At 35.5% G+C, this 72,089-nt stretch overlaps 4 protein-coding genes across 22 annotated transcripts in view; 2 read left to right on the top strand and 2 right to left on the bottom strand.

The window, feature by feature from the left end:
- LOC148880616 (uncharacterized) overlaps positions 1-6,233 on the top strand; it is a 7,718-nt gene extending 1,485 nt beyond the window's left edge. For 2 of the 12 annotated variants that reach the window (XM_088962578.1, XM_088962583.1), the window contains exons 2-12: positions 1-498; positions 586-675; positions 774-1,013; positions 1,761-1,982; positions 2,091-2,376; positions 2,470-2,789; positions 2,911-3,020; positions 3,128-3,231; positions 3,342-3,418; positions 3,513-3,606; positions 3,833-4,155. The exon at positions 1-498 is cut by the window's left edge. In XM_088962578.1, coding sequence (XP_088818704.1) covers positions 1-498; positions 586-675; positions 774-1,013; positions 1,761-1,982; positions 2,091-2,376; positions 2,470-2,789; positions 2,911-3,020; positions 3,128-3,231; positions 3,342-3,418; positions 3,513-3,605 — 2,040 coding nt within the window. In that variant the 3' untranslated portion in view covers position 3,606; positions 3,833-4,155. Of the gene's footprint in view, positions 499-585; positions 676-773; positions 1,014-1,760; positions 1,983-2,090; positions 2,790-2,910; positions 3,021-3,127; positions 3,232-3,341; positions 3,419-3,512; positions 3,607-3,750; positions 4,156-6,007 lie in introns of those variants that run through there. The other 10 variants (XM_088962572.1, XM_088962577.1, XM_088962582.1 and 7 more) reach the window with 9 other exon arrangements.
- A 20,515-nt stretch (positions 6,234-26,748) lies between these two features.
- Positions 26,749-53,522, top strand: LOC148880614 (syntaxin-61-like). Of its 8 annotated transcripts, none has more exons than XM_088962571.1 (11): positions 26,766-26,923; positions 36,493-36,522; positions 36,705-36,855; positions 38,638-38,712; positions 47,165-47,337; positions 50,723-50,836; positions 51,153-51,266; positions 51,474-51,664; positions 51,867-51,957; positions 52,800-52,865; positions 53,015-53,522. In XM_088962571.1, exons 5-11 carry the CDS (start codon positions 47,323-47,325, stop codon positions 53,123-53,125), a joined length of 702 nt encoding a protein of 233 aa, XP_088818697.1. In that variant the 5' UTR covers positions 26,766-26,923; positions 36,493-36,522; positions 36,705-36,855; positions 38,638-38,712; positions 47,165-47,322; the 3' UTR covers positions 53,126-53,522. The 8 variants fall into 8 exon arrangements, with proteins under 8 accessions (XP_088818690.1, XP_088818694.1, XP_088818695.1 ...); XM_088962566.1 differs by lacking the exon at positions 47,165-47,337 and adding an exon at positions 32,515-32,619 and having other exon boundaries at positions 26,768-26,923; XM_088962565.1 differs by lacking the exon at positions 47,165-47,337.
- On the bottom strand, positions 31,902-33,261 carry LOC148880615 (uncharacterized). The gene is made up of 3 exons (XM_088976732.1): positions 33,154-33,261; positions 32,481-32,550; positions 31,902-32,398 (listed from the first exon to the last, which is right to left on the bottom strand). Exons 1-3 carry the CDS (start codon positions 33,259-33,261, stop codon positions 31,902-31,904), a joined length of 675 nt encoding a protein of 224 aa, XP_088832858.1.
- Positions 53,523-56,475: 2,953 nt separating the features above from the next.
- Positions 56,476-71,320, bottom strand: LOC148880613 (calcineurin B-like protein 1). Its single transcript, XM_088976719.1, has 8 exons — positions 71,039-71,320; positions 70,352-70,504; positions 68,818-68,945; positions 58,786-58,912; positions 58,638-58,690; positions 57,664-57,744; positions 56,969-57,081; positions 56,476-56,849 (listed from the first exon to the last, which is right to left on the bottom strand). Exons 2-8 carry the CDS (start codon positions 70,428-70,430, stop codon positions 56,786-56,788), a joined length of 645 nt encoding a protein of 214 aa, XP_088832845.1. The 5' UTR covers positions 70,431-70,504; positions 71,039-71,320; the 3' UTR covers positions 56,476-56,785.
- Positions 71,321-72,089: the final 769 nt, after the last annotated feature.

Raw genomic sequence — 72,089 nt, 5'->3', positions numbered from 1 at the left:
CTGGAGGATAATGAGCCAGAATATGAAGCTGAAGAGGATGGTGGAGTGGATTATGATGAGAAGGAAAATGAACACGAGGATGTCCAGGAGGAGGGAGATGAAGGTGAGGAAGAGGCTGAGGAGGGTGATGTGGGTGAAGAAGAGGAAGGTGATATGGTTGAGGAGGAAATGGAAGACATTGCTGAGGGAGCTGAAGGTGAAGAGGATGAAGATAATGGAGAGGAGGAGCATGAAGAGATTTTTGATGAAGATGAGGAAGAACATCATGAAGTTGTTAAGGAGAGACGAAAGCGCAAGGAGTTTGAAATTTTTGTTGGAGGCTTGGACAAGGATGCGACTGAAGATGATCTTCGGAAGGTCTTCAGCCAAGTAGGTGAAGTTACTGAAGTCAGGCTTATGATGAACCCTCAGACTAAGAAAAACAAGGGGTTTGCATTCTTGCGTTTTGCAACTGTAGAGCAAGCAAAACGAGCTGTTACAGAGCTCAAGAATCCAGTGGTATTTTTTCTGGCTTCTGACAAAGTTGAAATGGTATTGCATTTCAGTTTTTGTTGTATTAAATTTTTGTGAAAATCATTATTCCAGGTAAATGGTAAACAATGTGGTGCATCTGCAAGCCAAGACAGTGATACCCTTTTTCTCGGCAACATATGCAAGACATGGACTAAGGAAGCTGTGAGTAATCTGGACTGTTTCATACCCAGATCTTTTTTTTTTTTTTTCTGTTGGTGGTAAGTGAGATTCCTGACTGTGTTGTGTGTATTTGGTTCCAGTTGAAAGACAAGTTAAAGCATTATGGAGTTGAGAATATTGAGGACTTGACATTGGTTGAAGACAGTAACAATGATGGAATGAATCGTGGGTTTGCCTTTTTGGAGTTCTCTTCTCGTTCAGATGCCATGGATGCTTATAAGCGCCTGCAGAAGAGGGATGTTGTTTTTGGAGTTGATAGGCCTGCAAGAGTTTCTTTTGCCGATTCTTTCATTGAGCCAGATGACGAGGTTATGGCACAGGTACATATTGATCCAAACTTCTTTAGGTAGTTGGGATTGAACCATTCTAAACCTGATTAGACGGAATGGTTTTACCATTTTTACACTACACAACCTATAATATTAGTGGGAAAGCTGTGTAACTTGAAAATGCTTTTTTTGTAGGAATGAATAATGTCATTATTTTATTTTTCCCAGTCATATTTACAAAATTTCAATGAAGAAGCAATTTCATCATTGAAAAATGAATGTAAATAAAAGTAGAAAAAATGTACATTAGATGTTACTGGATGTCAGGTCTTATGGATGCAGCCATTGGCCATGACATGCACAAGCACATATAATTGTTGGAGAACAACTTACAGAATTGATTGCATATTTTCTGGTATATAAGAACATAAAGCCTGTCTCCTATGATTGTGCATGTGAAACCTGATGCTTGACATGTTACATGTTACATGTTTCTAATGTGTTGAAAGTTTGTGGGTACTGTCTACATTTACTAGGTCTTGATAAGTTTATATTCCTCTTGTATAACTGCCCAATGCAGCAGCCAGACTGTTTTCATTTATCATTTTTGGTACATTCTCTGTCCTTGTTATTAAACATCACTAATTGGTTTTTGGCGTAGTGGGTTATATATGTGGCGTGGTGCTTGTGTGCGTACCTGCTGCCTGGGGCTATCTCATTTTCAGTGTTGTTGTGTTCCAAAAAGTTGGAGTTTGTAATTGAACTTAGAAGTTTTTAATTAGTTACTATTTCCTTCAGGTTAAAACTGTGTTTGTGGATGGTTTGCCTGCTTCATGGGATGAAGATCGTGTAAAGGAATGTCTCAAGAAATTTGGAGAGATTGAAAAGATTGAACTTGCTCGTAATATGCCATCGGCCAGGAGAAAGGATTTTGGTTTTGTAACGTTTGGAACCCATGATGCAGCAGTGGCTTGTGCTGAAGGCATTAACAATGCAGAGCTGGGTGAGGGAGACAATAAGGTCAGCTGTTGTTTTTAAGACATTGTTTCTTTTATTTCTGCACCAGGATGATATAGGGTGCAGTTTCTTTGTTTTTCATTTGTTTGATGGTAATATGATATGTATCAGGCAAAAGTAAGGGCCAGATTATCAAGGCCACATCGGAAAGGTAAAGGTAAGCGTGCCCTTCGTGGTGATTCTAGGTATGGGCGAGGTTCTTCACGAGGTGTCAGGGGTGCCTGGGGTCGTCCATTGCGTGGCCTATCTGGACGTGGGCCAAGAGGAATTGGGGCACGTCTACCCCCAGTTAGTGGTCGTGGACTAAAGAGGCCAGTAGGATTTAGAGATAGACGTCCTGTTATGGCTGCACCTGCAAGAGTTAGGCCCTTGCCTCCTCCCCCTAGAAGAGCTCCTGGTATGCCCCTTCCTCACCCTATCACTGTTTTAGTTTCTCCAACTGGGCCCCTGAAATGTTATTGTTATCTTGATGCCATGATTTTCCAAACAGTTCCTTCCTACCCAAAGAGCAGTTCGAAGAGGGATTATGGTAGGCGTGAAGAGCTTCCTCCAAGAAGTAGAGCGGCTGCAGATTATGGTACCAGGGTTGTTACTGAGAGGCGGTCATCCTACAGGGATGACTATCCTTCCCGTGGACCTGGCTATGCTGATGATGTTCCACCACGAAGCGCTTCACGAACTGCAGCAAGGAGGCCCTATATGGATGAAGGCTATGCACGGAGGTTTGAAAGGCCTCCACCAAGTTATCGTGACGGCCGCACACGTGAATATGATTCACTATCTGGGGCAAAACGTTCATATTCTGCATTGGTTAGTATTTTATTTATTATTTTTTATTTGCTTTGGCACTTACATATTCTTCTTCTTTTATTCTATTGTTCTTTTCTCTGTCAAGACCACGAAGTTTTCTGATAATGATTTATTGTCAAAGGATGATGTTCCTCCACGTTATTCTGATGCTGGTGCTCGTCAATCAAGAGCTCGCTTAGACTATGGAGTTAGTGGCAGTGCCTCCCAATACGGGGATGCATACGGTGACAGGTTAGATAGAACTTTTAGAAATCCAAGCTGTGTAGGATTTGTTTTTTTTTTTTTGTTTTATATTTATAACTTGTAACTAAACAAACCCATTCTCTTGTTGTTGCAAGGCTTGGGAGATCTCAATTAGGATACGGCAGCAGCCGGAGTTCTCTCTCAGGTCAGGAATCACATGGACTCTATGGTGGTCGCCAGGGTATGGGTTATGGTGGAGGTACGTCAAAGATATCTGATAGGTTCATTTCCACTCGTTCATTTGAAATCCCGTTGTGGCTTTGATTTCTGTTTGAAGCTCAATTATTCAGTTATTGTGGTGGTTTCTAGGTTCTTATGGTAGCAGTGATGTTGGTGGAATGTATTCATCAAGTTATGGCAGTGACTATATGTCTCGTGGGCCTGATGTATGACATGAAGTTTTCATTTTGTCAGTAATGTTAATATTGAGTTGGAAAATTTTAAATGCCATCTAATAAAATTATTAAGCACTGATTGTAGGTTGGTGGTGGCTCATATTCATCGTTATATTCAAGCCGTGGGTTGGGTGGCAGTGGTTACTTGGGCGGTAGTGGTTCTGGATCTTATTATTGAGGTAAGTCACTGTTCTGTGCAGTCCGTCTTTTTGTTCTTTTAGATAATTGTGTGTTTGACTACACTTGACTTCTCATGCCTTGTAATCATGTATTGTTGCCCTTTTTTCTTTCATGTTCTTTTTTTTTTATTTCTTCATAAGTAGGAGACATTGCTTTGGTTTTCCTGTAGCAGTATGATTGGTGATGATTGAGCATGGTGGTCACATGAATTTGTATCTGACACAGATTTAACTTGAGGAGAGCATGCTATAGGCCGTGGATTATTGGAGCTTTATGCATAATGATGCCTACAATCTTGGAAAGACGCATATTATTGAGCGTTAATTGGCCTATCAATTTGCCAGATAGAAGTGGGGGTTTAAGCATTGAGTTGTACAATGCAATAGCTGCAATTTGGGTCATGGTTGGGCTATAAATGTGGGTTTCTTTCCAGTCTTATTTCACTGTAAGGATCTTTGAGTTGGAGTTATAGAACAAGCCGTACTGTCTGTTATGTATGACATGCATATTTAATTCTCTCCTTATAAGAACTACATTTGACGGGCAAAGAGGTTGTATGCTGTGTTCTAGCAATGGGCAAAACTTTCTGGCATACATGAAAGCTTGATGAGTTAGGAGCTTCAGAATGAGTTTCAAGTCCTTTTGGATGATTTTATTCCCTAAATTCCTGGGTAAAGGATTAGCTTGGAATGCCAGGAGGCATTATTGCAAAGGCTGATTAAGTATTAGCATCAATGCTACAGTCCAGATCTAACATGAAGGAAACTCTCGGTGAATTATCCTTTGGTAAATGGAATCATGCATTGATGTTTATCATGTTTAAGTGCCAAATAAGACCACCTATTGGTTACAAAGGCTTTCTTGTCTGAAGTTTGGTGTATTATAATCTTACTATCTTTTGGTTGGTCCAACATTAATCTTACAGAGTTTGCAAGCTCACTCTTAATCAGGCTTGCCCTTCTTGCTGGTGGCAAGGGTAAATTGCTAACAAGAAGATAATGGTTTTAACAGTGGAATTCATGCTTGAAGATCATGGCTTGTGAAACATGCAACTCTCTTGAAATTTGATCCTGAAAAATACATGGATTCTAGGAAGTACTTTTGACTTCATAAGTGCAACGTGCTGTGCATTGTATCATGTTTTTCTTTATTTTTGGGCTCAGGAGGCTAATTACATTGGAATGGAGGACCATAGAGTGAGTTTGTTTGGTAATGTGAACACTGGAATTCCCTTACATCCGTTAGTTGGTATTTCTGTGTACTATCAAAGAGATGGAAACAGAGGGTATACCATTTTATACATCATTCTATAAGAACTATAGATTGGAGTTATCTTCTTCCGTTAGCTAGAAGTAGATGGTTTTTTATTTGTAGTTATTTGGAAGGTTGGTTTTCTACTGTCAGGGGTCTTGTGTGATAATATTAGTAGTAATAATTGTATTAGTTAAGGTTAGTCGGATCTCTAACATTTTATACTGGGCATGGATAATGATTATCATTTGCAGCACTTGAAGTACCTGAATTTTCTGTAAAGGACTGAATGCTTCAAATGAGCTTGGTTGACAAGTCTGTTATGATATCTTTTTAAGTAGTTCTTTGTAATTGAGAAGTAATGATTTGGAAATTACATGTAACATATCAGGAGCTGTCTTTTAGTGGTGTTACAAGCTGGAGCTGTATTTTAGTGGTGTGATGGTGAATTCCCTAAAAGGCATAACAGAAAAAGAGGATTAAAATAACCTAGAGAAGTGTTTGCTTGTAGTCTTCTTGGGTAGTATTTAGGCAACATTTTTTCATTAGCGCAGTTTCCATCTGAACATGAAGGTTTCTGAATTGAACTGGAGGAAAGCAAAAATACACAGGAGTTATTGGAATGGGTTGTTAAGTGTGCTTTTATGGTTTTTAGTCTGGACAGGGTTTGATAAAGATGTGCTTCCTAGAAAAATAGAATATAGCGCAAGTGGAGATTTTGAATATGGAACGTTAGTTTCAAGTCCTTGTAAAAATGTTATCTTATTATTAGGTAGACTAGGTATTCTCCTGCCATTATTTTCCCATCTTATGCAGTCAAATTTCTATTTTTGAATTGATTAAAATTAACATTGGTCTGGGAAGGCCAAGTGTATATTTCTCTGGTCAGACCTCGGATCAAGACTGGTGAAAAGGTGGCTTAGGTTCTCTTTAATTTTATTGCATTCTTCTTTTATCTCATTCTTTGGCATTTCAAATTTCAATTGATAATAATTGTGTACAATGTGATGGTTTTGTTAATGTCGGTGTTGTAGTGAAGTGTTGGGTGTGTTCCCTGGTTAACCTCAATTTGTATACATCACAAAGCCTAGTCGTTGAAAATTCTATTTGACATTTTGATCTTTGTGATAGTTTGTTTTCTGTTATTAGTTAGAGCTGCAACTCAGCAAGCGTGTGCCACTCATATCACATGTAGTTGTGATACAAGGCTTTGCTGATTTCACAACCTTCTTTGTTCGTTTTTGACATTGTACTGTGGGAATGTTGAAGACTTTGTAAACATCACTTAGAACTTAGTTCTCAAGTCTTAATTGTAATTGGAAAACAATTTTTTTTTATCAATAATAAAGCGGTTCACATTTGAAATTTGCCGTTATTTGGGAAGTACTCGTCTCAATGCGATCATATTTGCTTTAGTTTGTGCTGAATGTCTTGGCACAAACGATAGATGATGGAAGAAGATTAGTTAAACGTTTTTTGAAGTTGTAAAAACTCTTGAAATCAATTGACAGTGATAGAGATGCGTCTCACGGCAAAAACGATTGAAGAATGTTTTCTCACTTCTAAAGTAGTGTCTGTTTATTTTTCTTTTTATTTTTTATTGCAACTCCACTCTGGTCTTTGGTGAGCCCAGGCAATATAGCTTGATTTTCAGATTTTGGCTTTTTAAAATAAGAACAGAAAAAGTATATGCTCTACTCTTGGGATTTCGTTGTAGTAAAATGCGGCCATCGGTTGCAAGGCCGTGACTACTTTTTTTTACCACTTAACCGGTGCCCGAAGGCCCACTTGGGAAACTACAGAAAAGACAAATAGAAAAGTATAGATATAGAAAAATAAATAAAATAGAAAATTCAAAAATTACGGAAAAAAAGAAATATTAAATTTTAGAAAAAGACTGAAAAATAAAAATAAAACATAAAAGTGCAAGTAAATATAGAAAGATACAGAAAATTAAATAAAAACTGAAAAATACAGAAATAAAACCATCTAATAAAAATCAATACAGTACAAAACACTAAAATTTAAAAATAAAATACGGAAATATCAAAATTTCAAAAAATACCGAAAAGAGAAAAATAAATACAGAACTAAAAAAATACAGAAAAACAGAAAATTGCAAATAGAGGAAAATACAAAAAAATACAGAAAAGTGCAAATAAGTACAGAAAAATGCAGAAAAGAGGAAAAATAAAACATAAAAGTACAAAATAAATACAAAAAAATACAGAAAATTGCAAAAGTACATAAAACAAAAAATTACAAAAAAATACAGAAAAATACTGAAGCAAAAACAGAAAAATAAAACAAAAAAGTGCACACAAATACAGAAAAACAGAAAAATAAAACTGAAAATTGCAAAAAATACAGAAAAAGGAATTTGCAAATAAATACAGAAAAAACATTAAAAATAAAAATTGCAAAACAAATGCAGAAAAAACGTAAAAGTACAAAATAAATACAAAAAAACAGAAAAGTATCCCGAAAATTTAAAAAAAATACAGAAAACACAAAAAATTACAAATAAATACAGAAATACTGAAACAAAAACAGAAAAATAAAACAAAAAAGTGCAGACAAACACAGAAAAATGCAAAAAATACAGAAAAGGAATTTGCAAATAACTACATAAAAAAAATAAATGCCTTTGGTTATTGCTTTCATTCATACATCAGAAGTTGCAACTCAATGAGTTTGAACATTACAAGAGGTAAAACTAAATAAAAGCAAGACTTGCTTTATAAATGCCCTTACCTATACAATTGGAAATGAACCCCTTTAGACCGTTAAGTCTCTCAAAGTTTTCTTTGGACTTCATGTTCAAAACGACTAAGAAGTCAAGAAAAGAAAATTTGCAAAAGATTTCATACTGAAAAATAAAAAGATCACAATCACAAAAAATAAAAAAATCACAAACCTATTTCAAAAACTATTGAACATAGAACAAATTAGCCCCACTTTTCAATGGTACCAACTACCAACCAAAGTCGATTGGTATTTTACCATCATTTTCATCTTAAATTTGGGAGGTTATGTTTCATCTACATCTCCAATTTGGGTGTTGGTCACATTTTTCTTCATTGCTCAATGAAAAATTCATCATCACCATCTAAAGAACGGAAACAGAAAAATTTGAACACAAAAAATAATCAAGTATGAAAATATCACTTGAGATAATATCAATGATAGTTGCCATCGGTCTCAGTTGTTTTTTTTTTTTTATTGTGATTCCATTATTAAAAATGTTGGATCATCAATTTTAAACATATTATCCTTCTTATTACCATCAAGTAATATATGATACTTATCATCATGCATAATCCAATCTTTTACAACATCAACATGTTCATGCCCAATTGGGTCAAGGCTTTTAGTTTTTTTTCTAATAAATCAATAAATGATACATTAGATGCAATGAAAGCATAAAAAAATAAGCAATTATGAAACATAAAAGTTAAAACATTTACCCATGCATCACATGCAAGTTGCCATTAGCATATATTAGGTCATTGAGCCTCTAGTACTCTAACCTATTCCGTCTTTTCGTGTGTATGCGTTCAAAAACACTCTAATTGTACTCACATTCAGATGAGCTATATGTTTGGCTAAGGATCTTTACAACAATCTTTTTTAATTTTACAATGTTAAAACCAAATTGCGACCACCATTCACTTACATGCATTGAAAGAGAGTTGATTTAATTTATAAAATAATATTGAAATAATAAATATGTTACAAAAAAGGATATTTATTTTTTGGAGGCGTTTACTTAAATGTCTAATTTGAGAAAGATCTTCCAAAATTACCATAACTTTCAAAAAATAATAAGCTCTTTGTTTAGCTTTATATCTACATCATCTGATTTGATTAAATAAGATGACATATAAAACTACAGACATATTTAACTTTTGATTTCGGATCATATTGGAAGGCCGGGTTAAGATAATACTTTTCAAAATGAAGCCTCTGACTCATTTGTCTATTTCATATTTTATCAATAAATTTAATGATTGGGCCATATTTAGCATAGCATGATACATATACCTTATTGCAGGCCTAAATTCAGAATATGTAGGTTTAAATGCAGACCTAATTTTCATGATTGAGCCATATCCACAATCATTTTGCATTGTGCCCAAAATTTATAATTCAAAACTATATTTATTGTTTCTTTCCCCTTTTCATCTTTGGCATACCTAAAGTTAATAAAACTCCGACATGTTACCAAATTTTGTAAACCATGCATGTGCTTTAAAATGCTATATAATGCAATGAAATTAGTTGCAAAACGAGTGTCTTCATGATGTACTATCTCAGTCCAACTAGGTATATTCCTTAGCATTGTAGACAAATTTGGTAGTTTTATATGCATGTTGAACCACATTTGCAATATATAATCAATTTCCTTAATTTCCTTTAATATCAAGTTTAGACAATGTACTGCACGAGGTGACAGATATAACTATGGAAATTTTGGTTCCAACAATGCTCCTGTAGCTACATAATTTGTAGCATTGTCGGTGACCACCTGAACAACATTTTTTGATTTTATTCAATCAATTACTTCTTTAAACAAAATAAATAAATTCTCTGCACTCTTGATTGTTTCAAAAGCATCTACAAATTCACAAATGCTGTTTTTATAGGATAATACATTATAAAATTAATCAATGTCTGGATGCATGTATCTATCCAATCGTCAGCAATTAAAGTGAAACCATATGTAGCCGAATCCTTACGTAGTTTATCAATTGACATTTACACATCATGAACTAAATATTTCAACAGTTTTATTGTATAATTATGATATGAAGGAGTTTTGTACCTTGGACCAATAATAGCAAGTGCATCCAATATAACTGAAAATATCTTGAACGCAAAGCATTCACGGGAATACAAATATCACATAACCACTAAATAACAACATGGTCCACATGATTAATTGCTCCCTCAGATGTCAAGACAATCTTAATACAAGGTTGTACATTTGGAGTGGTCTATGGGGCAAAATGGCTAGTTATTAACCCTGAAGATGCTTTTTCCTTTTCCGATGATGTAGTTGGTTTTTTCTCTTGATAAATATTATGTGTAATAGGTGGATCTATTTCTCTTATTTCAACATCTTCATTATTATTTTTCCTTCCACATTGTGCTATAGTGTCAACAAAATTCATTAGCTGCTTTTGTATCTTACATTATAGGGTACTTTACGACATATTGCAATATCACATTTCTTTTGGTCAAGATGTTGTTTCATCCTATTAATCCCTCCCCTTTTAAAAGTCTTTTGACAATAAAGACATGCCATTGACTTTGATCCATTAAGAGGGTCAACTTTAAGGGAAACATGCTCTCAAGCAGAATTTGTTTTTGCCCTAGCATTTGATGAAATGGAATCTTGTGATGGATCAGATGTATTAGTATTTGGACTTTGTGATTCTATCATCTTAATTCAATCAAAGAAACCCAACTCAAAAATAAATTCCTTCATACAAACTCAATTTAAAATTTAAATTTTAGAATATCACATCCATTGACTAAAAGAACCAACCAACATGTAAAATCACTCCATACATGCAAAAAATAATTAAGCAAATAATTAACCAAAATGTAAAATCACTCAATTAGAAATGTGAGTAAATTGATTTCAAAAAATTAAGCAAAATTTTCAGCATTTGATCATTATATGAAAATTAAGCAAAATCTACATATGAAAATTAAGCAAAGCTTTTAGCAATTTACCATATCGAATTTGCAAAAAATTGCTTGTAGAAAATACAAAAAACCATATGTTTGACAAAAATAAAAAAAATCCAAAGAAAAAGAGATTTTAATATTTTATCATTCTTTGACATCATCTAATCATAATCATCATTCACATAACAAATAAGCAAGGAATTGAAAAAAAAATAAAACAAAATTAATTAAGCCAATGTGAGTATGTTAATCTTTGTAATTAATTAAGAAAAGATTTCAGAAAAAATTTAAGCAAGATTAATTAAACAAAGAATTAAGCAAAAAATTCAAAGAATCAATTAAACTCACAAAAAAATTCAGAAAAAAAATTTATACCTTCAGGTCCTTCTCAGTTTCACTGTCGGTAATGGTGGTGTGACAATGGGCTTGGGCTTGGTTGGAGACAAGTTGGCGTTGCAAGTGCTGCTGCAACTTGCAGAATCGCCAATGGTGGTGTTATTGCCATTGTAAAGTGCAAACTCCCTGCTCGCTACTGCAAACTCGCCTGTCGCAACGCTTTCTGCTAGAGCCTGGAAGTGCTGCAAAATATGTTCATCGTTGTTGCAAACTCGCCGTCGATCGGTGTGTCGCCGTTGAATGCCGGAGCTGTTGGTCGCCACAGGTGGTCAGTTGGGTGTGAGGGTTGAGTGGAGGGAAGGGTTAGAACGAAAATGGGGGTTCTAACCCTAAAGGGCCTAAACATTCGATTTGGGATGGGGATATTGAAGTCATTTTATTTTTTGTTTTATTTAAAACATTGAAAATAAAAAGGATAACCCGCGAATTGCTGCCCGGGTCGAACGATTTAGCGGTCCGATTGCCTGGGCTAGCGGTTTTTTGACTTTTTCAACATTTTTAAGGAATGTTTAGTTTCTAATATAACTGTTCCCGGGGGTTGATCAATTATTGGTTTTTCTGGTCTGACCGTCCGGTCCGATTTGACTTTGAAAACCATGTATTTCAAAACTGAAAACATATTCTTGAGTTTGGTTTCAAAAACATGTTTTCATTCAATTATTCAACATCAAATTTCATAAATTATGTAATTTTTATATTGAAAATTTTGTTCATTAAAACCCAATATTTTGTTGTTTTCAAAAACATATACTGCTTTTTTGAAACAAAACCAGCTTGTTCTCCCCTTCGAAAACAAAATCAAAGTAAAAAACATGTTTTTATTTTTATTTTTTTCTGATGTAGTGATTTAAAAAACAAGTGAAAAGAAAAACATTCATGTTGTATAACGCCCCCCCATAATTTCTGCATGGCTGTGTTTGGAAACAATGCAAATAAGTGTAAATGCAAATATGTAGAGTGTAGAAGTGTAAAAGTGTAAAATGGTTTATATAAATTGTAAAATTGGGTTAGTTTTGCATCGACAAATTTATCTTCTTATTAAACAGACTTTTAGGCTTTTAACTATAATGGATGCAAGTATAAATTCCAATAAAATATACAAAATCCCAATTGAATGTAAATATACATTGGTCTGTCATTTGTCAATGCACAAATGTAATATTGCCAAACACAGGCAAAAATTAACCAGAGTGTAAATTTACCCTAAACTGTGATTTACACTCCATTTGCATTGTTTCTGAACACAACATAATAGATATTAATATGGAAGCAAACCATGTTGAACCATTTTGGGCTCCGAATGTAACTCGGTTGTGGGTGGTGATACCTTGGAAGTGGGAACCATACTTCCAAAAGTATTGATACGGCAAACGTTTGTTGTTTGAGCTTCAAAATGCATATTATCCATTTTACTGCCATATGCTCAAACAGAATATAGTGTTTAATAAAACTTGTTATTTGGCAAATTGGAATTACATGCTTGTGAAACTTCAAACCTAATTAAAATTCGATGGTATGATGGCTGTCGAACATAGTCTCGTATGTTGAAGGGATTTGATCTAGTCATCCCAACGTAACCTCACAATCAAGCCACTGCGCATTAGGGCAACCATGTCTCCACCTCTTCAAATCTTCATTAGGATGATGTTATTCAAACATTAATTGTATTTTTTTTTAATTTATAATAAATAATTGGAAAATTTCCACTTTAGTATCTTGAATTTTGGGGATAGTGTCAAATTACTACCCAAATTTTCAAAAAGTATCAACTTAGTCTTTGTTGTTAACTGATTGTCAGTTATTTGATCACGTGATGACTATGCAACTTAAATTTTTTTAAAATATCAAAACTACCCTTCAAAAGAAGACATTGTTCGTTGACTTCTACCTTGTAGGGGAGCAGTATCTGAGCCCCTGTACAAAATAGAGCATAAATGGATCGATCACGCTGTGCCAGACGAGTAGTCGTCGAACATTGGGACTGCTCGCTGGCACGTTGGACTCCGACTCATAAGGGGGAGGTGGAGATATCTTATCTCAGCCTGAGAGAGCTCAATCTAGAGAGCAGCAACAACCACACCATCGATTCTCAACGCCGGCCATGCTTATCTACTTGATCACTTAGCCTCTTAATTGAATACTGACAATTGGTTGGGGCCCTGGTTTTTTTTTAATCAATAACAACAAATTTCATTAAGTAGGAATAAGCTTACAAAAAAGGGGAGCTAAAGTATCTTAACTCCCCAGAGAATGGTTAAGCCCCAAGCTGAAAAGGAACAAAACAATTACAACTGAGCCCAAAACCCAGAAATCCTAATCACTCATTGCCTAGCCAATCCATCAGCAAAGAAGTTTGCATTTCTCTTTACCCAATTACACTGAATTTCCATGTTCTTGGTCAACCATTTGAAGTTTCTCTTCTCATTATTGTAACTTCAAAGCTTAGAATTGTCTTCTTTTAGCCAGTTCACTACCTCCATAGAATCTCCCTCTACAATCAGCATCTTGACCTTTAGGTCTTTAGCCCTTTGTACCCCTTCTAAGGCTGCTAACACCTCAGCCCTAGAGAACATAACTGTTCATTTTGGGTTACTATAGCAAGTTAGCAACTAAACAACTAGTTTTTTTTTTGTTTTTTTTAGACAGCAAAGCAATGCTGGAAATATAAAGAAGTTTCATTGATACAAGACTTTGAGCTATGCAACTATGCAAGCTTCTTTGTAGAGAGGGATCTTCAGCCTTCAGGGATGGGGGATGCAGATTGCAGAATTCTCCAGTGGGCATAGGCACTAGACAGAACAGAATTCTCCAGATTGCGCCGGTGCTGATGCAGATTGCAGAACTTCTCTTGCTTGAGACCATTTGCACCTCCTGGTTCTGTAGGTGGAAAGGAAAAGACAACATTGGAAAATGCGAGTCCAAAACTGTACCGCCATCCTCAACAACCATGTTATTATTCAATATTTATTTATTACCAAAAATACAAAAGTGATGTGTCCCCTCACCTGGGACCTGGGAGGCTGGAAGCCTTGAACTCTCTTCTTTACATGGGAACATGGTTTTTAAAACTGGATCAGACCGGAAAAACCGAGAACCGGTCAGGTGACTGGTTCCATTTTATTCTAGAACTGTTATTTTCCCAATAACCATTGATTTAGTTAGCAAACCGCTGATTCGGGCAGTCAAACTGTTTGAACCATTCAATGGTTTGACCGGTTTTTAATTTTTTTATTAGAATGGGTCATTCATTCGGTTCAAATGGTCAAACCGCTCGACCCAAAAACCGGACCCCTGACTGGTTCGTTGTCCGATTTGGTTTTAAAAACCTTGCCTGGGAAGCGGCGAACTCTGGTCACCTCATTCCATTTTCTTGGTGTAAAGAAATCCCATCCATAAACCAATGTCAAGAAACAAAAATGATGTGAAAGTTCAGATCAAGCCCACCAGAGCTTCTTGCTTAATTGGGCGAACCATTCACAGTTGAGAATTACTTAAAAAGCTTTCTTCTCAATAATTATGGGTCATTTTGCAAGTGCAGCAGTATGGATAATCAAAGAATCATGAAGAAGTTATGAATGTAGGAATAACATTCCAGCAAATGTGAATTAGTTCCAATGGATCCCCATAATCCCAAGTCATGAAGAAGTCGGCATGAAAATACCCAACAGGCCAACCTCCTCTTGATCCAAACCATTTTCTTTTTGGATAAGCCTAACCACCTCGAAACTAATCTAACCATCCTGCTCATAGAAAATCCCGAATGGCACCACCGCTCCAAGCCCATCTTCCTAAAGTACAAACTCAACATTTCAACCCAATTTCATGTAAAAAGTACAGGCCCAGAACAGAAGAAAAGATTAACTATTCAAGCTTGATTTGAGTTCAGAGAGCTGCTACCCTTGGAACATCCACTGGGAACTTATGGATCTCATCCATCTATGGATTCTTGTCCTTTGCTGGGTTTATGGTCCTCAAAGCCTTCCAGACTGCCCTGTTGCACTTGAACCCTGACCCAAATGCAATCTGCCAAAATCTGTCTCCCCTCCTCATCCTTCCCTTAGCCTCTGTATAAGCCAATTCGTACCACAGAGAGCTGCTCGAGGTGTTGCCAAACCGCTAAAGTGTCATCCTTGATGGTTCCATGTGCCATTCGGATAGCTGCAAGTTCTTCTGTAATTCATCCAGAACAACTCTTCCACCTGCACGAATACAGAAATGCTCGAAAGCCAATTTGAAGTCGGGGATGTATGGCTTGAACTTCATCTTGAGGAGCTTTCCTTCCGACCAATGTAGCAAAGAAGAGCAACTGCTCTGACATCAGCAGAACAAGAAGACCCAGAGTAATAATGCTTGTCTTCTTGAACGAGGAGAGTCAGAAAGTAATCGTAAAAGGTAGTATTTGGGGCTCAAGACTCTTCACTCCTCTACTAAATGCTTGACGTGAATACCTGAATCCATAACCAGCTTGATATTGGAGGTGGTTACTGGTGAGAGATTGGATATCAATATAAGAAAATTAGATGATAGGTGAAGGATATTTTTATCTTTTACATGATACTTGTGGGTTTTGGACCAACTTGACACTTTTTGAACGTTTGGGTACTGTAATGATATGTTTGAAAGTTTAGGTGCTAACTTGATAGTTGATACTACTCCCAAAGTTCAGGGTACTAAAATGAAATTTTCCCTAAATAATTCAGTGATATGCCTATCTATTATTTTCAGACTTGGTCCAACCTTAACCGTTTTGGTCATTGAACCGTAGATTATATGAACTAAGCAACTCGTTCGACTTTCTAACAGGGTACATATGTAGTTTACTGACATGGGCTTGAGCCTGTGCCTTGATATTTGAAAGGTTGACAATCTTTGATACTATCAACAAAGTTTAAATTGAGAGGGCAAGCCCATGCTCACACCTTCCCAATAGCCTCTTGCAACTACTTTACCTCGGAAATATCTCTCCATGAAAAAGAGCATATAAGTACAGGGATATTCCTGATTCAAGGCCATAAAGATTTCTCAGATGGGCGTTGCCTTAAACTACATATAGACAAAGTAGATAAAAATGTTAAAAAATGAAGGCTCATCTTGACAAACATCATATATGCGATGATGGTTTTTTGGCTGCCGGACCCAAGTCCAGATCACCTCCCTACAAAATATGTTGTAACACTCTACCAACTTCATCACATCTCATATGTGACGAGTTTCATAGTGAGATGTAAGTTGGTTGGGTGTTGGAATGTATTTTGTTGGCAGGTGATCCAACTCGTCAGACCCTATCTCCAGTTGAATCGACTCAAACTTGGAATGACAAGAGTTCAGCTTCAGTCAGGGTACACTCTATACGTGCACTGTTCACACAAAAGGAGGACATGCCACGCGTCCTTAACTTCATGTGACCTAACCGAAGCATGTGGGCTATAGGAAACGACGTCTCCTATCAACGTCGTTACAATATTTAAAAAATGTCAAGAGTTTTCGATACTTCCTGCTCCTCTCTCTCTCTCTCTCTCATAGGGTTGTTTCCTCTCTTTCCCCTTTCAACCGGCGGCGAGCAACAATCATTAACAAGTTTTGGTTTTGGGGAAAACAAAACGAAGGAAGATGTACGTACTTGAAACTGATTGTCATTGGTATTCGGTGAAATAGTTGTTGATGGCTGCCATCCAAACCGGTTAGGGTTAATTTTTTCATGAAAGACATGCAAAGGGGAAGAAAAAAACTTGAAAAGAATCAATACCTAAGGTTGAGCTCCGATCGCCGGTGATAGTTGTTGGTTGCTACTATCTAGTGAAACAGTCGCTGATGGTTTCCATCCAAACCATTTAGGATTACTTTTTTCATGAAAGAGATGCAAAAGGGAACAAAAAAAAACTTGAAAATAATCAATACCTGAGGTTGACCCTCGGTCGCTAGAGATGATTGTTGATCACCTCCAGTGATGGTTGTTGGTCGCCACCAGTTGGAAGGGAAGAGAGGGAGGAAACAACCCTGCGAGCGGTAGAGGAGTGAGAAGTGTTAAAAATTCTTGACATTTTTTGAAATAATGTAACTACATTGATAAGAGATGTTGTTTCCTATAGCCCACACACTTCAGTCAGGTCACACGACGCATCCTCCTTTTGCGTGAACAGTGCACATATAAAGCATGCCCTGACTGAAGCCGTACTCGAATGACAATGGGGGCAATGTGAGGAGCCACTCCCAATTCTCATCCCTACAAAAATTCCCATCCCTATCCTTCCCACCAATTGGGGGTAGTTTGAATTGAGATCTTTTGCCAACAAAACATATTCCAACCCTATAACTTGATCTAAGGTAAATCGGCCTCACATAGTTGATCCCATCTCCATCCCCATGGTGATCCTAATTTCTCATCATTTTTTATGATGTTAAATTTGTTTTATTTTTATTTTTATTTTATTATAATTTTTAAATAAAATAATTACAGTTTATAGTACTATCGGACTAAATCCAAACCTCAATTACGTTCAAACATATTTTTAAAATATCAGCACAAATTAAAAAATTCTTAATACAAATATATATTACTATGGAGGAATCTCCATATGGATAATGCCACAGGGTGGAGACCCTTTTAGGGTGGGTCACAACAGTTGGGCCATCGAAGTTTCTGTTTAGGCCATTTGCGTGTTGGGCCTATAAATATGAATTCAGATTTCCTAATTATAAGAATCCTACCCATACATACCCACATGATACTATAGCTATGCATTGGAAACATATTTTCATCAATTGTAACATGTAAACTAGTGGGGACCCGTGCAATGCACGAAAAAATCTGAATGATTTAATAATTTTATTTACTATTAAATAATATTAACTTAATAATCAAAATTTATTATTAATTAACTAAAAGTATTCAAAGTTATTGTTAATATCTAAAATTTTAATAATTATATTTTCATTTAATGTTGATTTATATAAAATAATTATTGTTAATTTAATATGAACAAACCTTTTTTCATAAGTTTAGTTTTATTAATAATTTATAGTAATACTAATAGTTGTTATTTTTACTTTATTAATTAATTAACATTATTAATTACAATATTTGATTAGAAGTATTTATAATTGTAGATTTTTTCAAAATTTTTAATAATTAATAGTTTTTAATTAATTAGTAGTAACATATATATATATATATATATATATATATATATTTTTTAATAAATACAATATTTAAATTGTAATTAAAATTTCTTTTTCTATTATTCTCATTGGATTAGCTCATTGCCTCATAGGAATTTGTATACCTAATGCCTATATGAAATCATAACGATGTCATAATTATTATCTTAATTGGATTATCTCAATAGCTCATATGAATCTATATACTTAATGCTTCTAAGAAACCATAACAATGATATAATTATTATTCTAATTTTATTATCTCATTAGCTCATAGGAATCTATATACTTAATGCCTATAGGAATTCAGGACAATGTCATATAGAAAAGTTATTTGCTATAAGCTCTCTCAAAGGATTAGAAAGCTTAAGATGATTATAGTGAGGAAAAAGCCTGACATATCTATGAAACTGAAAATTACCCGATCTATGAGTAGCGAGTATGCTTCATAGGAGAATATTAATGGAGATATCAAAAACAGAAACACAAACCTAAATTGTCAACTTTTTGGTTAGTCATACCAATGTTTTTTTTTTTTTTATTTATTAAATGAACACACGAGTGTTGCTACAGGTGTGGTTGTGGACATACATCAATTACAAGATGGGAATGAAAATAATGTCATTGCCAATCGTTCACTTCAAGTAACATGTCCTCATTCTACTTTAAAACATCTGATTTTTTTATGTCGATCCCAAAGGAAATTCATGGAATGATGGAATTTTGGTAAGAGAACTGTAAGATGTAGACATTGTTTTGCACTTATGTCTAATAAAAGAATTTTGGAGATCCTAACCTTTAGAACATCAATAGCAATGGTGGTGCATCACATGTTGATACATAAATTGTTCAAGGTTTATAGAGTATGTTTGGTCTCATTAATTCATATGTGCAAGTTTTTTCGTAGAATTAGAGATATGCTTTTTTGAGAGGAAGTTCGTGATTAGCGTATAAGAATCATAGAATCAAGGCAAGGAAGACAATATATAATGCCCACAACAAATGAATTAGCTGCACTTATAGTCAGTGATGGAAATGAAAATGTTAGAAATTGAGATATCATTGTCCAAACAAATAAATGTATTTTACAGAAATTGATGAGATACATCCATCATACATGCCACTACAATACCCTCTATTGTTTCCACATGGTACTGATGGATGGAACTTAAACATATCATTTGTAACTGGGTCTAACGTTTCAATGAGAGCATTTATTTCACCAAGATTGCAACACAGAGAAATGGAAGGAATGACATTTTTGAGGGGAGGAAAGCTATTCCAACAATTTGTAGTTGATTCTTATGCAACAATTGAATATAATCGTTTGAAATATGTCATAAATAATCAAGCAAAGTTGTGATCTTATCTGTATTAAGGTTTACAAGATGCTGTTATAGCTGGAGATATCAATGTGTCTGTAGTTAGAAGAAGATTTATATTGCCGTCAACCTTCACAGGAGGGCTACGATATACGATACAAAAATATCAAGATGCAATGGCAATTTGTAGATGGGCAGGGCCCTTGATCTTTTCATTACTTTCACCTATATTCCAAAATAACTTGAAATTCAAGAAGAATTAAACAGAATACCATGGCAACGAACGAAAGATAGGCTTGATTTGGTTGCTAGAGTCTTTCATATTAAATTAAAGCAATTACCTTTAGGCTTAAAGAAGAATAAACTATTTGGAGAAGTTATTGAAGGTATTTACATATTTAATTAAATTTCATCATAAAAATGTAATAATTATTATCATATAATAATTAATTTTTCTTTTTAAATTACAAATGTTTATTTAGATGAATTTAAAAAAAGAGGGTTTTCATATTGTCACATACTCATAACCCTAGCAAAAGAAGATAAGCCTGTAGCAGCTGATGATATCGATACTATTATATATGCAAAAATACATAATAAGGAAAATGATCATCTTCTTTATGAAACAATGGTCCAATGTATGATACATGGTCCATGTGGTGAGCATAATACAAATAGTCCATGTATGGTGGACGGGAAGTGTTCGAAGGACAACCCAAAACCATTTTGTAGTGAGACCATTATAGGCAAGAATGGATTTGTTGCATATTGAAGGCAAAATGATGGAAAGAAAAGTTATGATAAATGGGATTGAGATTGACAATCGATGGGTCATTCCGTATAATCTAGATTTATTGTTAAAGTCTGATGCACATATCAATGTTGAACGATGTGCACAAACAAAAGTCATTGAGTACTTATATAAGTACATATACAAGGGCTCAGACTGAATAACTATAGTAATTGAAGAAAACAATATGCCCATTACAAATGGTGGAATGTAGCAATATCAATAAGTGGATGAAGTCAAGCAATATTGTGATTGTCGTTACATATCTTCAGTTGAGCCATGTTGGAGGATATTTAAATTTGAAATTCAAGAACACTTTCTAGCAGTTGAGTGCTTATAATATCATTTGTTGAATCAACAAATACTCATTTTCAGATTCTGATGACCTCAACATAATTCTTGCTTGTCTAAGTGTTAGAGATAATATGCTAACAAAATGGTTTGAAGCAAATTGGAATCATGAGAATGCAAGAACCTTAGCGTATGCAGAATTTCTTACACAATGGGTGTAGAACAAAAATAGAAAATAATGGACAGGAAGAAAACGACAAATATGTATAGGGAGAGTATATTATGCACATGCAAACTTAGGTGAAAGGTATTATTTGCATATGTTGCTTCATAAAATAAAAGAAGCAATGTGTTTTGAGGATTTAAGGGCAGTTAATGGTGTTGTGCATTTTAAGGAGGCTTGCTTGACGTTTTGGTTGCTTGATGATGATAATGAATGACATGAAACAATATCTGATGCATCATTGTGGGCATCAGGGTTAATTAAGAAATTTATTTTGTGAGATTTTAATGTTTAGTGAAATTACAAATTCATTGGAGCTTTGGAAACAACATTGGGAAGACTTTGCAAATGATCTTTAAGCAACCATGAGAAGACATACTGGTGATCTTACATTAGAATTAGATGCACCTACATTGAAAGACATGCCACTTTATTAGATTGAGAATATTTTGAATGAAAATGAAAGGTCTTTAAAAGAATTCCCACCCATGCCAATGCCATCCGATCATTATTTTTAATTCTTGTGCAATAGGTTAATTCGTGAAGAATTGATTTATGACAGTGCGGTGGAAGCTCAAAACTTTGCTACATGGCATGAATGCTTAAATGTATATAAAAAATCAATTTTTGACAAGATAATGGAAGCACATAACAATGAACATGGTGGTCCATTTTTTGTTTATGGGAGTGGTTGGATAGGGAAACTTACCTTTGGAAAACAATCATTGCCAAGTTTAGGGTTGAAAAGAAAATTGTTTTGTTAATTGCTTTTTTCGGGAATTGCTGCTTTATTATTATATGAGGAAGGACAATTCATTCAAGGTTGAAGATTCCTTTAGATTTATATGAATCATTATGTTGCTCAATCAACTAACAAACAGATTTAGCTAAATTGATTCAAAATGTGGATTTAATTATTTGGGATGAAGCTCCTATGACAAATAGGAATGCATTTGAAGCGATCGACATAATTTGCTTGGTTATTCTTGGAGGTGATTTTCGTCAACTCTTACTAATTATTAGGAAATGTGGAAGAGAACAAATTGTTGCATTTGCGATTCAGAGATCATGCCTATGGGATCATTGCAAGTTCTTACACTTAAAACCAATATACATATTATGTTTCCGAACATTATAGAAGAAGATCGTCTATAATTACAAGAATTTGCATTTTGAGTTTTATAGATTGGAGATGGTAAGGTGTCGATTATATCTTTTGTTCAAGGTAAAGAGCCAAATCGGATATAATTTCCAAGAATCTTATTAACAACAATAATGAAGGAATACAACTACTTCTTGATACGATATATCCATGCTTTGAGGAAAGATATACTAATTTGTCATATTTACAACAACGTGGTATTTTGGCCCCAAGAAATGTTGATGTTGATGAAATAAATTCAATTATGCTCACAAAACTACTAGGAAATGTGCAAACATACTTAAGTGCTGACAACTTAGTTCCAGTAAATGGTGATGATAACAAGCAAAATATGAATCCTCTAGAGTTGTTACACTCTCTCAATTTTCTTAGACTTTCAAATCAGAGTTTAAAACTTAAAGTTGGAGCCCTTGTTATGCTTTTATGAAATTTGAATCCGTTAATTAACCTGTATAATGGGACCCGCTTAATTGTTCAAAAGATGTGAAATCGGATCATTGAAGCCAAAGTAATTATAGGGACTCATGTGGGGAATACCGTATTTATTACAATGATTACTCTTTCACCTACTGATAAAGAGTAGCCATTTGTGATAAAACAAAGACAATTTCCTTTACAGTTGGTCTTTGCTATGAGCATTAATAAAAATCAAGGACAAACAATGCAACATGTAGGTGTTTATTTGACAAAACTCGTACTCTCTCATGGACAGTTGTATGTTGTTATATCCCGTGCAATTCTCCATCTGAATTGAAAATCTTAATGCAAAATAAAGGCAATGAACCTGATGATTTCACACAAAATATTGTTTATAACGAAGTCTTCCAAGATAAATTGCAACAACAGGTATATCATACATATGTTTAATAAAAAATATAATCTTCTTAAATTATTTAAGTTGTACTTTTAGTGCATTATTTCTTTGTTGGTTATTAATTATAACATTTTCTTTTAATTTTAGAATGAAGCCTCCTCTACCTAAAGTTTATTGAAAATTCAGCCATCGATTGGTGATTAGAAGACTAAGGAGGGACTGTAATAAAGAAATATTGGCTAAAGGCAAGCCAGTGAAGGATCATTGTTTCAAGAAAATCCAACTTGCGTCAAAATTAAAGGCGACATACCTCCTCATGCTATAATTAATGCCATTATCAATACTCTTGAACTAGAATGGAATTGTGCAATTGATAATATATATTCGCACAATAGTCTAGATGATCCATTGGCATTAACAGATCTATTGATGGAAGAAGAGTGGGATGTCAATAGGTTATGGATTGAGTTCGAACAAAGGCCAAAATAAGAAGGGGCATCTCTCTTAAATCATTGTACCATCAATCAAAACCTATTTGATTAGTTGCAAAGAAAATGTTTTTTAGTGACATTAGACATTTTTTTTACCATGCATTTGTATATACATTACTACCACCGTTATCAGAAGTGGGCTTGCAATACATTACAGAGCATATATTATATGATTTTAAGGATTTATTAGATTTTTTGATGGATTTTGAGGATGATGCCATGATGATCCCTGCGACTGAAGAAATTGAGCGTAACTAAAGTCATTTTAATCATCAAGATACTTAGCAAATAACACATCATTTTGTTTTTCTAATAGGCAATGTATTAGTGAACAATATTATTTTGTTAGGTTAACTACACTTTTTTGAATGGATTACAAATTATAAATTTTCTCATGAAGATTTTTATCTTCATGGATATTGATTTATAACTTTATTCTCTCACTCAAATTCAATTTGATTACTCTTACAATTTGAACATTTCTTATTTATTTAGTCATTTTAACAGAATGACATTTCACCCAATTTTAATTTCTAAGATAAAATTTTCGAAGAAATATTGGGACCTAAAAGGTCATCTTATTAGAAAGTTTGATGTCCATTCATTTGAAGAGGACAATAATATTCAAAAAGTGTGCAAATTGATATTTATTGATTCCTAAGTAAATTTTCTATGCAAATAAATGTTAGCGTTTTATTTTATTTACATGCATTGTAGAAATGATAAATCATGTTGCAATTTGCAAGGGGATGATATTGAAGTCAAAATGTTTGGTGTAGAAATTGAAAAGTTTTAGGATGAATTAAATGAGAGAATAGTATATTGTATTTCGAATTTGACAATTGATTGTGTTGATAATAGTTATACTATAAATTGAACTGATATAAAAATGAATGTCACTCAATAGACAAAGATTATATGTAGTTTGAAGAATTGCATAGAAATTCCTCTATATAAATATAACTTTGTTACATGTTGCGAAATACGTTGGCAAGAATATTTTTAAAGGTATGTTTTACTTTGCTATTATCTTAAACATTTGATCATATTACAATGTATATTTTGCCTTTATTATAACTTTTTCATTTATTATACACGTTATTGAAACAATTATTTATTTGGGCAATACTTCCTTCATATATCCAAACTCGAAAAAGAAAGAAATTCTTTTATTAGACCAATAGTATGTTGATGTAATATGTTAGTGTATATTGATAAGTATTATTTAATTAGTTAACATCATTTTAAATATGATTATTTATTTTTTTTGGTAGATTGGTTCCAATGAGGTTCACTTTATGGGATAGATTTGTTGATGTTATTGAATAATGCGCTTCAAAAATAAAATAAGAATTTACAATTATTATTGGAAGTTGCGTAAAAGTGGTGCATTATAAAGGTAACTTTATATCTTGATAAATTTAAAAATAAAAATAATATAATTTTCTCTTACATTAAAGAATTTGACAATATGACAAACTATAATGACTGTAAAGAAAACGAGATTGTCTTTCAATTCCTTCACTACATAGGAGGAATTATTTCGATCATGGTAAATAGCATTTAATAATAATTGATATAGTTGAACTGTTCCTATGACTTAATTTAATATTTATTTGATTACATTATAGGTTTGATAACAATGAATAAGCGGTCAAGATGGTTCAACATTATTATAAAACGTGGAGAATTTAAAGCAATTTTTTTTGCATAGAAATTACATTAATTAAGTCTATTATTTTGTTACATTAATTACACTAATACATTAGTGATTTTTTTTGTTACATTATTTTATTTCACATTTTTTACCAAATTCCATGCATCGAATGAGTTCCCACTAGTTAATCTATAAATTATAAAAAATATATAATTACTAAAAATAAATTTATAACAAAAATACTATAAATACAATAAATTAAATCTCAAAAGTTAAATAATAGTTGTTTAATCTCCATTAACTATTGATAATTTTCTATTAAATAACAAAAATAAAAACACATTTATAGATAATTATTGAAATCATATTTATAAAAAACAATAAATAAATACTGAAAATAAAACAAATATTAATTATAGTATATATAAATATATAATGAATATACACTATTATTGTAAAATTTTTACTAATAAATATAATTTTGTTGATAGTTATTTTATACAATTATTAATTGATATAAGTGAAATTAGTTATTTACAATATTATTTAGTTATTGAAATAATATTGTTATTTAAATTCTTAAAATATTAATTATTTATTGAGTTTAATAATCCATAAAATTATAATTGTACTATTGTTACATAATTCATTATTAATTTTGTAAAATATTAAATTATTATTAATATGAATATTATGAATTCTATTATAATTATTTTTCTACTTTTAAGATTTTTTTTTAAATTTATTACAAAATTTCGTTATTTTAACTATTTAAATTTATTACAAAATTTCGTTATTTTAATTTTATTTATTTCAATGTTATACATAATATTAAATATTTTGTTATATTTTTTAGCTATTTTTAATGTTTTTTTTTCAAGAATTTTTGTTATAGAAATATTTAAATAATGTTTTATTTTTTAATGTTAATTTTTTTATTATTTGAATAACATTTAAATTGAGTAATTTGTAAAATTATAATTTATATTGTTATTATATAATTTCATGATGATTTTTGTAAAAATATTGAGTTATTAATAATATGAATATTATTAAATCTATTATTTTTTGTGTTTTAAATAAATATTTTAAATTTAGTATATAATTTCATTATAACATTTAAATAGTTCTTAAATTTTTTAATTGAAAATTTCTTTACATAGATATTAGATAAAAGTGGGGAAGAGGATAAATAGGAATTAGAGGTAGTTTAGGAGAGAATCTCTCAAATAAATTAGAGATCATTTAAGAGATAAATAGGAGTTAGAGATAATTTACGAGATAAATAGGAATTAGAGACAATTTAGGAGAAATGGGGGAAAGTGGTGCCACTTGCTATACATTAGAAAAGCAAATCCCTCTTTTTTTATGGTTGTTAGAAATAGTTAAATTATATGTGATTTATTTATTAGTTTAATAGGTAATTATGTTGAACTATAAAAATAAAAAAATCAAAAAAATGGAAAATTAAGAAGGGGGATTTGAAGCAAAGAGGGGTATGATAACGTGGATAGATCAATTATATATATATATATTTATTTATTTATTTATTTATATATAGATAGATTAGATAGATAATTAGATAGATAGATATGTGAGATGTTCTCAATGTACAGATCTAATGAGGCATGGGTAGAAGATCTAAACTTGATAAATATACCTACTCAACAGTTATCCCATGAGCTGGGTTCCATGTCTGGGCTACATTATTTAGGACCGGATCTGCTCCTCACACCGATCTTACAGGTACATTCCGCCGTGTATTGAGAGCTTTTCGTATTTATGTTATTTACGGTAGATATTTCCAATACACAGTAAGATGTGGTTGTGAGGTCGTTGTGAGGCGCCCTTGTGAAGAGCATATCCCAATTACCGTTTTATTTGGAGGTAGAGGTCATAATCTGCCACGATCACAATCCTATTACCGTTTTATACGTAACTCTGTTTCTTCAGTGTTTCTCTCGTGTTTAAACATAGATCCTGCGAAAAAAAAAACAGAAGTTTCGTGATTTTCTTTGGTGGACGTGGGATGATGAAGGCTGAAAACAACTGAATCGTGTCACTGTAAGTGTGATCTACAACAATTTACAATTTTTTTTTTCTTAATTTCGTGAATGATAAACTTAAATTTTAGCCTGAAATCTTATATGAGACTGTCATTCGAGTTGTATTTGTTTGTAGCATGTTCGTTCTGATTCACCTTTGTTGTAGATCGGTTCTTCTGTTGCCAGTTTCGACTGTTGTTTCTAGAGTTTCTATTAGATCTACCATTTCTTTGTGTTTTCTTCCTTTGGAAGTTATGGTTTGAATAAAAAGGATGCGTCTTCCTGAAGGATTCTGCCATCTTATCGGGCAGATATGGAGAAGTAGGGGAAACGGTTGTCGTAAACTACTCAAATGAGGTTGATAATTGCGTGCAATTCTGAATATTGTTTGCAGATTATTTTCTTTCCATTCTCTTCTTAGGCGAAAGCCACAATTAGAGGTAGAACGAGGTGGACGGATTGGTATTTGCTTTATGAGATTTATCAGTGGGGAAAAACTTGGATCTTTTGTGAGATTTATCAGTGGGAAAAATACTTTCCCTGCCGAAACTGGACTTTATCATCTGAACTATTCCACCTGCTTGAGTCTTTGCATCCCCTGCCGCTATAATTTTTATTCATGTTGCAGTTCACTAGATTTTAGTTTTTTGGACTATTACATAATTCAAAATATCAAACACATTTTTGGAATTTCACCTTTTAACTTTTTGGGACTGAATTTTGTACTACTATTTCTTGCTTCTAGTATTAGTATGAATTAGTTTTATCAATATTACGATCAGATAAAATTTGATTGTCTGTCTTCTGTAGTTAACTAGGGCCTAGGGGTTATTCAGGGAGAGATTTGTTGATTGCCCCAAAGATCTGGAGACATGGATTTAACAATAACCTGAGGTCATGTCTTGGGTGCAGACAGAGGTGCTTGCGTAGTAAAACCTGCAAAAAGATTACACAAAAAGCTAATCTTAACATTTTCCCCCAGTTATACTGTTTTACTCGACCACTTTTCCACTTCCTGTGCAGTAGCTTTATGTTTATGACATATAAATTTCTTCAACATTATGATGTTGACCCATTTAAACCATATTTATGAAGGCTTCATGTGAATAATTCAAAGGTAGCCTTCCGTGTGGATTTGCATGTTTGTTTGCAACAAACAAGAAATTCAGTTCTGCATGATGTTAGAAGGTTTTGGAATTATTCAGCAGGGGATCCTTATTAGCTGAATCATTTTACAAAGACCTGGTTTTGAGTTTTAACAGCCTTTTCAATCGAGACAGGCTTGGTCCCTGCACATTCTAAGATATCATTTTTTTCCGTGATCTTTGGAGTTTGGTCTTGAACAATATCCTCATTAATGACCATTTAATTTCATGGCCTGGGGATACGACTATGAACCCAGGAATTTATTTGATATTTGATAAAAAAAACTCTTTCTCTAGGCTTGGGTCCATTGAGAAAATACCATATCATGTATACCTTAGTACCCAGAACCTCCATAATATAGCTATATTTCATGCTTTGAATGCAACTGAAATGATTCTGGAAATTCAAAAAATTGAATCACCATTCACAATTGTGGAGCTGATATTCTTTGTTCAGAAAGAGTTTGACTTTAGATAATAGAAGGAATCTCATTATGTTACATACTTTTTATCATCTGAATTCCAAAATACTCCCTGTCATCATTGATAAGTCCCCTCACTCTCTCTCAAACATCACTCCTCATTCTCCATCTGTTTCCTGCATCATCAAATCCCCCACCCCTTGGTACCAAAAAAAGTTCCATGCCCTCTTCATCCCTCTATCATGAAGATTTAAATTAAATATGCTTACCAGAACTTGGAGCTTCCAATACTAGTATCTGATGGTTTTGTTCTACTTGAAACTTAAGCACCATTTTAATTATCAAAAAGGAATTTAAGCATCATTTTATGATCTTATTAGTTAGATAGCCACTATGATTAAAGCATACCAAACAAACTTGCATATATGATGTAAAAAATTCCTTAAATCTAACATTTGCCCAAACAATATAAACTTTTCCCCCTTCATTTTGAAAATTGATATTCCACCAACTGACCAGCATAGTTCAACTGTATAGAAGACCTGTAAAGCTCCTTTCAACTAGCCCTTCCCCAAATCTTATAGGAGTTACTCATAAAAAAATCATAATAGGAGTCCTTAAAAACCTCTAATTTTAAACCACTTATGAACTAATTCTGATAAAGAGAACCCTTTTTATATAATAGAGGAACATGACCATCTTTCGTTCTTGACATCTGTGTTATGTATGTGGACATTTGGAAACAGGTATCCCATGTAATATGCTTGTCTCATGCGTTTATATCTAGTTTTTTTTTTTTTTAAAGCTAAATGTCCTTTCTCAAGATTTATGTCTAATATAATTACTAACATGTAGAGATATTTTTATGACATAATTTGTTAAAAACACCAATTCACATATTTAAAAGTGTTAATGCAATAGAGTACATGTAGAAGCATCCATGCAGCATATGTATGTAATAAGTATTGACATAGTTTTCAAGGCACCAAGGTGAGACTAGGTAACAAGGGGATGCCTAGTTTCCTAGGTTCCATAGCAACTAGCAACCATCTTTCATTAATGATTATCTATAATTTTCATAAAAAAGTATAAACTTCATATCAAAATATAAAAAATCAACATATTCATGAGAAGGAAAAAAAGAAAGAAAAGAAAATTTAGTAATATAGGGGTTGGTCTAGGGGTGTAATTGAGTCAAGTTGAGCCTAGTATTAGGTTACTCAAGCTCAAGCTCGACTCAAAAACACAAAGCTCAAAACTCGACTCAAGCTTGATTGATTTTCATGTTTTTGGCTCGAACTTGACTCGAGTTGATCCTTGTGAGCTACTTGAGCTTAACTCGACTCAAGCTTTTTTTTTTTTGAAAATGAAAATGTTTTTTTTTGAAAATGAACTCGACTCAAGCTGATTATAAATAAATTAGTATTAAAAACTATAAATACATTAATATTAAGCATATTAAAAATATTAAAAATAAAATATATTAACAATTTATAGATAAATTAATATTATAAATATTACAAATAGAAATACATTAGGGTCTGTTTCATTGCTGAGAAAAGGAAAAATTATTTTCTCAGTTAGTCATAGTGCGTTTGTTTTCTGAGAAATTTTTTTGTGAGAAAATCCATTTTCCAATATTTGTTTTACAAGAAAATTTATATGAGAAAATATTCCAATAAGCTGTTCAATCATCAAAGAAATGCTCCCTTATTTGGATTTGTTCATTCATCAAAGAACCTACTCATACATTCACCATTCACCAAAAGCCTATTCATTCATCAAAAAACCTGTTAATACATTCATAAAAAAAATTATACTGGGAGTTAAAAGTGATCCATTATTTGGACCTGTTCATTCATTGAAGAAGTTGTTCATGTATCCATGAAAAACCTGTTCATGCATTCAATAACCTATTTCATAAAAAAAAATCATCCGTACATCACTAAATCAACTGAAGTAGTTTTTAACTTGTAATTAGTTCATTCAATGCCACTAGTTCAACTTGTCCATTCCATGCACTCATAATCACCCCATATACCAATAAATTCATTGATGTAGAATATAACCATACATTCCACTTAACACAAATATAGTTTAATAATCATCAAAATAAAGTAGATTAACCATCGCAAAAAGGGGACAACCATCAAATTGCTAATGTCATATATAGTTTAATACTTAATACCTAGTTTGTTAGTTTAAAGTTCAAGTCTCTCATTCCTTCCTTCAATATGGAGGCCCCAACTTCATTTGAAACCACGTTTTCCTCAGATGTGGCTCCACTCCATAAAATGTCATTACTCAACTCTTAGATTCAGCTAAGAAGTCATATGCTTTCATTAGAAATTCCACCGAACATCCTTCTAGACTTATAACATTTGCATACACTTTCTCCTTATTGAATAAACCAAACCCTCTCTCAACTGTAGATGCAAGTTTCCCAAGATGTGTAGCAATATCTAGTACTTGTTCAGCAACAACTGAAGCATATGACTTTCGTTTTCCTAAAACTCTTCCCTCTGCAGAACTACTTGTCTCCACTGGCCTTTCCTGAAGGTTAGGATCTCCAAAATTCTCAACCTCATCAATGTCATTAAATACATGCTCAACATTCGGTGTTGCACTAGCAGTTGTGGAAATTGCATCTTGCTTGTTTAGCTCCTTGGCTATGAAAGCACCATTTCCAGTCACTTGATCATTTCCACAGACCAATGCCAATTGGTCATAGTTGGGAATGCTTTTTCGTCTAAATTGCTTTGCCTTTGGATGTGCTTGCTCAGTTACCATGGGAGTTTCATTATAAGTCATCTTTCATACTAATTCGAAAATTAAGTGCTTAAAGAGAGTGTTATTAATCTATTTTACCTCAATATATGTAGCCCAAACATCAGGTGTTGCATCTGTTGTCTTGGTTGAATCATTCCACACAAAGCCACTTTGATTCAGAAGTTTTTTTTAATATGACAAAGTTCCGCTTGATTGTTTTCAGCCTATTCCGTATGTGTCCTTGTATATAGTCAATTGAAAACTTCGTGCTAATAGCACGTGCCGCTGTAGTGTAGGCAGGTGCTTTGAAACTTTTGTCAACCTTGTTTCCAAGGTCAAACTTTTGTCAACCTTATCCATATCTTGGGTCCAACTCATGTTTGATTTTCCATTCTTGTTTTCAGGTTGAGAGCTTGGAGAGTTCATTTATGTTTTATGCCAATAAAATGAACAATGCAATTCAACAACATATATCCATAACACTAATTCACACAAGGTATTTTTATATAAATAGCAATATGCAATTACTAAACTCAAACATCGTAATCATTTAATAAAGGAGAGTGCACATAGAAAAAAGTAATACAAAAAGAGCTCAACAAAAGTTATATCATAAAGAACGGGTTAGACAACATGAAGAAAAATAACGTCGAGCCCTAGATCAATACAAGACATAATCAACCCACGTCTGGGTAGCTAATTCATCTCTGAGATGAATTCCTTCCCTTGATTGTTCATTTCTGCTAGCTCGTTGAGAGGCTTGGGAGAGTTGTGTATTGTCTACCATGTCATCATTTAAATCATCCATTCCTGCATCATCCTTAGTATCAACTGCTTCTTGAACATATTGACGCATGATGAAATCATATGGATCCATACCCATGACATGGTTGTGAAAGACACAACATGCAGACGCAATCTTCACTTGAGACTTAAAAGGATAATATTGTTGAGATACCAAAGTTGGAAGGTGTTTCTTCAATACCCCAAAGATCTGGTCAATGGGATTTCTAAGTGATGAGTGCCAAAGGTTAAACAGTTCTTTTCGGTTCTCAGGTTGATGTGCACCCCATTCCTTCAAATGGTATTGTGGGTTTTGATATGGTGTAAAGAATCCAGTTTTTAATGAAAATCTTGTGTCTACGAGATAATATTTACCTATTTTAAATATGAGAAGTTAGAAAACACATATATACTTACCTATTAAATAAAAATGTCTTTTGTGAGAGTTTATTAATACCTTGAGGGACCTCTGATTTATGCTCCCTCCTCAGCGCGTTGTTAAGCATGCGAGAGCCCGATGCAACAACCTCCCAACCAGGTAATACATATGTGAACCACAAATTGAAAGAGCATGCAACAAGGATGTTTTGTGTGGGGTAAGATTTACAACCTCGGAACCTAGCAACATTAGTAGAAGGGACTTTCACAGGGAGGTGTGAGCCATCAATTGTCCCAACGCAATCTTGTCATTATCTGTATGTATTTTATTATGCATTATTATGGGCGTATATGTCATAAAGAAGACATTGTGACTTATGTTACCTTGAAATATGGCCAAAATCAGGTCGGTTTCTAATTTCTGGAGGTGTTTCAGTAACACTTGGTTGAATCATTTACCTATCCTCTAATCTCAACAATGCATTCAATACACTGTTGAAATGATGGCTTATAGTCTCACCAAATCGACTGAAATGAAAACCCATTGTTCTATTCTTAACATTGTGTGCTAGTATGTGTAGGAAGCATGTCACTTGTTCTTCTACTGTGCAATTCAATGTATCATGTCTCACAAATAATCTTGCATAGCTTTGCAAAGGTTGCTTTTCCCATTCTCAATTGATTATAACAATCTAATTCTTTTTTGTCCATATAGTCTATCCAATAAATCCCTCTGCTAAATCCCGGTTTACTGATGATTCCCTATCAATGTAATCCACATATTCTTGCAACATTGAGAATGTAACCGCGACCGTAGCAGTTGTAGTCCCAACAATTGCATGAAGCAAATTTTGGTCCATTTATCTATAGTCTATAGACAATAAATAAATAAATAAATTGGGGGACTCATTCTAGAATGCCATATAGTTTGCGTGCTAGAAAAAATAAAAGAAAAAAATATCAACGATGAATAAGTTTAAGTGTGTACTATTCTCTTAAAAATTTAATTCAGCTTTCTTTAATCTTAAATTTTGAATAAATGTAGATTTATAAATCTGAAATTTTGAAAGTTTATAGGTTTCTAACTCAGATTTGGATACAAAACACCCTATTCCCCCTTTTCCTTCCCTCATTCCTACTTATATTCACCTAATATATTGATAAAATATTAAGAAAAACACATACAAGTACAACACATCAGGATTGGATTATTTTTTCTTTTTCTTTCTTTTTTTTTTTTGTAAAAAACTTGAATTGTGTTGGATTACCTAAGACTTCATCCTAACCTCAATCTAGTTTCAACTCATATTGGGATTTTCCAACCTGACCTCACCCAATTTGGTTTCAAATTGGATTGGTGTTTCCAACAAGGGTCTATCAATGGTTTAGTATTTTCACTTCACATAGCCCCTGTTTCAGTTATGAAATCTCTAGAAAAAAAATCCAAAGAGATTTCCTTTGGCATGGTTTCGATGGTGAGAAGTACTTGCATCTTGTGCCTTGGCACCAAGTTTGTTTACCTAAATTACAAGGGGGTAGAGTAACTTATTAACCTCTTACAGCAGTAAACAAAGCTGAGGTTGAGTGATCCAAGGGAAACTGGAAAGAGATTGCTTCCACTGCAAGATGCAAGAGGACTCTTTGTCCGTTCTGGTCCCCTCCCCCCTCGGGCTTTATAAAGCTGAATTTTGATGGCAGCAGTGTAAGGAATCCAGGGCCCTCTGGGATTGGAGGAGTCTTCAGGAATGAGGAAGGGATTGTTACTGCTTTATTCTCTGGCCCTATTGGAGAAGGTGACTCTCTTAGGGCTGAGATCCTTGCAGCGCTTGAAGGAATTCGAAGAGTAAAAGATCTAAATATTAGCCGTTTGATTTTGGAAGGTGACTCGAAGGTGGTGGTTAATTGGTTGAAGACAGAGGACAGTGGTTTGTGGAACTTTAACAGTGAGAAAAAACAGTTCTTATGGCTGGATAGGGACATAGAGATTCAGTACAGCTGGGTGAAGAGGAGTGCCAACTCATTTGCGGATGGGTTGGCCAAGCAAGGAGTGACTAGGGAGGCTGTTTTCTGGGCTAGTTTTTAAATTTCTTTGCTTTCCCCGAGTTTTCTGTTTTGTGGGGAGCTAAGTTATTTTATCTCCCTCTGTATTCCTTTCCCTCTATTCTCTTAATTTAATGAAATTGATGTTATTGATAAAAAAAAAAAAAAGGGAAACATGGACAGGAAAATCAATTTTGGACCACATATGAGGTTGAGTTCTCTTATGGGTTCAGCACATGGAAGGGCACATAGAAGTTGAATAAGATGTTATGGAGGAAACTCATTTTCAAACCAGGTAAGGATGATCGGATTGCTTTTTGGACCGATACATTGTTGTAAAACCAACCTCCTGGAAATTATTTCCAGGGGTCTGGCAATTATTAAACAATATATCTTATGCCGGGCTGAAGTTGAAGATGTTACTCATCTCTTGATTTGGTGCCCAGTCTCATGTCATATTTGGTGCTATCTCCTGTAGATGTTCATCAAGTGATCTGCAATCTTCAGTTGTGGCTTGACCATAATAGTTTGAGAGATTCTCTCCTTTTTCAGTAATATAATACAATATTTTACCTTAAAAAAGGTTTATAGACCTCTTATATCATCTATTACAGTGACACCAAGTACATGTATACATTTGCTTGTTGGCCCCTTGCTTTCTATAAAACTTTTTCGTAATGATAATTTTCATGTTGTAGAGTTCAACCCTATTACTAGGCTATCTGTTGGGGCTATTTCTGGTCTTGTAGCTACTGCATGTGTGGTTCTAATATTGGTTTTAGTAACTCTTCATATGAATGGTTACCTAGGAAGAAAGGACCTTGAATGGTAAAAAATTCATTTAAACTTGTGTTTTATAGATCAACATAAACTATAAAATCCAGTTTTCTTGATCTTTTTTTTGTCTTTTTTAGTGGCTAATTCATGTGTCAGAGCCTTTATGGGGGAAATGTTCCATAAATAGTCCTTTTGAATTTATTTGCATGCTATTCTATGACTTATCATACAGCGTTGTTAACTTTTTATTTATTTATTTTTTATAATTTCTGAAATATCTAAAGATGAAGGTGCTCTTGAACTAACAGGCTACATGGAAAGGTTTGGGGATCCTATGACTTTACTTATCCATGATGGTGTGTAGAAGGCCTAATCTGGGAAAATTAAAGGGGTTTTATGGCTAACATTTTGTCATTGTTTGATTGAATGTCATTTGTCATGTTTGAAGTAACCAACCTCTTCTACATGTTCATATACATCCCTTTTGCTACATAAAGGATATGATGTATGACAATGCAATTTAAAACTGCCTACTTACTGATTAGAGTAGAACATAGGGGTGGAATAGAGTGGGATCAAAGGGATTATATCATATGAAATTATGTTGGTTAACTTAGGCATGGAAAAATTTATATGAATAATAGCAAAGAGTTAGTAATAAAATTCAAGAATCAAGCATAGAATATGTTATCAAGTTTCAAAAGCGTTCTCATATATCTGATTTTTCCTCATGTTGATCTTTCATTAATAAATCCTTGTTAAGTAAATAAATAAGGAATTTAACCTATACACTATACTTTAATAAGCATTAACATAATAACTAAATTTTAGTTGGCCTTGAGGTAAGCTGCATAGAAATTCTTACACAATTTACCTACCTCTATGTAGGCTCAACAAACCAAAGAGTGTGAAATGATACCAAAAGGTTGATACTGTAAAAACTAATAACTAATCAATTGATACTGTAAAAGCTACATAGAAATTCTTATGCAGTTTTCTAAAAACTGATAACTAATCAATTTATCAGTTCAGGTCTCATGATCTAGGCTGTTTGAAGGGTATCAAATGAATTTCCTAAGGTTAAAAGAATGAATGTAGGTGACCACTGTGTGGTAGACTGGTAGCACAAAAAAAAATACAGATTTTGCAGAGATTGGATGAAATACAAAAAAAAAGTCAAAGATTATATTTAACATGTGCAAGCATTATTATTGGAGGAAAGAAGAAACAAAGATTGTATTTAACCCATGCAAACATTATTACTGATTTTGCAGAGATTGGAAGGAATAAAAACAAAAACAGAGGTATGTTTAACCTTTGCAAGCATTATTACTGATTTTGCAGATATTAGAGGGAATAAAAACAAAAAACAGAGGTTATATTTAACCTTGCAAGCATTACTACTGATTTTGCAGAGATTAGAGGGAATAAAAACAAAAAACAGAGATTATATTTAACCTTACAAGCATTATTACTGATTTTGCAGAGGTCGGAGGGAATAGAAAACAAAAGCAGAGAAAAGAACAACCAAAATAGAATGAAGATACATGGGAAACAATGGGAGAGAGAGTAGGGGCGTTACCTCAAGCTTGGGAACAAATACGTTCCTGGATTTGGCACATATCTGCACAAATGAGGTGAAAATATCAGATCTGGAAAACCCATGTTTATTTGGACGTTTTACAAAGGTAAATCACATATAAGGCATTCACAAAGAACGATAAAAACCCCTGTGTGACCAGATCTCACCTTTGGGTTAATGAGAAGAAAAATAAAAAAGGGCTAGATGCATGCTTGTGAAGAATGCGGTTTCATTCCGACAAAACCTTTGCCGGAGACAATTAAGACATCAACTGAGCTTGTAGGCAATGAGGGGAAAAACATGGGGATGGAAAAGAAGGAATAATGGACTGAAAAAAATAAAAAATGGGTAAAATAGAATTACCAAATCAAGCTGTTCATGGATCTTGTCTTACCTTCCAAAGAGATGTTCGGAGAAGCCATCGGAGATACAAGCGTTGGGTGCTACTTGCAAGGGAGACAAGACTGTCAATCTCCTGTTCTGACAAAGCCCGATAAATTTTTTCAAACGTGTCTTAAACTTTTCTTTTCCTACTGGGTCGCACTGTTTTGGTGCGATCCCATTCACTTGTTTTTGGGATCCCACGTCCCCCTCATTTCTCATTCCAAAGCACTGTATACCAGTAAACAAATATAGGAAAGAGGAATCATTAAAGAATATTCCTCTTTTCCCATCCCTTTCTCAGCAATCAAGCAGACCCTTATGGAAATCAATTATAAATCTATTATTTATATTATAAATACAATATATTAAAAAGTATTTTTATTATGAGCTCAATTAAGCTCTTGAGCCATTCGAGCCAGGTATTGCAAAGCTCGAACTTGGCTCGACCTAATACTTAACTTGAGTTGAGCTCAGCTTGAGCTCAATTACTTCAAACCATGTTTGTGAGCTGAACCCACGTAGCTCACGAGTAGGCTCGACTCACTTACACCCCTAGGCCAGGCCCCTGTTTTTGTCCCAGGAAAAGAAGAAAAGAAACTTCCTTGCTTATTGGTTCTGGTTTTTAAGTGTTCAAGACAGCAAACACCAACATATGTGTTGTTCGAACCTTAACAAATAAGAATGTAATTAAAATGAACTAGTATGTAGACCCACAAAATGAATATTTTAATTTAGTAGTGTATATTTTATTGTTATAATCTCAAAAAAATTAAGAATATAAAAGTATTTCATAGTGCCATATAGCTTGGTGATTGAGGCAGCCCTCCATGTCACCTAGGCACCTGCCCAGATTCACCTTGACAATTATGAGTATTGGATATGATCCCGGTATCCTAGGCATGTATAGATATGCAGGTATCGTAGATATACACACATTAAGATTTTATTAATAATGAGAGTCAAAGTCTATAAGAGAGACAATACCACAATGAAAACCTCCAGGGAGCCAACCAAAGAAACTAAAAATTGATCATACACATCAAAAGATAACCAAACCACCCTGGGAGCAATGAACTCCAATACATATCTCTTCTCTGTACTCCTGCTCCAGCCAAGCTATCAACCAAAACACCATATTATGTCTTAATCTGTCTTTACTTGTATCTTGATGTCTAAGCTTTGGTTGTATATTTGTTACCAATGAACCCAATACAGATCTCTTCTCTGTACTCTTGCCCTAGCCAAGCTGTCAACCAAAGACCATTTTATGCCTTAAGCTGTCTTTATTTGTATCTTGGTGTCTGAGCTTTGGTTGTGTATTTATTACCAATAAAAAAACTTTGGTTGTGTAATCATATTTAATATTCATATTTTTGTCAGTTTTCATTTTGCACCTCATAGCTTTTATTCATTCAATTCTCTTTTGTGACTTTAAATTTCTTGCCCTCCATAGGATAATGTAACAGCATACAACATGTCTTCAGCTCAGGATCCATTTTACATTGTTAAAGAGGAGATTCAGGAATCTGTAAGTCTAAATTGTTAATGGTTTCTCCATTATTTGTAATGCAATTTTGTTCCTTTTGTTGATGGCGTTTACCTGGTACTGGTACCATATAATGTAATAGGTGGGATATGTACTACCATATCAACCTTACTACAAAATCAATGTACTTAGTTAGGGAGTCATGATTTCATATAAAAAAAGTTAGGCACATTGAACGGTGGATCTTTTATTATTATATGCAACATTTAAGTGCATACCATGGTTCTAGTAGGTCAATCATGGACTTTAGATCTTGTTGGATCTCAGATATTCTTTTGGAGGGTTAGGAATAAATGTCAAAGGATCTAGAACATCTCCAGTTGGTCTAAATATAATAATCTAAGTGGCTACTTTTTAACCTTGACGACTTACCATCCATGGTCATACTAGCAATTCCATTCTCTCCATAAGAGAGTATCCTTCTACAAAGAATAATAGTGATGATGATGAGGAGGAGGGCAGCTGGGATTGGCTCGTTACTGTGGAATGTTCAGGATTATCCCATTGTATGACATTTTTACATTATAATCAATAAATATTTGTTTTGTTACTGGCAAAAAAAAAAAAAAAACTACAGTCAATATCATTGAGAACAGACAAACTGCTGATAAAAAATAGAAAACAGACAAAGAGAAGCTTTTGGAGTTAAGGTTTTTAACAGTTGGCATTTTAAATTTTCTAGGGCAAAGAGAAACTTTTGGAGGTAATTAATGGAGCATGAGGGTAGAATGGAGTGGTTATAATTGATTAATTGTTCTACTGGAGAACTTATGTTTATCATGCACTTGACTGTCCGCTTCTATTTTTATTTAGTTTTTCCTAAATCCAGGGTTAATGGATAGAGTTAGAGGTAGGATGTGGACAGTGTTACAAGTGTTCATGTTAGGCATGCTTTAGATTCTGACAATCCATGGATTCGTGAAGGACATTTTACGTTAAACTTTTCCCCCTGGATTATTTGACATAAAGGAATGGCAAATTTACACGTTGAATGCCATTTTCCTAAAAATGTTACTTAGTAACATAAACGAGCTTATAGACCTTTTTCTATGTGGATACAATGCTAGAATTCAAAAACTAAAAATGGTATATAGATGTGTCTGTGAATATATTTTTTCATCTTGCTGAGTTAGACTCCTAGACCATGACCATGACCATGAAAAACTGGATGTAAATGCATCAGCGATAATTGTTTTTTTTATCAATAACGGAAATTTTATAAAAAGAGATATAGAAATTACAACCAGGAGGGAGGGGTAAAAAGACTTAACCCTCCCTAACGAACTGAAAAAACAATTACAATATAGCCCAAAAAAGATTTGTTCTTCCCACCCCCTGTTTGGCCAAGGTATCAGCCATTGAGTTAGTGCACCTCTTGGCCCATTGAACCCTTACAGACATATTCTGAGTTAACTGAGTAATTTTCTTTCTTTCATTAGAGAACTTCCACAAGCTGGACACTTCCTTCTGCAACCATTTAATAGTCAACTGAGAATCTCCTTCCACCAACAACTTGCTAATATTCAGTTGTTTAGCTCTTTTAAATCCTTGTAGAGCTGCCAAGATTTCAGCTCTCAATGAGTCCCCCCAAGCCTATAGGTCCTGAGAACATAGCAATGATTCTACCTTCCTCATCCTTGAAGATACCGCCTATACCAGAATGGCCTGGATTTCCTTCACTGCTACCATCGAAGTTCAATTTGATGAAACCCGAAACAGGTGGAGTCCAAACAGGTCTAAGAGCTGTGAACATGGGAGCTGACCAAGCCACTTCATCCCACTTTCTAATGATGTCTCCTATTGAATAATCTTCAAAGAGCTTCAAAGGCTTGACCCAAAGAGCCACCCTAACATAAATAAGTTCTATGATGGCTTCCTTACTTTTTTCTTTATCATGAAAAACTCTTTGATTTCTTTCTTCCTAAACCGTCCAACAAACAGCAGCTCTAGCACAACTCCACAATATTTCCCCTCTCTTTTTTAATCCCCTCACTGTTGTGGAGGTAAAAGTTGAAAAACAGTCCTAGAAGTAGGGACTGTGCTAGAAAACAAAGAAAAAACTAACAAGAGAAGATTAGAGAAGAAGAGAGAGAGAGAGAGAACTGCGGCAAGAAGGGTTAGAGGATGAGGAGTTCGAACTTAACCTCCCGCTAACACTCTAATCCTCTTTTATTAAGTTAATATTTTAGTAATTACAAGAGAGGTCCTTAGTTGGACAGGAAATTACAAAAAAGGAATATAGAAGAGTATGGGCCCAGAATAAGGCCTATTACAGAGAATAACATAAAGATAATATACAGTAACAGCCTATGAGCCATTCGGCTCATCTTCTCTACACTCCCCCTCAAACTGAGCATAGATGTCAATCATGCCCAACTTGCTAGTGTCATGATGAAGCCTTGCCTTGGAAATGCCCTTGGTGAGAAAGTCTGCCAATTGCCCTTCAGAAGTAATGAATGGAAGACACACTTCTTCGGAGGAGACTCTTTCTCGAATAAAGTGTCTATCAACTTCAATATGTTTGGTTCGATCATGTTGTACCGGGTTGTGAGCAATGTTGATGGCAGCCTGGTTATCACAGTACAACATCATGGGTTTGTCATGATCAATCCCAAGTTCTTCCATTAAGGACCTTAGCCACAACAATTCCGAGACTCCATGTGCCATGGCTCTATACTCTGCTTCTACAGAGGATCTGGCCACAACAGATTGTTTCTTACTCCTCCAAGAGACAACATTACCAGCCACCAGACTGCAATACCCTGAAGTAGATCTTCTATCATTAATATTTCCAGCCCAATCAGCATCAGTATAGGCTTCAAGTTTCAGATGACCATGCTTGGTAAATAGAATTCCTTTCCCCGGAGAGCCTTTCAAATAGCACAAAATCCGTTATGCTGCTGCCATATGAGTATCTCTAGGAGCATGCATGAACTGGCTAATGCAACTGATAGCATACGCAATATCTGGTCTAATCATGCACAGGTACAGAAGCTTCCCAAGAAGTCTCTGAAAAACCCCTTTGTCTTCCAACAAAGTTCCATCTGTAGCTGAAAGTTTGTGATTCATATCAATGGGAGTTGCAGCTGGTCTTGCACCCAGTTTTCCAGTTTCAGACAACAAATCAAGAACATATTTCCTTTGGGAAATAAGAATCCCATCCTTGGATCTGGCAACTTCTATGCCAAGGAAGTATCTCAACTCCCCCAGATCCTTAATCTCAAATTCTGTACGGAGGAAAGACTTAAGAGCCAGAATGCCTGAGGCATCATCACCAGTCACTATAATGTCATCAACATACACAATGAGATACACTGCTAGAGATCTACTTTTCTTCACAAATAGAGTATGATATGACTGTGTCTTAACATAGCCGAATTTAACAAGTGCAGCTCTAAATCTCTCAAACCAGGCTCTAGGAGATTTTGTAAGACCATAAAGAGATTTCTTCAATTTACATACCTTTCCTTGCATATCTTTCCCATACATCCCTGGAGGAAAACACATGTAGACCTCCTCATGCAAGTCACCATTCAGAAATGCATTCTTTACATCTAACTGATAGAGAGGCCAATCAAAGTGAACTGTCAGAGATAAAAGAACCCTCACAGATGTCATCTTGGCAACAGGGGCAAAAGTCTCCAGGTAGTCAATCCCATATGTTTGTGTGTAGCCTTTTGCAACAAGTCTGGCCTTGTACCTCTCAATAGTTCCATCATCCCTGTATTTAATGGTAAAAACCCACTTGCACCCAACTGGATCCTTCCCTTCAGGCAAATCCACCACCTCCCAAGTACCATTTGCATGTAGAGCATCCATTTCGGTCTCCATGGCATCTCTCCATTCTGGGATCCCAAGAGCTTCTGAGACAGACCTAGGAATGGGGTTAGAAGCAACAGAAGAGAGATAGGCAAAGTATGAAGGAGAAAGCAGGTCATAAGAAAGGTGTTTGGAAATGCAGTGTGTAGTACACTTCCGCTTCCCTTTCCTAACAGCAATGGGGACATCAAGGTCTGGGAAGGATGATTCCAAAGGAGCTGAAGCAGCACCTGTTATCTCATCTGTGATTGGGAATGTATGAGCCTCATCTGTTGTAAAGGAAACTACTTGCTCATTCCTGGATCTCTGCCTTTGATACACTTTGGGATTACGGATAGGACGAGGGGGTAAAGAAATAGGGGCACTAGGACAAGAGGTATGAAGTGATTGATGCTCCTTTGACTCATTTGGTGAGGATACAGGTTTGTCAAGAGACTCAACTGGGACAGGAAGAGGAAGAGCAAAAACTTGTGACAGACTCTCCCCCTGTGGACAATGTCCATCCTGAGAGGAACCATAAAAATGAGAAAGTTCATCAAAGGTAACATCCATAGAGACATGTCGGGTGCCAGTCTTTGGATCAAAACAACAATAACCCTTTTGTGTGGGGGAGTAACCAAGGAAGATGCATTTGTGGGCTTTCGGTTCAAACTTATGTCTTTGCACACTTGGAATGTGAACATAGCAGGTACAACCAAACACAGGAAGAGGAATTGGGAAGAGATCTTTGTCGGGATGAAGAAGATAGAAGGGGGATTTAAACCCTAAAACCCTGGATGGCATACGGTTTATGAGATAGGTAGCAGTAAGTACAGCATCACCTCAAAATCTTGTGGGAACATGTGAGGCAAACAAAATGCTCCTTGCAACTTCAACAATATGTCTATTTTTTCTCTCAGCAACTCCATTTTGTTCAGGGGTTCTAACACAGGAGCTTTGATGAATAACCCCCATGTCAGAGAGATACAAGGATAAACTCTTCTCAAAATACTCTTTTGCATTGTCATATCTGAAAACCTTAATTCTAGTATCAAATTGAGTTAAAACAAGCTCATAAAATTGCCTCACAAGTCTTGGGACTTCATCTCGGGATTTCATTAAGTATATCCAAGTGAATCTAGAGAAGTCATCAATAAACAAGATAAAATATCTGTAACCCCCCATAGAGGATAAGTGGTAAGCCCCCCACACATTAGAGTGCACAATATGAAAAAGAAAAAGATGATCTTTTATTGCTCACAGGGTAATTTTTTCTACAATGCTTTGACAACTGACAGGACTCACAAGTGAGATTGGACACACTGACTCCCTTAAACAGTTTTGGAAACAAATGGCTTATAGCAGAAAAAGGTAAATGACCCAACCGACAATGATCAACATAATTTGACTAACAGACTCTGAAAAAGTAGAACCAAAAGCAACATTCTTGGGATGATCAAAGCATTGGCCAGGGGTGTCGAGTAAGTATATTCCATTTGCTTCATGGCCACTCCCAATCACCTTCTAAGACTTCAGGTCTTGAAATACACAGTGAGAAGGGAAAAAGGTTACACAACAATTCAATGACTTGGTCAGGCTACTTACAGATAATAAGTTGGTATTTAATTTAGGCACATGAAGAGTGGAAGATAAGAGTAAGGAGTCTGTAGCCTTGACAGTTCCCTTGCCGGAAATAGGGGCAAGAGAACCATCAACTAAGGTGATTTTGTCACGGCCAGGAAGTAAATCGTATGAAACAAACAAAGTGGAAAGGTTGGTCATGTGATCAGAAGCACATGAGTCTATGATCCAAGGGATTTTGTGATTACCTGAGGTGGATGCATGGTTAGCGGAAGCCCTTATACCTGAGTGAGCAAATGCAATGGTGGCTGGACTTCCAGAAGGGATGGATGATGAAGATACACCTTCAAGCTGACTGATCATCTTTCCAAACTTCTCATATTCAGCTTTCATGGCTGCCAACTGTGCACTGGTAGACTCAACCTCTGTATCTGTGCTTGTGGCTGCATGTGCACTTCCTGTCTTTCTACTATCATTCTTCTTTTGGAATCTGATAGTACAAGATTGGGATGCAATTTCCAACACTTGTCCTTTGTGTGTTTCGGCTTCTTACAATATTCACACCCCACCTCCTTCCTTCCTGTGCCACTGTGAGCTTTTGTAACACCTTTGGGTTTAATTCCCATATTTGCAAAATGGTCATTGATACTGACTCCTTGAATCTGCACTTGCCTCCTACTTTCTTAACTGCTGACCAAAGTATATGCTTGTGACAATGAAACATCGTCCTTGGACAAGATGCTTTGCTTTGTAATGTCGTATTCAGAGTTCAGCCCTGTCAACAACTCAAAGACCCTATTCCTTTCAACCAATTTTTTGTAGGTTTCAACATCCTTGGGAGTATCCCATGTCACAACCTCTATCAAATCAATCTCTTGCCATAGAGATTTCAGGGTTGAGAAGTATGCTGCAAGAGACTTCTCCCCCTGCCTTAGATTCTTCACATCACTTCTCAATTTGTAGGCTCTGGCAACATTCAACTTCTGGGAGTAAGTTTCTGCAACACTATCCCAGATTTCTTTAGTCGAGTTCATCCACAGGTAATGTTGGCTAATCTGTGGCTGCATTGAGTTCACAAGCCACCCAATCACTGTATAATTCTCCTGCACCCATTTCTCATAGGAGGGATCCTCCTCTGGGGGAGCTTTCTTGCTCCTAGAGATAAACCCCCACTTTCCTCTACTGCAAATATGAATTTTCACAGATTGTGACCAGGCCAAATAATTGGTTCCATCCAATTTAACTGTAGTTATAGCCAACAAGGAATCAGTTGTAGTTCCCGAATTATGTCCATATTCAACAGTGCTCTTGTTCTCAATTTCTGAGTAGTCCATTATGTAACAGTTTCAATTAGGGTTTCGGCAAGCCTTTAAAAGTGATCTGACTTCAAGGAACTCAGATTGAGTTGAAATAATAGCAAACACAGCAACCCACAAATTCAGTTCAGAACTGACAGCCGTGAGAACCAAGTTCGGTGGCAACACTTTCAAAGAGAAGAAACCCTGATTCAGCCTTCAAGGAACAATCAACAGGCCTCCAAACAATATGTATTCTTGGTTCCCAACAAAAATTTCCCAAGGAGAACAAAGAAAACAGTCCACAGTACCTAAGAGGACTTTTTACAAACACTATGCATGCAACAATCAACACTTCACTGTTAACAAGCAGAAATCACTTCAAGAACACTTTGTCTAGGTCCAAGAAACAGCTGAACTAAAGTAGAGGCTTGTACCTCTTAATTTAAATCAGTTTTCAGCAGTTTGGAAGCCCAAAAACAGTTGAACAACACTTCTAGAATAACCCAGAAATCAGTCCAGCAACAGTGGGCCGAATGGAGGTGTGCTTCGAATGCTTTAACAGTCCTCCCAAATACCAAAAATAACTCAGCAAAGACATTGGGAAAACAACTTACAGTATCTCTGGTTTGAACTTCAAACCAGGCCAAACTCTTTGCTCTTTGAGCTAGCTTCGAAAACCTTTCTCTGATTTCAAATCAGGCTGGAAAAAAAACTTGTTCTCTGATTCCTCCTGGTCACCGAACCCTTCTCAAAGTGTATAGAAACTTGGGCACCCTCCAATGACCTCCAAGAACCAGGCGAATGACTGTAAACATTCAGCCCTAGAACCTCATCATGCAGTTGGCTGAACTAGAACCACATGAGGGACACGCCAAGTAACGACCCGCTCTGATACCAAGTTGAAAAACAGTCCTAGAAGTAGGGACTGTGCTAGAAAACAAAGAAAAAACTAACAAGAGAAGATTAGAGAAGATTAGAGAAGAAGAGAGAGAGAGAGAGAGAGAGAGAGAGAGAGAGAGAGAGAGAGAGAGAGAGACTGCGGCAAGAAGGGTTGGAGGATGAGGAGTTCGAACTTAACATCCCTCTAACACTCTAATCCTCTTTTATTAAGTTAATCTTTTAGTAATTACAAGAGAGGTCCTTAGTTGGACAGGAAATTACAAAAAAGGAACATAGAAGAGTATGGGCCCAAAATAAGGCCCATTACAGAAGAACATAAAGATAATATACAGTAACAGCCTATGGGCCATTCGGCCCATCTTCTCTACACTAAACAAGCTTTGCACATTAGAAGGGGAGGTCCACCTGCAACCAAATAGATAAAAAAACCAACACCGGATATCTAAAACAAAAGGGCAAGAAATAAAAGGCCATTCATCTATGCTCCAAAACATGCATGAGTAAAAAGATCAATTATTATATTAAAGCCATTAGAGATGAATGAAAGAAGAGGTATGCCTGTTTTACTTCTGACAAGAATTCAAGATTTGGCAATGAAGCAATATGCAGTTGGCTATTTTGAATTGTTTTGAGGTTTGGGCAGGTACATCAATTTCCAGGCACTTCCAAAGTTCCAAGAGAGTTATATTTCAGTGAATAACTTTGCATCATCTCTAGGAGCAAGAGTTTTTCCTGAGGACTTGAGAGAAATTTGATCCTTGGGGAATTCAATATTTCTGTTAATGTTTGTATTTTTACGGGTTAATGGTTTCTTATGCTAGGCACATTGACTTAGTCTCTTCCCAATTATCTTTCAGGAATGTAAAGTGTTTTTACTGTAGCTACTGTAGCCATATGATGAAGAATAGACCGAGCTGTTTCAAGGATACGAGGTGTTAATGGAAAGGGAGACAAGGTGAGAAACAAGATAGAGAAGGGAGACCGACCATGAAGAATAAAGGAGGGCATCCGATTAATGAGGAAACACGCAGTAAGTACAACATCACTCCAAAACCGTTTAGGAACACTCATATGATGAAGAATATACCGAGCTGTTTCAAGGAGATGACGGTTCTTCCGTTCAGCCACCCCATTTTGTTGAGGAGTGGATGCACAAGAAGTTTGATGAATGATGCCATGCTGTTCTAAATACTGTTGAAAGGAAGTTAGAAAATATTCACGACCATTATCTGAACGAAGAACTTTGATTGGAACACCAAATTGTGTATGTATTTCAGCATGGAATTTTTGAAAAATGGAAAATAATTCACTCCTTTCTTTCATTAAATGAATCCATGTCATTCTTGAACAATCATCAATAAAAGTGACAAAATACTTGTAACCATTATAAGACTCTATTTTGATCAGGCCCCAAACATCTGAATGAACCAAAGAAAAATGACTCAACATACGACTTTCAACTCTAGGTCTGAAGGAAACACGGCGATGTTTCCCAAACTGACACGACTCACACTGTAACACTGACAAATGACTCAAAGATGGAACTAGTATCTTGAGTGCCTTGAGAGAAGGATGTCCCAATCGACAATGCCACTGTAGAGGAGTGAGTGAAGTCTGAAGTGCAACTGACGATCCACCACCGTCAAGGTAATACAATCCACCAGCTTCATGCCCCCCACCAATCTTCTTCCCCGTCTTGAGATCCTGAAAAACACAAGAGGAAGGGAAAAAAGTAACAGAGCGGTTAAGAGTCTTGGTTAATTTACTAACAGACATAAGATTGAATAGAAACTTAGGGACATATAGAACAAATGATAAAGAAAGAGAAGCCATGTCAACATTGCCAACACCACAGATGGGAGAGGAGGAACCATTGGCAAGGGTAACAGTTTGAAATGTGGAAGTTTCAGAGAGAGAAGAGAACACACCTGAAGTCCCGGTCATGTGAACAGAGGCTTCAGAGTCAATAATCCAATGAGAGGTTTTAGATGACAGGCAAGCTATACCTGAGTGGGCAAGAGTAGCAGTAGCGTGCTGTGAAGTGGACTGAAGGAACTGCTCATACTCATCACGCGGTACACTCACCATCTCCCTTCCGGAATCAGATGTAGATGTGGAAGGAGTTAGGTCTGCCTGTTGATTATCACTGACATCAACCCCACCAGCAATAGCATGATTGGCCCATTTAGAGGGAGGGCAGCCATGAAGATCATAACAGAAATTTACGGAATGTCTTTCCCTGCCACAGTGGGTACACTTCCTTGTATAGCTGCCTTTTTCTTTGCCATGGCCTCCCCCTGAGTCACGACCACCACCATGGCCAAATATGGAACCACCACGACCTCCTCGGGAGGCATGTCCTCCCCGTTTTGTACCACGTCCACCTCCTCTGGCTGTTACAAAAGATGATCTATCAGACTGTGTGAGATTCTCTATCTGTCCCAAAGAAATCCTGTGAAGTCGAGCAAACACTTCCTCAAGTGTAGGAAGGGTAGAGTCCCCCAATATTTGGGCTCTAACTGGTTCATACTCTGATTTCAACCCCACTAAGAACCTTGTGACATCAAGTTGTTCCCTCTGTTGTTGCTGAACCTTAACATCTGGAGTGAGAGGATGATAGACATTGAGTTCATTTCTGAGGTTCTTCATACTGGCATAGTACTATTCTGGGGTTTTATTTCCTTGTTGCAGACCAAAGTACTCCTGATAGAGCTGATATACCCTTGTAGTATTATCTTGCCTAGAATACAACTTCTTGGCATGTTCCCATATGTCCTTAGCTGTATCTAAGAACATGAAGTTGGCACTTATTTTGGGTTCCATATTGTTCCATAGCCATGTCATGGTTTGAGCATCCTCCTATTCCCAATCATCAAACCCTGGAGAGCCAGCCGGTGGTTTATCTTCTTTCACATGCTTCACTTTTCTCTTTGCCTTGAGAAAAACTTCCACCAACTTGGCCCATGGAACATAGTTCTCACCATTCAGTTTAATTGAGGTCATCTGTACACCTAGATAGTCAGAGGAAACCACCACACTAGGTTTCTGATCACTACAGCCATCTCCCATTGCTGCCATGATACTCTTTCAATGCTGGCTCTAATCTGAATTCCCAGTCACCAACTAAGTGCTGCTGTCAAGAGTTTGATGTTCCAGAACTTACAGCAGTCCTTAAACACAATGATAGATACACACTCCTTTGTTCTTATCCACACCACTACTGATTTCACAAAAAAAACACAGACTACACCAACATTAATTCAGCACTTAACTAACCACATGCAAGCTCATTTACAACTACTAAACAAAAACTCAAATAGCTGTCACACCACTACTGCTGTCAAGAGTTTGTGCATTACAAGCATCACCACCCAGCCATAGCTGTCACACACAATACAGACCTGCTTTAACGCTTTTAAGAGGGCACCACAAGACCAACAAAAACTCAACTAGTACCATTGCATTACACCTTGCACCATTCGGCCACCTACAGTAGCAGCCCTTACACCATTTGGTCACTGTAAATACAGCCTGTTCTTTGAATTTTTCCAAGAACCAGGGCAACAACCAACCTAGTTCTCTAGGTTCTGATCAGTCCTCTCAAGTTCTTGAAGATTTTCAACCCAGAAATACCAACAGCACACAGAGGAGAGATAACCAACCTTCGTTTGAGAGCTTCAGCCAACCATTCACTGCTGAAGTTGTTTTCTTAGGAAAGAAGGTTCTGTGCACCAGAAAAAAAAAGAGCTGTGATGTTTCAGGCCTGGGACGAATCACTTTTCTCCATTGACAGCCCAGAGAAGAAAAGGAGAGAACTGAAGCATGAACTGAAGTTGTCATGAACTGAAACAGGTCACGAACTGAAGTTGTCACGCTATGTTACCATGTTTTTACTGTAGCTACTGTAGCTACAGTAGTCCGAACCAGTAAGGAGAAGAAGAAAGAGAAGAGAAGAAGAAGATGATGAAAGAACTGTCGAACTTGATAGCTAAACCCTATCAGTCGACCTCTTAATAGTGATTAGGCTTCTATTTAAATGTACAAGGATTAAACTGCCCCTACTTAAGTATGGGACAGAGAACCTCTAATAAGACTGCCACATAAGCTCATAACTTAACCAAGGTGAGATGACTAATCTACCCTTATTTGGCTAACTCTAACATAAAGAATAAGAAGAAACATATGAATTTTGTTAGGATGCATTTCATTATCACCCTGAAAGCGATTGGACTTCTCTTTTAGTCTCTTTTAGTTTATTTCAATATAATGAATGCCTTAAGATTTCACCTATTATGCATATTTTAGGTTCATTTTCCTCGGGTTTCAGGTGATTAATACCTCAATGTTCATGATATCATGTTTCAAGATTCTTTTTCAAGGGTATGCATCTAATTGTTTTCCATGTCCTTGATCAGATTGATAAGCTGCAATCTACTTTTCACCAGTGGGAACGTGTCCCTTCAAATACAGGAGAGCAAGTTCATCTTACAAAAGAGTTGCTTTCCAGCTGTGAAAGCATTGAGTGGCAGGTACTTCAGCTAGTATCATAATATATTCAGCTGTTGTCAGACCTCCTGCCAGTTTAAGTGGGAGAACTCTGAATAAACTATATGAACATTGGGCACATACTTAAGTACATGCATGAAATCTTTCTTCATTCCTTTAACCAACCTATGTCCAAGTCACCAACAATCAAAGATTATACTTGTGCTTTAGATGTCTAAGAGCTTTCTTATTTTCCCACTTAGAACCCCCCCCCTAAAGGGTGTGTGCATTTTATGCTTATTTTTTCTATTTACCAAACCCCTTTTGCGGCTGCTGAAAACCAATTTTCTTGATAGGAAGGTGGATGAATTGGACAAAGCAATTGCTGTAGCAGCTAGAGATCCTGCCTGGTATGGTATTGATGAAATTGAGCTTGACAAACGGAGAAGATGGACCAGCATGGCTCGCACTCAAGTATAATCCTAATTCTCTTGCCTGTTTTTATGCAATAGTTATAGCTCTTGAGTCCATCTGAACCAAAGAATCCTTGGACTTAAGATATGCATTAGTTATTTGAATATCTGATTCAAGTTGTTTGATGTGTTCTTTGCTTCATTATTTTATTTTTTAAATTTCAAAGCTTTGTTTTGTAGATGCTAAAAGATTCTAGCATTTCATTAGGTGGCTACTGTCAGGAAAGCTGTTGAAGCTCAGAAGGAGCAAAATAGTACAGTAACCAGTGGTCTTAATGGAACACGTCAAGAGTTGATGAGGCTTCCAGATGATCGTTATACAGCCAAATCCCAGTATATGTCCCAAGATGATGATGATTTCATAACATCAGAATCAGATAGGCAAATGCTTCTCATAAAGTACAATTCCTTCTTCCATCCTTCTTTTTTACTTTCCCTTACTTGCCTTTCATCTTTCTTTGTTGAAATTGTTACTCTTTTCTTCTCTTGCCTTTCTTCTTTTCTTCCACGTCAAGGATATGTTACTGCATTCACAGGTATGCCTTAGATTAAATGCAACTGGCAAAATATAAATTTAGTTCATCTTTAATATGTTTTATAGGCAGCAAGATGAAGAGCTGGATGAGCTTAGTGCAAGTGTTCAGAGGATTGGAGGTGTTGGGCTCACCATACATGAGGAACTCCTTGGACAGGTCATTATTATTCAAGGCTGTTAGTTCCATAGATTAGCTAGTACAATTGTACACTATGTTCTTTTCTGGAATGCTTTAGAGGCGCATAGTTTCTTTACTTAGAGGATAAGGTTGATCATTTCTAGTCTGCCCTGCAAATTTCTGGGCTTGCGCCTAGATTGTGTGAGTGTGTGTGTGTGTGTTTATAAATTAAATGTTATATTTTATTTAATAAAATACATTTCATTTATAGGCCTGGTCTGGCCTGGGGTGCAGGCTGGTCCTAGGCGCATGCAATTCCCCTTATCATAGGTGCTAAGCCCGGCCTGACCTGGACCATGGTCACCCCTAGGACACTTGCTTTTGTTTGAAATAGATTTTTTTGAATAGTTTCAATGGTCTTAACTTCTTTTCTGTTTTAGAGATTGATGGAGGGACGTCAATCTTTCACACCCTTTGGCTGTATAATTTTTGTGTGTAGCTGATCACTCTTATATTCATCATATTTTTCTTCTGTACATTATTTTATAGGGTTTCATCCCTTCTGCATCTTAGCATGACACTTGGTAGTTCAACATGATAACTATTAATTAACAACAGCTCTCCCCTCAAAACCACACGCTCATGCTTTACATGAAAGATGCAAAAAGAAAGAAAAATCAAAACAAGGAAAAGAAAAATTGAGATATAGAAAATTAGAAATGACTGCCTTTTCTATTATGCAAGCCATACTTTCATCACCATCACCACCACCACCACCACCATCATTGTTGTTACGGTTATTGTTATTATTATTATGTCTTATTAACTAATTTTCTTTAAATTATCCCTGACTAGTAGTTCTTTTTTTTTTATTGTTACAGGAGAAAATCTTAGAGGATTTAAACTTGGAAATGGACAGCACTTCAAATCGTCTTGATTTTGTTCAGGTTGCTCTTCACATCTAGTTATTTTGAATTTTGTGCAGTGAGAGGTTAACTATAATTAGGCGTCAAAAAAAAAAAAAGCTATCCAATTATTTAAACCAGATAGCCATTGATAAACTAATGGAAGGGATTTTTTTTCCCATTTCTTGCAGAAGAAAGTAGCTATTGTAATGAAGAAGGCGAGTGCTAAAGGCCAGATTATGATGATACTGTTTTTGATAGTTCTGTTCATTATTCTCTTTGTTTTGGTTTTCTTCACCTAGCCTAACAAGGGGAATCCAGTTTATGCCGAGCTGCGTAGCAATGAAATTGTAGAATTCGAAGCTGGATATATGAAATGGTTGCAGATATGGCTTACGGGGACAAGTCACCACCTTACAATGGTGTGCAATCAGAAATCTGCTTTCTGAGTGACCAACGACCACATTTTTCACAAAGGATGGAAACAGGTTTGTTGGTGGTATAACCAGATATGGTTGAAGGACAAATTCAAAATAGGCTTAATATGATTTGTTCTCTCCTTACATTTTCTTTACACTTTTTTTTAGTATTAAGAGGTCTTAGTGGGTTTAGATGCGTACTCACTCTACCCCTCCCATGACCCCGTATATCTGGGACCAACGTTTAAACAATCAGTACAAACGATTTTCTAACGGCAAATTATTATTTTTTGGTTTCAGTTTAATATTTAATCTGTTAAAGCCTCCTAACCCTCAAATATTAGTACCTACCGATACAATATGCACGATAATATAGAATGCAAAAAGTGTTTTTTTTTTTCTTTCATTTTTTCAACCATCAGATACCGAAAAAATGTAAAACACGAAGTGCTTTAACTTTGAAGATGCTTACCAAGAAAGAAAAACGTTGAAGATTTCAGAAAATTGAAAAGCAATTTTTTGGGTTTCGAACTACTCTAGATTTGTGGGAATTTATCTAAACTAAACGAATTCATATATTTCCATTGATTTTTTTCCCTGTAGAAATATTTCCACCGTATACTACTTACTACTGATGCTTTGAATCATATATATTCCCTATGCAATGGCTGATACGTGTGAACATGGCTACAACAACCGGTAAGTATATCAATTCTTGAAAGGGATAATTGCTGTTTGAATTTATACATGCTTGTTAACCATTCAGTTGAGATTAAAAAAATAAAAAAGCTCAGTTTGGGAATAGTACAAATACGAACAACAGTACACATGTTGTTTATTGTAGATATTTGCATTTGCACTCTTTTCATCAGTTTCGAAAAAGTATACATACAGATATGTAGAGAGTGTAAAACCTTCTATATTTTATGTATTTATATCTGTACTCTTTTCAAACTGAAATTAAAGCTAAATTTGCACCGATTTTAAACCATAGCAGTGTAACCTATTTTTGTTTCAATTTTAACCTATTTTGTTAGATTACAGTATAAATGAAGTAAATTAAGACATGAAATAGAATAGGGCATATATTTGGAATCATGGGCGTTTGTATGCATACAAACGCAGGCATCGATTTATGTGTGCACCTACTGTTGAGGAAGCTTCATTTTAGTGTTTCTCCCAATAGGTAGACGTTTATTCACTGTTTTGCTGATATGGTGTCTAGTGGCACTTAAATGTTAATAAACGGGTTTATTATTACTTTTCTCGATTTTACAAACAAATCAAGTACAAATGTTTAGTGAATAAATGTTCACGGTTCGAAACACATACAAAGTAAAATCCAAAATAAAATTAAACAAGAATTTGCATTTTTTACTTTTGCACTCACATGCATTTGTACTGCAATCAAACATAGCCTAAAGTCCAAATATGTTATTTCTTAACATGAAGAAATAGATTCTTATTCTAAAAACAAAAAGACATCCTTTTATGTCGAAACTAATGTTCATCTTTTTCTTCAAACCAACCGAAACCCTAGATTATTGGAAGTGTTGAAGAAACTTTTGGTGCCATTCATGGGATTGCATCCCAAGAACTAGAAACTTTTTTAAAGACATGGAGAGGGATTTGAAAGCTTTGAGTACTAAAAAGAACCTAGAGGTACAGGGGAGGAATTTCAGGGGATTGAGAAGCTCGTCTCCGCCATGCTGCTATTTTAATTGCAGTTTATAGGTCACCTCAATTGTAAATGGGGGATAATATTCTCTATACCATTATGTTTCTACAATCCGAGAAGATGAAGATGTTTTCTGTTCTGGGTTCTGGGTCTTTTAATCTTTGTAGCTCTGATTCAGATTTTTTTGTTCTGGGCTGGTAAGAGATGTATCCTGGTCTGATCCAACCCCACAACAAGAAGAGATTCAGGACTCAAATCGCCGAGGGAACACTTGCTTGGTCCTAACCTCAATTCAAATCCTAAACCACGGCTTTGATGGACTGCTGACCTCCACGAAAGTTTCTGAATTCGTCACTCAGTTTGGCGAGCTTGCATTGACAATCTGGATTTTTCCTTTTTATCTATTTTCTTTCCCTGTATCTTCTGATGACCCGAACGATGGTACCAGTGGGATGATAAAGGCTAAACAACTCCGACTAAATAAAAAAAATTTATGCGATATCAGCGGCCATTTCAAAACTCAATGACTATTTTCAGATCAAGGTGATTGTCATGCTAAGCCCTACGGTCCTCCATGTTTATTGTTACCACTGGTACGGAAGTTGCAGTGGTGACTGATATCTTCAGGTTTGAAGAAGGTGAATGGTATTTTTAACATGAAGGGGCAAGTTCGGTATTAAAAAATGACATAAAGGTAAATAATTATCCTTTTTTTTAAGATTTATTTTGGTATTTAATATAACACAGAGATTGGCTTCCATCAGGGCAAGCCAGTGCCCACACCATTCCAACCGCCTTTAGCAACCTTGCATTGGGAATATCTCTATGAAATAAAACACATAAACAGGGAGATATTCTCAATACAAGGCTGTAAAGACTGCTCGGGCTTTGCCCTGACCAAAGCCAAATTCTTTACAATACAATTCACAGAGATTAGTGGTAATAGATTTTGTTTGAGATTTTTTTTTTTTTTAAACCTGGATGCAATTAGCCTTGGATTTGTATGAATAGTGCATGACTGAGTTGACCATCCCAATCCTTATAAAACTATTATAACATCATTATCATCATCCAAATCTCTTGTCCAATTCCATTGATCTTACACCACTGTTCCAATCCTGGATGAAAGTGAAGGGTTGTTTCTGGTTGGTAATTGGCACAACACTTCTGCCTAACTCTCGTGGTCATTGATGGTTCTAAAATTATGTTTTATTTTAGGAAAAATCTATAATGCCAAATGGGCATAGTACTAGAGCCTTGACCATTAAAAATGCACCCGAGAATATATATTTTTACTTGCAATATTTCAGGTTGGACAAATTTTATGAGAACATATATTTTTATCACAAATGACAGTAGTACCAAACACAACCTTTATCATCATTTATTAGCATGCATTGAGCACATTGCACCCGACTTTGCAATACTTCGCATTAACAGCCCATTTCATGCCCGCAACATGGCTGGACCTTTTTTTGGGGAAACTTTCTCATGAACCAACAATTGCAGGCACACATTTCTATTGGAATAGTTTAATATAGCTAAGAAAGATCGATTAGGAAAATGGCTTTAAAATTAAATTAATTAATTGATGATGATAAAAATAACTTTGCAAATTTATAGCAACAGCTTTCACCCTATACACAGAAGTGCCTACATTAATACCCAAAAAAGAAGAGGCTTTTTCAACCCTTCTTCGAACTTAATCTGTTAACTCACCAGCGGCAATCTTTCCCCTGTTATGCCGTAAATGGAACGTGTACTCCATATATTCGGTCTTTGTCTAAGAGTAAAAGAGGAACTTCACTAACCGATTATCTTCAAAATGGCGTATCAATTGCTGGGTACCGAGCATGTATAATCACTCATGTAGCCATCTCGTCGACTTCTGAGTTGAACACAAAACTTGGAAATGTTGTTGTTATGTCCCTGCATTGTTCATGGCAGAAAATATTTAGGTTTTACTTTGTTTTGTTCATTTCAAATGCAAATTAAGTGAAGCAAAGCATGAAGCGATAAACCAAAATTTGTACACTCGTACAACTTACCTGAGATAAGGTAGGGTCATAATCTTCATCAACGATGGGTTGCGATAAACAAAATTCTGCCATTCAGATTTATCAATCTTCCCGTCCTGATCTATATCAGCATCCAAGAATGTCTGACAGTATCCAAGATTTCAGTAAACAAGAGAGCACCCCGTGGGGGTTGGGGGGGGGGGGGGGGGGGGGGGGGCATGTATAAACGGAAGACAACAAAACAAAATGAAAGAGGGAAACACCAAACGACCCTAAACTAAGTTTGGGTAAGAGGACTTAGCCTTAACATCGCCTTGTAGACTTTCCAGTTGGGCCAGACCTCCCAAAGCCAAAAGTCAAAGCGTGGAAGCCCTCCCAAAATGGGCAATAATTTAAACAACAGACCAACACTGATGTGCCGTATGCTCATTCATCATACTAACCAAATGATCCTTATCCTTGTTTTAAAATATTTTGTTTAATAGAACTAAATGATTTAACCACCTGTACAATTTGACCTTGGTTTTCCATGGGGTGAAGTGCTTAATCTGTCATGTCCTTTTTGAATGTTCAATTAATTGGAAAGATCAGATATATGGGCGGTATTATGGTCAATCAATTGGAAAGTCCATAATAGATGACCATTGATCAAATTTTCCATCAAAGACATGGATCGCCAATAGAATAGGTAGGGTACTGGCATATTTTCAGCAATGACAATGCACCTTATCAAGTATAGCCTCAATAGTCTCATCAGCCAATCTCATTTCTGATTCGCATAGAAGTGCAATTAGCATTTGCTTGACCTGCAAAGAAGTAAGAAAATGAAACAACAACGACTAGCCTCAATAGTCTCTCAACAGGTACTTTCAAGCTGGTCTAGCTGTAATATTGAGTTATTGCATGCATAGAAAACATCCATAAAAAGGATGATGGAGATAAGGAAACCAAAAGAATATCTGAAGAGATAGAAGACGGATATATATCTTCACTTTGATCAAGATCAATAAGAATATATAAGAAGGTTGATCAAAATGAAATTCATAAAAGGGTGGAAAAAACCTTGTAAGTATGGGTGCAAGCGAGCCGAGCCAACTCACGAGCTACTTGGGCTTGGCTCAATAAATACTCGAACTTGGCTCAAAGATTATTGAGTCAATTGAGCTTGACTTGAGTCGAGTAGTTAGTCGAGCCGAGTTTGAGCTTCGCAATACCTGGCTTGAGTATCTCTGTGAGCCTAATCAAGCTTCTAATAAAATATTATTTTCAATATATTTTTATTTCTAATATAAATAAATATTATTTTTATATTAATTTATTTATGTTTATAATCAAGTTTCATAATATATTTTTATTTATAATTGGCTTGAGCTGAGTCAAGCTTGAGTAGCTTGCGAGTATCAACTCAAATTGATTTCGAGTATGAAATTCATAACTCAGTTGAGTTTTGAGCTTTGAGCTTTTCAGTCGAATTCGAGCTCAAGCCAATCCAGAACATGGCTCGACTCAGCTTGATTACACACTCCTAGGCATAAGACATTCAAAACATATATGTATTGTGCTAGGAGAAAACTATAACCATTCTCTTACCAAGGTAAGGGTAGAATTTTCACACGGATAAAAGTTAGGGGTTCCCATGCCTCTGGTTTTGTACAACTCATAAAAAAGAAACCAATAAATATAAATACATGGTACTTACCTCCTGTCGCTCAATAAATCCTGTTCCATCCAAATCATACAGCTTGAATGTAACTATAACACCATATTAAATTTAGGAATTAGTAAAATGGAAACATCACCAAAGAAATTTGGAAATCAAGGGTAATTACTAAATCTTGTAAACCTACAGTTGATTTTGTCTTCTTGAGGAGCATTAGGATGGAAGACATTAAGCGACCGAACAAAGTCACCAAAATCAATCACTCCCCTTCGCTTGACATCAAACAGGTCAAAAATCTGTGTCACAGAAATTAAAATTCATAGCAATTCAATTGAGGATTATCACAATAGTTGATTTCTTATAGATTGTTAACCACACTAAAAATGGGTGGATTTAATTATAACCCTGTTTTGAACAATTCTTCAGCTCAATCAATATCCAAATACTGATCAGGTGATATAATTTTATTAGGAAACAGAAGAACTGAGCTTCCTACAGGCATGGTGATGGGGATCATTCTAAGCCCTTAAATAACTATTTTGGGTGGAAGAAAATAAACAAGTTTTGATTTGACAAGTTGATAACTCTTGGGATTTATGCTAACTGGACTCCAATGCTATTTTTGTCATTTTAATTTATTGTATGAGCTCCATTCAGTAGGAGTCATTTGTCCAGTCATTATAATAGGGAGTTTATTATGTTATTTTCTTACTTTTGGAGTCCAGTCGCGTTTTCATAATTATGAACAGTGTCCCACTTATAGAGTGATTTCATTGACATCGACATTCCAGGGTGATTATAGGTCCCCTTGGAGTGAATCATTGGGTTTTCTCCTTATTTCTCTAAAGTTTTTCAAGATATTAACTATTGCACACATCTAACAACCAACCAAATCTCAAGTTTGGGATTGTTAATAGACATGAAATTTCAGAAATTATAATTTTTCCTTCTGATTTTTCTCCACTTTCTTTCTCTAAAACCCTAGCTGTTCTTTTTAGAACTCCTACCCAGACAATTTAGAACCCCGATCTAACTGAATCACCCTCCACATAACTCCAATAGAAATAAATCTACAGAATTTCAGCCCAAAATTTCCTGTGGAACTCAAGTTATTGAGGTTTCTTGCTTTCTTTCTGTGAACAAAGTCTGAAATTTCTAAGATTTCAGACCAAATTCCTTTTTTTAAAACAGCAAGTTAACCAATTGAAGTTTCACTTTGAATTCTTACTTAGAGCCGCTTGCTTTATTCAGCTCTACATAAGACATGGCTTAGCATGTTTCACAGTTGTATCAGGCACATTACTCTTTATTGTAAAGATGAGAGATTTTTTAGGTTTTGACTTCCAATAAAGAAGAGGAACAAAGTAAGATGAATTTCTAAGTTTTGATACGTTCTATATTAATATAGCCAAGTTGGTAATGCCAGAAGCATGTAAGATTAATTGTATCATGTGCTCTTTTCTTGGGGATGTGCTCCGATAATAGTAATTGCAACAGTCGCAATTGTCCCCAAGTAAAGCACAACATTGTCATCAATTAGCCTTCTGCTTTCCTTGAACCCCTATAATGTATTACATGCATAAGTGGAAGCCCTAGAGTCAATACACCAGGATGCAGAAATGACCAACATATTGGTCTCTATGACAAGAGATTTGAAATTACCTTACTTGTTCTTGCGGGATTCCAGATATCAAGGAAAATTCCTCTTCCAATGCCCAGTTTGCTTACAAAAGTGAAATTCATTAGATGACTTGTCTCTCTTCTGCTTCTTCTGTTTGCCTCACTTTTTCCAAGGCTTCTTCTTACCCTTCATTTTATTCCTGCTAGATTTGCCACCAACTTTAACAAGCATGACTACCGGCTTATCCTTCTTAATCAATTCTTCAACACTTTGCAACATATTGTTGAGCTCCTACAAGCTAACTTTTAGTTTGTTTATGTTATGGTTTATGACAAACTGATTGAAGGACGAGGGTAGAGAGTTCAGGACGGCATCAGTCTTATCGTCATCGTCAAGTTTGGAGCCAAGAGCCTCCAATGCATTTATATAACTATCATCCGTATGACATGGTTATGAACTGATTAGCTCTCAATCATCCTCATGGCCATCAATAGTTTGAGAACCTTTTGTCTTGCAAAACGATTATGCTCTTCATACATGGTTTTTAAACTATCCAGGATATCTTTGCAGATATCAATTTTGTCAAATTGTCTCTAGATAGAATTATCCAAGGAAGCTATGACATAACACCGGGCAAGAGAGTTTTTCTCTTATTCCTGATATTCCCTCATTTTTTCCTCAAAAGCCCTATCACTTGGATGTTCTGGTGCTAGGTTTTTGGCAATCTTGTCCAATTTCTCGGACATGAACAATAGGTTTAGGTTACAAAACCAATCTGCATAGTTGGGTCCTTTCAATTTGTTGTTGTATAACAATTTAGCGAATTGTCTATGTGCCATTTCTGATAAAAGGCATGATTAATTAGTATGCGACCTTAATATTGTTTCATGTTATCTTTCATAGAATGAACTTTTATCTATGTTCCATCTCCATTTGTTCATCTCTGAGATTTCCCTCCTAACTTAGTGACGAGAACATAGTTCATGTCCTTAGAAATGTGGGAAAGCATATAGGTGCATAGGGCCAACTGTTTCAGTTGCATGACCCTATTACTTTTTGTGAAGAATCACATATTCACCCATTCAATGAGATTTCCCTTTGGCTTCCATCAGACAAGGTTCATTGCCATTTTAGGTTAAACCTTTCTAACTGATAAGTGCAGACCCGTCATATCAAGAGCCCCAAGGTACCGTGGAAGAGTCTTCCATTTTAAGATAGGCTCCTCCCACTAGTCTATGACACCCCTATCATCTCATGAAGTAATTCCACTAATTGTCTTAGTGAAATGGATAGCCCAATTTTATGGTGCATCTCCACCTACCAATTCAACCCGTTTTAATGCTAATGATGGAAGGCTTTTAGAGATATCATCTTATGATATTCCCTACTCATTGCACTTAAATTAAACATGATGGAACGTGTATATCAGTCCTAGGTCAGATTTAGGTCATACCATAATGGCATTCACTGACTTTCATAAAGTTAGATTCAAATAGGCCCTTAATAGGCTAGGATTCCCATGCGGTTCCTCTTGGTGAGAAAGCTATTGAGGGGGCTCATTAGAAAAGGAGATCATGCAATGATCCATGGGCATCATGGCAATGATGTGCATTCAATCATGATGATCGTGGAGAGTCACATAAGTCAATACATGGGCCAAGCACTTATTGTCCATGAACGAATTACATCCATTCAACACATACATAATTGATCCATATCAATTTAAAACTTATTAAATCAAAATCCATTTAGATTAACACATTATCAGCCCATCAATGGACCAAATTATCTAATAATTTTGTCTTGGTATATGGGCTAAACTGCAAAACATAGTTCAGCCCATATAGCAAGTCCATGCTAAAATAAACTAGTTTTCAAGTATGGGCCAAATTGGTCCATGCAATGGGCCATCAAACCCCTGGCCTAGATTGATTTTGGATCACTTAAACAACGATCCAAGGGCTGTGATCAAACCCCAAAGAACATATGTTTGGCCCAACAAGATTAGACCAAAACTAGGTTAGATCGGCCTAAGGTTTGGTGTCCAAAACATGCATCAATTCACATTGGTAATGATCTAAAATTTTTAGTTATGATTCACAATCAAATCAGAAAATAAATAGCAGATAATCAAAAATAAATGGCTAAGGTTGATAGTGTGATGATCTGAATCCAATCCGGACAAAAACTGCATCCCTACAAAACTGCAATCTGCAAATCGATCTCCATCTGCAATCTTTGTCTTCTCTGCAAGCTCCGACGATTTCTCCGATGTAAAAAAAAAATAGAAAAACCCTAATTTCTATTACTTGCATAAAGAAAAACTTAAGAATTCAAGAATCTATAATAGAACAATTCTCAGATATTTTTGCTAACTGCTCAAATCGATTAGACTGGTTCTTGCCAATTTGAGTTTTGGCTCAAACTCAATTTGGTTCAGTCCAAGGGCTAAACCTAGTGCTCTGATACCACTATTGGAAGGGTTAGGATCCATCATATGGATGGTTGAACCATGCTAGATGGCTAGGCAAAATTTCAAAAATTTCATAATCCTTTTAGGAATCGAATTCTCAATGTTTTTGAAAAACTGCATTTTTTTTCGGATTTGTCTTGCATTGAACTGGACCAGATTTGAAACCAAACAAAGTGGGAGATGTATACTTGATATGGATACCACAAATGCAAATCCCAAGGTGAAAGTTCACGCTCAAATCAGTCCTAAAACCAGCTTCCACTGAAGATGGCACAGTTTATAGATGAAGTTGATTCAGCAACACAATTTTCAGCAAAACTACAATCCAACTGCTTGGGTTGAAGTAGGGAAGGTGAGCCTGAAATTCCTCTGAATTTTTTTTGGAAAAATCAGAAGAAAACTTATATAAATTAGTCCCAGATAATTGCTGTCGAACTAGGAAAAAACTAAGAGGCAAAAGGGTGCAGAGAGAACCAGAAACTACAAAAATATGAAGTTGTCTTGGACTAGTCCACCCCCTTATCTTTTATAATCTCTTATGGAGCTATCTCCTAATGTAATTAGGAAATAATCTAGATTTAAATTACATATGGATTCTAATTCGAGATATATCTTATCTTCTTATAAGATTAGGTGCTCCATACCCAGATCCAACCCCAGATTCGCCCCATGGAATTAAGTTGTCATGTAACAACTTAATTAATTATATTAATTATGGGTCTTAGGCCCATCAACTATAAGGCTCATGACCCAATGGTGTTGCATGACCAAATTAAGACTGATTTGAATGGTGTGGGACCCTACAATGACCTCAAGTAAGTTCATATGGGTTTGACCCAACCTTTTTGAAAAGGCTTGGCCGATTTCGTAGTTAAACGTAGTGAACCCCTGAGCACATCATTATGGGCTCAATATAGGCCCAACATTTACACTTAAATAATCCTTGAAATTAGCAATCTTATGAAGATCCAAAGATAATGGACTTAAGTAAGATAAAGTCCATTAGGTAATCAGCTTTGTAATGGTCTCTTACACAAACTCTCGGCCCATAATAATCAAACACTGCTCGATAAGCCTCTCCCCTGGCTGTAAAGTGCAGTGTCACATTCTCTACTTAGATGGATCCCAAGAATAAAACATTTTGCAAGCATTTTTCATAAAATATTAGTATATATCATATAAATATATTTTGCAAAACCAAATATCAAACACAGTTGAAATACACTACTGGTAGTTTAGGTTTCCATTAAAGACAACGTATACCCTATCATTCACTTTGTTCGACAAAGGGGTCGATCCTATCACTATGATCACCCACTCAAGTGAATTCTCAAACTGCCCCAACATACCCAAATTTTGACCCTTGATGAATCTCACTGATTGGCATATCAAAGACAATTCAATCCAACACCTAGTACAATACCATAATCAAGTGTAGGGGTTATGTGTAACTTTCCGGTTTTGCCCATCAATCTCCAAGATTCAAGACATAATTGGAAAATGGTACAAGTTTAGTGTTTCATCCAAACACACAAGGCATGTGCTTTGGGTCTAACCCTGGCAGCTGAGACAAGCTGCCCCAACTTCTTTGGTAGAACATCAGTGTCGGCCTTGCCAGGATAAACTCCCAAATTCTATCCAACAACTGAGAACATTCTAAACTAACACGAGTCTCATAAGTGTTTAGTTTAAGGGGCAATTACATAGAAATATACCGATATCAACATGAAACAATAATGTAGTTTTATTCATTTACAATAAATGTATCTGTACATCAATCTGATTGAAGCTAAGGGCACACACTATTTAACACTTGCACCAAGAGTCAATAGTCAACAATCTGTAACTTTTTAATTAATTATGGATGAACTAACTAGAACAGGAGGAGGTCCTATAAAGCATGTTGTTTACCGATGATATTGTATTGATTGGTAAGATTAAAGATGAGTTAAATGCAAAGCTATAACAATGGGGAGATGCTTCAAGACCAAAAGGTTTCAAGATAGGTTGGATTAAGGTAGATACATGCAATGCAACTTTAGTAAAAATATTAGTAACAATGGCAGTACAACTAAGATTGACAATGAAATACATCAAGCTAATCACTTTCGGTACCTTGAATTAATTATCCATGAAGAGGGAGACTTTAAGATTGGTCATGTGCATGGATAACCAACGAATGCACCCAATGAAGAGTGACTTGGTGCAAGTAGAAGGTTCTAAAAAAGCAAGAGGAAGACCAAAGAAAATGTGGCCTGAAGTGTTGAAAAATGATTTAAGGACTTACAATTTAAGAAAAACATGGCTCTAGAGAAAAGTGATCGAATATGATTTGTTTAATTGACCCCAAAGACTTAGGAATAAGACTGAGTTTATTGAGTTGATTATTTTCAGAACCGCTACAACTGTTCAGTGGAAAGATTTCAGCACTTATTGAGAAATTAAAGAGGAATTCTTGTTGATTGAAAATAATAAATATTGGAGGTTGTTTTCAAAATCAAATTCTTTCATATGAACTTTGGACAGGCATCGACTCCCCCGTTTCCTCTATTCTCAAAAACCACTAAAATTAATTAGTACAAGTGTTTATTGTGAAGCTGATCCCATATAGTTGGAAAAAGGCTTCATTGATGATGAAGTGTTAAATGGGAAATGATGGGCAATCATGATTTGGTGGCAGTAACAATGACATTAACTGCATCATTCGATTCTCTTTCTCTCGCATAGTAGCATTTGCAATCTGATCAGGCGTGGGTGAAGACTCTTCTTAGAAATGGAATTTGAGAGGACAGAAGTGAAGATTCTTGGGTTGTTATTGGTTGGATAATTTGTTACTAGAGTGGCCTAGGGAAATCTAGTCACTTCATTAGAGAAGCTGCCAAAATAAACATCTCATCATGATTTATCTAGGATATTAGGTCTGTTAATTTGATCAGTGATGGACTTTCTAGTCAAGGGTGTGATGTAGGACCAGCTCAATTCTAGTTCTTAGAAAATGTTGAATGGTCTTCTTGACATAGTTTTCAAGGCGCCAAGGTGAGGCTAAGCGACAGGGAGGTGCCTTTTCGCCTAGGCAATGGATTTTTTTAAGTAAAAACATGTATACTATGGTAGTTCCCTAGGTTCCATAATCATATTTCCTTAATAAATATACATAATTTTCATAAAAAAATATAAACTTCATGTTAAAGTATAGAAAATCAACATATTCCAACATATTCATGAGAAGAAAAAGAAGAAAGAAAAGAAAAAAAAAAAATATATATATATATATATATATATAGGGGCTGAACCCCTATTTTTGTTATAGGAAAAGAAGAAAAAAAAGGTGGAAGAAGAATAAGAAGAGATTAGTATATAAACACACAAAATTAGTAAAGAAAAATAAGAAAATGTGTTGATTGGACAACACTTTATGTTCTTCCTTGCTTATTGGTTCAGCTTTTGAAGTCTTTAAGGGTTCAATACAATGTTGATTAAACCCTACCAAATAAGAAAATAATAAAAAGAAATTAGTATATAAACACACAAAATGAATATTTTAGTTTAAAAATGTCTATTTTATAAGTATAACCTCAAAAAATTAAGAATATAAAAGTCTCTTATAACACACTATAGAAAACTACTTGGCGATTAGGTGAGGCAAGCCTCTAAGGGCGCCTTGTCGCCTAGGCGCCCGCCTAGGCACCGTCTTGACAACTATGCTTCTTGATCAAAGTTTTATGGCTGTTGATGGCTGTAATGACTTGTTGAAGGAACAAAAGAGAAAAAAAAGGGAGAGAAAGAAGAGAGAAAATACCTGGAATCACTCACCATAGCTAGCATAAGCTGAAGAAAACTCAATATATTTCATTGCCTTCATGTAAAACGTCCATACATATTTATAGACTCCAAACTCATAATAAACCTAGGAGTCAAACTGTTAGACTCATAATAGTCTTAGGAGTAAAACTGTTGGACTCAATAATCCTAGTAGGATTCAAACTAAGCTGTCATATCCTATTTCAATTCAAAGAAGACTTGATAACTCTAATCCTACTTATGCAATGACTCTGAAATTTTAAACATAAACAAACTATAACTAAACAATCAAACCCTATTATTGGACCCCCCACAAAATTACAAAAATGACAAAAATACCCCTACTGTCCAAAAATAAAAAAATACAAAAATTTTCACAAAATTCCAATTTTGCCTCTTCAGCTCCTGCATAAGGGTGCCTCTTTACCTAAGTAGTTACACTATTCTTGTTTGCTGCATATTTTGCAGTTTTAAAGGCCATTGTAGGTTGAAGTTTCAGAATGTACTTCCCTTGTCCCTGGAAGCTACGGCCATTGTACACTCTCTTCTTTTCTACTCCTATTTAATAAAGTTCTTTAATCCCACTTAAAAATGGCCTTGAAAAACTAAATTTACCTAACCCTGAATTGAATGGTGCCTTCAGTTTATTCTTAGCTTGTCACCAACATGCTTGATTAACAAAATATCAATTAAATACCAGAATACTACCAAGACATGTCAATCCAAGGAGGCATTACTGCAAATTCCAGAAGTCAAATGGAATACCAGAGACACTATTCACTGCCATGTTCACGAATTATGATAATACAAAGACACTGTATGAGTTATAACAGTGGCAATGCCCACCATAATGTTACAGATCATAATTCCATCCTACCTAAATACTTAACCATTCACTACCACACAGAATGGACACTTCCCTCCCAAGGACATCTATATGTTTTGCTACAATTCCAATGACCCTTGTCTGTGATTTTACAAATATTATATTATGTCTCATCTACATATTTGTCTCAGAGCTTCAAAGCATATTACTAGTAGACAAGATGCAATCCCTTAACCAGTCTCCTCTACCACTAAAAGAGAAATAAATGATGGCAGAGTATTCATTGATATCCCTATCACCAGTGTTGTGTGTTTCCCACATGTCTAACATTCTCTATCAGTAAGTAGTCTTATTTGTCTGCTAGTAGGCTTGGATTTTCCTTATCATCAGGTTGCATGGTGAGAATGATGAGTTGTGAGGTCATGCACCATGTAGCATGTCCTGGACACCAAGACAACTCCTCCATTGGTAGTCTACCTTTTTTTTTTTATTGATAATTGACAGGATTCCATTTCGTCATCAACATCATCATTGAAGCAGTATCCCAACTATAGGTTTGCCAGGTTGAAGATGGGAGTTTTTGGGGTTGGGCCCATAAGAAAACAAAAGAATTTAGTAAAAGAAGAACGAGACTTGGGTGCAAGAGGCAGGAAATGTTAATTGAACAGTTGATCTCTTAGGGGTTGATAGTTTGGATGATGGAGTATGTTGTGTCGGGGGGGGGGGGGGGGGGGGGGGGGATTTTAAGATCTTTGTGCTCATAGCGTTCTTTTGTGTATTCTGATTGGTATGTTATTCCTTGTTGGAGGCAATGGAAAGCTTGTTGTAAGGTTGGGAACCTTGGTTGCTTTCATTTTCTTATGGGTGATACTATATCACCACTCTTGTAACCCTATTTCAATAAATTTTTCTTTTTTTATTTATTATCAGAAAATATCTTTTTCCTTAGAAATAGCTGAATGACTAGACCTCACTGATAAGAGAATGGGCAAACCAATGGTTTATGGACTAGCTGGGAAAATCAAGCAGGAAAACAAAATAATTCTTGAACCATCCAGAGTCTCCCCTACCTCTAACCTAATTAACATAGGATACAAAAACAAGGCCTTTAAAACCAATTAATAGTTGATAAAAGAAGATAGGACTTAATCTTAAGTGCTTGTTTAGGTGGACTCCAGGGTTTGCAAATGGTTTAGCTGATGCTCTTGGAAAAGAAAGGGCAACTAGGTAACTGCTGATTTAAGGGGCACCTACATAAGCGTGGTAGCTTATTTGTAAGAAAATGATATAATACAATTATGTTTGTCTTCTACACATCAAACAGCATGGAATGGATAAATTTTCTTTATCAATCTATTAACAAAAACTGTTGATTATTACTCTTGCTTATCAAAACAAAAACAAAAGATTAGATAAGCATGACTTTAATTAGCTACAGCTTAATGGCTTGTCTGAAAAAGGAAAACAATAAAACATCTCCATAAATCACAATGACTCAGATAAATAAGACCAAAATGAATATGAATGCTCTATTGTGTGTTACCTTACTTATTAGCCCATCATCAATCACAGAACTGCTAATGCTCTTAAACAGTTCAAAGAGTGCTTCAACTTCGCTGACGCTGACTGGAAAATTATGATAAAAACAAAGTTGGCCAAGTTTTTCTAAAGCATTAAATCAACACCAGAATAACCACATTTCATCTTAGGACTGATTACAAGATCTCACTTTCTCATATTGGACACAGATAAACAAGAACACTGACTTTTCATGTTTATAAGTACTAGAGAAAGATTTTGTCCGAAGACAAGTCCCCATGATAGGAATATCTGCAGGAGCTTTAGCCACAAAAACAACTTTCCAATTTTCAGATGGTAACAGGAAAAAAATCAAAGGATATGTTGCAGTAATACAAGTCAAAAGGTATGTAACTAACAACTATAACAGCTGTAAGGTATAATTGTATTAACTAAAATCAAAAGTATACATGGTCCTCTGTGCAAAGAATTTTTGTACAACAACCCATTCAGTCATATTACAACTGTAAAGACTTTTACTAGGTTTTTGTTGATTTTATTTTTATTTCCAGGGAATTTTTCTTATCTTTTTATTCCACTAAGCATGTCTATAGATTCATCTGATTTAATATTAACTATATCAATTCATCAAAGTAAGAACCTATCTCCTAGCTTTAGAGAAACATTCAATTAATTAAATCATAGGAATGCGTTCTTAAAATTGCAGAAGATTAGGTAAATGCAGTGTTGTTTATGTCCTTAAATCAATAAAGATCTACAACCCCAACAGTAATAACAATGAAAAGTAGTTAAATGGTTGGCAAGAGGAGGTGGCTCTGGGGGTTGGAGATCCTTCAAGACATGAAGCTGAATACAATGGTTCATTTTTATTGGGAAAGATATACAATCACCATGTCTTTTGCCAACCTTTTCTCTGACATGCAAAGCAATTATTTCCTTCCCTTGAAGTACTAAGGTTGTCCTAAAAACTGCATATTCATTTACAAGCCAGGAATTGACACTCATATGCAAATATGAAACGATCTGCTTCATTTTCTTTGTTTAGTACATAATTTGCTTCAATTTCATTTTACCAAACTGGCAATGGACCATCCAAAATCCTTCCCATGTGGGATGTTTACTTTGTGAAGAAAAGAGGAAGGACTTCTAACTCATAATTCTTGGTTCTGGCCACGGGGGAAAAGGAAATTCCTCAATGCAATCTCCCGTGCTTCAGGAAATCAGCACGGTAATTGCTACTTTAATTTGATTAATGAAGACATTAGCATGATCAACTACTTCGGCATTTTTCACCAGGCAAAGGTGATTTAAAACTCTCTTTTTATTCTCTTCCTTCTATTGGCAATACGAATAAGAAATCATTCAAGACTAAAATTTTGTGTTGAATAAGATGACAAAAGTGTACAACTCGAAATAATGCAATTTAATGTGCCAAAAAATACGCATGCAAGAACAGCCCAAATAAAAATCTTCAAGGATTTGTTATGACTTACATGCTGTTTGAGATGCGAGAATTACAGGATCCTCGTGTCCACGGAAATGTTTTCTAGATTTTGAAGTGTAGCAGCCCATTTACTTTACCCAAAGCAAAGGCCGCTACCGGACAAGCCTAGGCTTCACTGTAATTAATTAAAAAGCATCTCATCCTTGCAAAAATAACCCAAAATGAACCTCATCATCGTTATTAGTATTAAATAAATAACACGGAATTATAGGTAAAAGGTCTCAAGTTCAAATCATTTTCGATCAAAAAAAGAAAAAAACACGGAATTATCAAGAACTTGATACAAAAGAATTGATTGCAAACGGAAAACCTTGATAGTTTCGGTTCTAAAAGCATGAATATGTATAACAAATAAAAATTAAAATGAAACAATAAAAGCAAATCTTGCTTTTAACAACTCCCAATCTCGAGGCGTATTTCCCGCGAAAAAAATATTCAGAATTTAAACAAGAACAACAAAATGAAGAACTCCAACAAAGAATTCAAATAAAAGGTAATTGAAAATTATATCCCTCCACCACCATTGAATTAACAATCGTCTCCAAAACAAGCGCCAGAAGAGATGTCATAACGGAAACAAAGTTCCAAAAAAGGAGAAAACACAACAAAGAAAAGAAAAAGAGTACAAAAAAAAACGGAGCATGCAAAAGGTAGAAGCGGAAAGACCGAAACTTACAGGACGGAGAGATCGCCGGCGAGTACCGGATTCCGACGGGATCGAGAAAAAACAGGAGAGGGTTTTGAGTCGTTACGAGGAGGATATACAGTGAGATGTCCAAAAGCGTTTCACCGGGTCACTTGAACGGCTCAGATTTTTCTGAACACAAATGCGGTCCGCGAATTCTGCTCCTGTGTCAAGAAAAGAATCGATGGGCAAAATATAGCCAGCCAAGCGAGAACCGGTGGGAACTAGGAAATAATAGTCAGACGTACGCGTGGTGCGAATTATGCATCTCCCTCTTCACTTTTTGTTTTTGGAGTTTCTAAGCCCAACTCCCCACCGACCCCACAGCCCACGAGTTCGCAATGGTCATGCTCAAGTCATCAATGCCGGTGTAACGTTTCGGAGGAATTCTGAGCAAAACTACTGGTTCATGCAACTCTGGACTCTTCTCCTCCAACAACGATGGTGGGCCCTACCAAAGTACATCACAAGCCGTCCCTACCTTTACCTTATCCGAGGATCGATGCATCTAAAGAGTTGCACCAACTCGTTGTCCTCGTCCACTTTGTGTTCTTCAACATTGAATGAAGACGCTACGTACTGAGACTTTTGAAACAGAACACAGGTGGACGCATTTTTCAGCTAAATGGATGGTCAACACAAAGTCACAAAAAAAAAAAAAACAAATTTTGGTGGACACCTTTCCGGGTCGGGTCGGTTTGCATAGTAAGGGCCGACGCTTACAGATGATCCCGAAAGGAAATCGAACCCAATTGTTCTCCTCCAAATAGGGCGATACCAAATCCGCAGAACTGTTGGCTCTCTTATGGTCAGTGGGCTCAAATCAGACCTGTTCATGACCGGGTACTCAACGGGCTGGCCCAGCCTGCCCCATCCTTTATGGGCTTGATGTAGCTTTAGGTCTATGTTATCGGGTTCAGGCTCTAACCACTAAGGCCGACTTTTTCGACTAACCCAATCAAAATATAATATTTTAATAGTAGGATTTTTGAGTTGAGTTCACATCTTCGCCCCAGTGCCCCACAACGCTCGATCATAGTAC

This window comes from Nelumbo lutea, chromosome 1, assembly GCF_056320005.1.
Source record: "Nelumbo lutea isolate HS-2025 chromosome 1, American lotus-T2T, whole genome shotgun sequence".
Taxonomy (NCBI): domain Eukaryota; kingdom Viridiplantae; phylum Streptophyta; class Magnoliopsida; order Proteales; family Nelumbonaceae; genus Nelumbo; species Nelumbo lutea.
Note: the sequence above shows the minus strand (reverse complement) of the source record. Positions and strands in the feature narration are given on the sequence as shown.

Bases quoted from the DNA above. Each gene is read 5' to 3' on its own strand.
- LOC148880615 (XM_088976732.1), bottom strand. From the start codon at position 33,261: ATGGACCAAAATTTGCTTCATGCAATTGTTGGGACTACAACTGCTACG. The intron at 32,551-33,153 runs GTAAACCGGGAT...CCTGGTTGGGAG, and splicing joins ACATTGATAGGGAATCATCA to GTTGTTGCATCGGGCTCTCG. The intron at 32,399-32,480 runs GTATTAATAAAC...TATTTAAAATAG, and splicing joins TAAATCAGAGGTCCCTCAAG to GTAAATATTATCTCGTAGAC.
- LOC148880614 (XM_088962564.1), top strand. From the start codon at position 36,766: ATGGGAAACAATGGGAGAGAGAGTAGGGGCGTTACCTCAAGCTTGGGA. The intron at 36,856-38,637 runs GTGAAAATATCA...TGCCCTCCATAG, and splicing joins CACATATCTGCACAAATGAG to GATAATGTAACAGCATACAA. The intron at 51,665-51,866 runs GTACAATTCCTT...TATGTTTTATAG, and splicing joins AGGCAAATGCTTCTCATAAA to GCAGCAAGATGAAGAGCTGG.
- LOC148880613 (XM_088976719.1), bottom strand. From the start codon at position 70,430: ATGGGCTGCTACACTTCAAAATCTAGAAAACATTTCCGTGGACACGAG. The intron at 57,745-58,637 runs GTAAGTACCATG...ACTTCTTTGCAG, and splicing joins GATTTATTGAGCGACAGGAG to GTCAAGCAAATGCTAATTGC. The intron at 57,082-57,663 runs GTGCATTGTCAT...GGATACTGTCAG, and splicing joins TTGAGGCTATACTTGATAAG to ACATTCTTGGATGCTGATAT.